Here is a 72,089-nt window from a genome sequence, read left to right as displayed (position 1 = left end):
AACGTGACCTCCAATCTATTATTGGTGAGGGTCTGTCCCTTCAAAGTGGCACTCATCTTGGACTATTGAACCATAATGAGGTGAATTAGGGACATCCTGAGTCTTAAAACCCTAGCAAGTCACAAACTTACAATCAAACTTAGTGGAGAGAGGAGACATGTCAATTTCTTTACCCATAGAGTGCTAGGCTAGGCTGCTGGCAGTGATTGAGGAGGGACAGGTCATCAGTGAGAATGGTGAATAAAATCCAATCCCCGCCGATGGTGCAAATTATAAAGTTGCTTGGTGGTATAGAACTTGAATATTGCTAATGCCAACTTTCAAACGATCGCAACAATTTATACGACACGAGAAAATGGTGCTGCTGTTCTCTTGTAGTATAAATTGTGGTGATAGTCTGAAATTTGGTATTCTTGCGTATGTCCGGATGAGTGAAAGATGAGAAGCTTTGGCCATCCTGTCTCTTTTTTCAGCAAGATTCAAATTGAAAAGTGTGAGGAAAACCTTGAAACTATGTCTGCCAGCTCAAATATTCTGAAGGGAAGACAGGTTAAGCATTTGAGGCAAGGATGGTGCGAGGACAATGCAGTACCCCCTCAGTACTGCACTGGAGCATCAGCCTTGATTTTTATGCCCAAGCCCTGGGGTAGGGACCTGAATCCAGCGCCTCATGATGCAGACGCATGAGGACTACCCACTGAGCTACAGCTAACACATTCGATGATTGATGGAAGGCTGTCCAGATTGGTAGTAAATTCGCTCAATATGATGATGTTCTAACGACCATGAGGCCTGGATTTGGAAAAAAGCCTAAATTTACCCGTGGGGAATGGGAGAGGGAAGAGGAAAAGAGTGCGGTGAATGTATTTGAGTGCCCCTTTGGTAAAATCAGCTTCTGGTTCAGTCTGGGCCCTGCTCAGAGTGCTGGCTGTTTGGGTCTCGTTGGCTGAAGCGTGAAGGTTTCTGTTTAAACTGACCGGCCCAAAGCAAAAACACCCAAATTCTCATTCAGACATCAGCGACTTTAAATAGAGTGAAATTAATCCGAAGAATGTTTAAAAAAAAACTAGCGAGGGGACAAAGATAAGAACATTTTAATTGAGTCGTGAGTCAGACGGCTCAGGAAGTGTAGGCATGTTTTTTTGGATTGTTGTGGTGACGCCCTGCTCTGTGTGTGTCGCCTGTTTGCTGCACAGTAGAATGATGGAACAGTGCCAGCCTGGGTTGGCACAGCCTCAACGATGAATCAGCCAGGGAGCTGTGCACAGGTTGATACTAGTGTGTCAGTCTGTGTTTGCTGAGCTAATGCAGCAGCAGGAATGGTGCATAGGTAGTATAAAAACTCCTTCTTTGTTAGCTGTGGCTCGGTTAATACCACTCTTGCCTCTGAGTCTGGGTTCAAGTCCCACGACAGGACTTGAGCACAGCAGATCAAGGCTGACATTCCAGAATGAGTGCTGCACTGCCCAGAGGTGCTGTCTTTCAGATGAGATCTTAAATCAAGGCCCTATCTGGCTTCCCGGGTGTGTGTGTTCCCAGTAGTGTGGCACTATTATGAAGACGAGCAGGGGAGGTGTCCTGGCCAATATTGGTGTCCTGGCCAATATTTATCCCTCAGTCAACATCACAAAAGAAACAGGTTATCTGATTAACACATTGCTGCTTGTGGGATCTTGTTGTGTGCATATTGGCTGCTGTGTTCCCTACGTTACAGCAATGGCTACACTTCAATAGTCCTTCATTGGCTGCAAAGTGCTCTGAGACATTCGGTGGTTGTGAAAAGTGCTATATAAATGCAGGTCTTTGTTTCTTTTGTGCTTTACCTAAGCTTTTGGTCACCTGTCCAAATATCTCTTTATGTGGCTCGGTGTCAAATTTTGTCTGACAACACTTCTGCGAAGCATCTTGGGATCATCGACAACATTGAAGGCGCTATATAAATGCAAGTTGCTGTTGGGAAAGACAATCACCCGCCTAATGGTTGTTTCGCAGCTTCGGGGTCCAGAGTTCAGAGGTCCTGACCCCCTTTGCGGGCTGCCCTTGCTAGTGAGGTGCACGACTGAACTTTGAGTACCGCACAGGATGGGAGTGGTTGGCGGGGGGGGAGGAGCGTGGGGGGTGGGGGGTGTTGTGTGGTGGGGCAGAAGGTCAAAATTAAACCTGCGTCAGCTTATAGTATGGCCAGGATGTCACATTGCTACGTTCTGGAGAGAGACCAGGACTTGAGTCTTGAATCGTGCTGTTTCTTCATGCATTTGCTGTGGAGGGGACAATTCTTTGTAGCAATACAGCTGTGGGCAGCCTCTTGTTCTGAATATTTGCATTGTTTTTCCTGTGCATATCTCGCTATTTAGGTCAATTTTTATGACGTGGTAGTAGGGCAGTTATGTTATTGGACTACTGGTCTAGAGATCTGGACTGATATTCCAGAGATGTGAGTTCAAATCCTACCCCAGCAGCTGGGAATTTAAGTTCAGGTTAGGAAGTAAATCTGGAATATAAAGCTAGTCTCAGTAATGGTGACCATGAAACTACAGGATTGTCATGAAAACCCATCGGGTTCAGTAATGTACTTTAGGGAATCTGTCATCTTTACCCAGTCTCTTTTTTTCAATTTGTTCATGGGTTGTGGGCATCACTGGCTGGGCCAGCATTTATTGCCCATCCCGAATTGCCCTTGAGAGGGTGGTGGTGAGCTGCCTTCTTGAACCGCTGCAGTCCATGTGGTGTAGGTACACCCATAGTGCTGTTAGGGAAGGAGTTCCAGGATTTTGACCCAGCGACAGTGAAGGAACGGATATATTTCCAAGTCAGGATGGTGAGGGGCTTGGAGGGGACTTCCAGGTGGTGGGGTTCCCATCTATCTGCTGCCCTTGTCCTTCTAGATGGTAGTGGTCCTGGGTTTGGAAGGTGCTGCCTAAGGAGCCTCGGTGAATTCCTGCAGTGTGTCTTGCAGATGGTACACACACTGCTGTTACTGTGCATCAGTGGTAGGAGGAGTGAATGTTGAAGGTGGTGGATGGGGTGCCCCCACCAAGTGGGCTGCTTTGTCCTGGATGGTGTCGAGCTTCTTGAGTGTTGTAGGAGCTGCACTCACCCAGGCAAGTCTGGCCTAAGTGTGCCAAGGTAATGTGATTGACTCTTAACTGCCCTTCAGCATGGTCAGTTGTATTCAAGAAGGCAGTTCACCACTACCCTCTGAAAGGCCATTAGGGACGGGCAATAAATGCTGGCCTAGCCAGTGATGCTCACATCTTTTTGGTGAATAAAAAAATTCCATTAGTGTCTTAATAATTGCAATGTTGCCAACACTTAATACTGTACTGCATATGGAAGAATAAACTAAACCCTCAATTATTCACCCAATTTTATTATTTTCCAATGGGAACCATAACGTTATGGGGCTGTTGCATCTTGTAGATGGTACACACTGCTGCCACTGTGCATCAGTGGTGGGGGGAGTGAATGTTTGTGGATGTGGTGCCAATCAAGTGGGCTGCTTTGTCCTGGATGGTGTCAAGCTTCTTGAGTGTTGTGGGAGCTGCACTCATCCAGACAAGTGGGGAGTATTCCATCACACTCCTGCCTTGTGCCTTGTAGATGGTGAACAGGCTTTGGGAGTCAGGAGGTGAGTTACTCATCACAGGATTCCTAGCCTCTGACCTGCTCTTGTAGCCACAATATTTATATGGCTAGTCCAGTTCAGTTCTCTAATTCTGTCCTCTTATACATTCCCTGATTTACTTATCTCTGCCATTGACTGTGCCTTCAGCTGCCTGGGCCCTAAACTCTGGAATTCCCTCCCTAAAACTCTCTGCCTATCTCCTCATTTAAGATGCTCCTTAAAACCTTGCTTAACCTAGACCAAGTTCCTGTCCGAATATCTTGTTATGTATCTTGGTGTCAGATTGTTTGAAAATATTATTCCCAGGTGCCTGGAGACGGATTGCAATTATAAAGGTGCTATATAGGTACAAGTTGTTATATAACATAGGGATAAATAGAATTGAAAGGTTCAGAAAGACACAGACCTGCGAGGGAATGGATAGGTTAAGTGTTCAGCCCTGTCCTTCGGACTTCAGGAGAGCAAGGTTGGGGGGGGATAAATTTTTGTGTCGTCGCGCTATGGTATTTATTTTTCCCCACTGGGATTAAAACATCAACATGTCCTCCTGAACCATGGTATTGACGTGTCACTGGTCATGGGCAGTGGTCGTGTGCGAGCATACCATCAGAAGCTGGTAGGACGAGAGGAAATGTAGCATAGCAGAAAGATTTAGAGGACAATGTGCGGAAATCACAAAAAGCCCCTGGATAGGCAGAACAAATAATTTGAAAGGCTGAAGAGAATGTTGGCCTTCATCTGAAGGAGTAGGCTTCTTAGGCCGGCTGTCCAGTCCTCTCCTATTTCACCCGCCCCTTTTCAATCTACCTTAATAAGTATAACTTTATAACTCACTGAGGTTATATTTGACAAACTATGACAGCAAGGATAAAGCAGGGTTAGGAATTGCCCACATTATGCTAATCTTCCCAGAATGCATTTGAACAGGCAACAGCACCCCCTAGTGGCCAAAGGAAAGGTTGCAACTTAGCAAGTTGGATTTCAGCTCCCCATTGCCACTGGGAGAGGACTGTGTGAGTGAGTGAATTGTTTGCACTCAATGGTAAATTGAAGACAATCTCTTGACAATGACTATAAATGTTCTCTTTGACTTTCTTTGCAGGGTTTGGAAGTAGGTTATGTTCATTGGAAGTGGCATATTTAAAGCAGCAGTGTTGACACAGTCAGGTATTGCTAACACCTGTATTAGGAATTTAGGAACAGGAGGAGGCCATTCAGCCCCTTGATCCTGTTCTGCCATTCAATGAAATCATGGCTGGTCTCTGACCTAACTCCATCTTTGCTTCGTATCCCTTAATACCTTCGATTAGCAGAAACCTATCATTCTCAGATTTGAAATGAGCAATTTACAGAGCGGAGTTCCAAATTTTGATCATCCTTTGTGTGTATTCACTCCTGAAAGGTCTAACTTTAATTTTTAGACTATGTCCCCTAGCCCTGGATTAGTTTCTCTCGAGCTACCCGATCAGTTCCCATGAACAGCTTGAAAACTTTGATCAAATCACCCTCAATTCACCTTCTGAATTCATGGGGATGTACCAGCATAGCTGGTGTAATTGGGGTGGTGCAGTGGTTAGTGCTGTTGCCTCACAGCTGTAGGGACCTGGGTTCGATCCTGACCTCAGGTGTCTGTCTGTGTGGAGCTTGTATGTTCTCTCTATGTCTGTTTGGGGAGCTCTGGTTTCCTCCATACCCTCCACCAAAGATGTGCTGGTTAGGTGGATTGGCCACAGTAGATTGCCCCTTAGGGTGTACATGTGAGTGTGTGCCCTGTGATGGACCAGTGTCCCATCCTGGGTGTACATTGCTTGCCAGGATAGGCTCTGACTCCCTGTGATCCTGAATTGGATAAAGCAGCTCTGGAAAAGTGACTTTGAGTAATCTCTTCTTGTAAGTTAACCTCTGGTAAATTTATGTTGCACTCTCTCTCTCTCTCCAAGGCCGATATATCCTTCCTAAGGTGCGGAGCCCAGGAGTGATCAAAGTGGTTCAAATGTTGTGCAAACTAGTGACTTCAATGGCAGTGAAAGGGAAGGAAGGGACTTGAATTTACAAAGCAAATTTCACATCCTCAGGATGTCCCACAGCACTCCACTGCAAATTAAGTCCTTTTGATGTGTCGTCACTGGTGTAACTGGGAATGCAGGGGCCAACTTGCACAAAAACCTGTTCCAGCAAACAGCAATGGGATGCATGAGCAGATCAGCTGTTTTGGTGGATTTTGACCAGGGATACACGATGGCCAGGAGGTAGAAAACAACCCTGCTCTCAAAGAGTGCCAAGGGGCCCAAGCAAAAGGCAAATACAGATTGGAAAATGGCAACTGAGTTGCGGGACTTCCTGTCATGAAGTTTTTCCTGAGACTGTTAAAGTCATTGTTTGGGATTATTGGTCACATAATAATTGGACATTTAAGAACTACGCTACGCGTTTGATTATAGTTCGTCTCATTAAACAGCTTCTAAACAGCGGACACTAATTCAAGAAGTGGGGCTTGAATAAGGTAAGACATTTGGAGGCCCAAGTTTGAAACCTAATTCCCCCGGCCTTTTGGGTGGCGTCACATAGCCCATCTGTCTCTGCCCAAATAATCAGGAGCACTTCATGATCTTTGTTTTCATATCTTTTTGTGAGCTCCCAAGTCATTGTGATCGTACTGTGCTTAGAACACTTTGCTATTCTCCATGCTATCAGTTAGTTGATCAAGAACAGCCTGTGTGTGCTTTTTGTTAGCAGCAGGGGAAAGCACTACATGGATTCGGAGGACAAAGATGATTGAAGAGAAAAAGAAAGAACTTACATTTATATAGTCAATGGGCAGGATTTTATGTTTGGGACCTATGGTTTCCAACCCTCCAGGATTGGCCTGGAGTCTCCAGGAATTGAAGATCAATCTCCAGGACGCTGCTGTGTGCAACCCTGGAGAAAAATCATCGGGACATTCAAAAAGATTGTTTTGTTTGTCATTTTCTTTGCACATTTCTTTTTACCAGACATAAAAATATTGAAAATGGGGGAGAGAGAGGGCTGTTTGGCTGATGGTAGAGTATCATCCAGTTGGGTAACGTGTCTTTCTGCCTTCCAACTGGCGTAGGAGGGCAGTGCCTCACAAGGATGGATGTGTTGGCCGAGTAATGGCTGGAGTGTGGGGGCAAATCATGTGATGAAACCTCCAGGAACACGTTTAATTGTGGTTGGGAACCCTAACCCTGATGTTGGGGTCAAATGCAGGTCACAGCTTCACTCTCCGTTGGGAGCAGTCACCTGACATTGTCCTTTTTTTTTGGCCAGGATTGGACAATTAGCGGCTAGTGGGCACGCTTGCTGTCTAATTAAGGGCGGTGGGTGGGCTCTTGAAATTGAAGGGATGAGATAGGAGGCTCTCCCGCATGGAAGGAGCAGCAAGATGCCATAATGGAGAGAGAAGGGGGTGCCTGCACCTTGAGATGCCCTCAGATGGCCACAGCTGCCAGACCAGCATTGTGGAGGGGCCAGGGCAGCCTATGGTCACAGCTTTGACAAGGTAAGTGGGGGTAGGCCAAGGGTGGGAGGAGCCTCAAAGTCTTCCTGGAGCGCTGGCTCCCTGGTTGCCGTTGGGGGGGGTCCATGTTGTGCTCTTGACACCACGGCGGGGGAGGGGGAGGGGGAGGGGGAGGGAGGAGGGAACGGTACACAGGCCGACTGGAAAATTCCAATCATCCCCTGATCATTGGCCTTAATTGGTTCTAATAGGTTTAATAAGCCGCTTGCCACTTGAGGGTGGGTAGGTGTTCTGGGCGTGGCGGGATGGTGCCTGGCTAACGGTGTGAAATTTCGCAGTTCCCACCCCCGGACTGGGGCCAAAGCTCTGCCCAGGGTGTCCCAAAGTGCTTGACAGGCAATGAAGTGCTTTTAAAGTGTAGTCACTGTTGTAGTGTGGGAAACGTGGCAGACAATTTGCGCAAACCGCAAGCAGCGACAATAAAATTACCAGATATTCTGCTTTCGGCCTTGTCAGGTGGATGTTGAAAGATGTCAGGCGTCATTCAGAGGCGGGCAAGGAGCTTCTCCCGGGAGTCCTGGTTGATAATTACCCCACCATCATCACCGAAACAGTCTGGCTGCTCCATTTATCTCATTGGTGTCTTTTTATTCATTTACAGGATGTGGACTTTGTTGGCTAGGCCAGCATTTGTTGCTCACGCCTAATTGCCTTTGAGAATTGCCCTAGTGAACTGGCTTCCATTTTCCCTATCTTATAATTGACTACATTTCAAAAGCAATAGATTAGTTGCAAAGTGTAATTGGAGATACTGAGGTGGTGAAAGTCACTTCTGTGAATGAAAGCCTCAGGACCTGGCCACGTTTGTAGTCATGCCAAAGGATTGGCGTATCTGTATCTGTGACGAGTCTGTGCCAATCTGGGCCTCGAGGTTATTAAAGAGCCGGCAATGTGAATGACTCGTGAAGTTTAATGTGAATCCAGGTGCTGCCCCAGTCCCCTCCCTAGCCCCTGACCCAACCCCATGCACGAGCCGATGACTGTCTAACACACTGACGTACGATGTGGTGTGGGCCGCATTGGAGCGCTTGGCATGGGATGGCTGGCATTCTGGGCTGACATTGTGTTGTGCCCGAGACATATAATGCCGCAACTCACCCCCGCCTTGCTCCGCGACCCAATCGGGCAGGGGGCAGATAGCTCGCTGCCTTTCTTCGAGAACTGCACTGCAGGCGAAAGCGTTCAGTGAGATTTTGTGGGCATGTTTTGCTTGGGCTGCGTGGTCGCTCACTGATCTGCCTCTGGAACATTCCACAGGGGTTGAGTCACCTCTTGAGTGGATGGGTGTGGTGCAAACTGTCGGACTCAACAGCGGCTGTCTGCTTTGGAGAGGATTAACCATCTCAAAACAACAGATTAGTTTGGTTTTCAATTCACCCTCTGCAACCCCACAAGCCCCCTCCCCCTTGACATGAATCTGATGGGATCAAAATCAGGGATTACTAATCATTCAGGCACCATGTTAAAATACCTAGTTTCCTTTTAACTCATTTTGAACCACAACTATAGATCTCTGTTAAATATAGTTTGCACCTCTCCCATACACTTGAGTTAAATATAGAGAAACGCTCAGCCTGTTGCACAATTGCTGCATGTTCAGGAATAAGGTGCTAGTGTAGCTAGAACAAAGCACAACCCAAGCTGCTGATTAACATGAAAATGTTCCTAAAATTGTTTATCCAATACCCCATCCACCACCTTAAACATCAACTCCCTCCGCACAGTGGCAGCAGTGTGTGTACCATCTACAAGATGCATTGCAGGAACTCACCAAGGCTCCTTAGACAGCACCTTCCAAACCCTCAACCTCGGCCACCTAGAAGGACATGGGCAGCACCTGGAAATTCCCCTCCAAGTCACTCATCATCCTGACTTAGAAATATATCGGCCGTTGCTTCACTGTCGCTGGGTCAAAATCCTGGAACTCCCTCCCTAACAGCACTGTGGGTGTACCTACACCACATGGACTGCAGCGGCTCAAGAAGGCAGCTCACCACCACCTTCTCAAGGGCAACTAGGGATGGGCAACAAATGCTGGGCCCAGCCAGCGATGGCTGCATCCATGAATGAAGAAATAATAAAAACGCTCCTGTGAAGTGCCATAAGTCATTTTAAAGAGTTAAAGGCACTATTTCAATTCAAGTTGTTGTTGTTTTATACCCTTCACTTCCCAATACAAAAAACACTTTCGAATGATGCTTCGTTCAGATTTGAAGGTAGTTTAAAGTCAATTGCCTTGCAATGCAAATAACAAGAAAAAAAGGAAGTCTTGCATTTATGTACCACTTTTCACAACCACCAGATGTCTCAAGCACTTTACAGCCAATGAAGCACTTTTGACAGGCAGTCACTGTTATGATGTAGGAAACACAGTAGCCAATTTGCACACAGCAAGGTCTCACAAACTGCAATGTGTTAATGACCAAATCATCTGTTTTTTTTAATGATGCTGATTGAGGGATAAAAATTGGTCAGGACGCAGTGGGACTAACTCCCCTGCCCTTCTTCGAAATGGTGCCAAGGGATTTATGACGTCCACCCGAGCAGGCAGCTGGAGCCTCGGTTTAACGTCTCACACAAAAGACGGCGCCTCCGGCAGTGCGGCGCTCCCTCAGTCCTGCACTGGAGTGTCAAGGATGGGCTTTTACACTTGGGCTGCGGAGTGGGACTGGAGCCCAGAACTGAAAGCGCTACAAGCTGGGCGACAGTTCACAATCTCGATGTTAAAACCTGACACTTGATGAGTGTGTTTACTGATGCCAACCTAGGAAAGAGGAGAATCACTGATGGAGAGTTATGTGACCTGATGTACATCTCTCCTGTTTCCCTCGTAGAGTCACGGAGAGAAGCAATTGAAAATATGGAAGATCTCACTGGAGACCTTTTTTTTTTAACAAGTTTCTAACGTTCATCTAAATTCTGTCCTGTGTAATGTAATAATTTTAATGTTTCCTAGACCACGACAGTGATTATCCTTCAAAAATGCTTCATTGGCTGTAAAACCCTTTGCGACCTCCTGAAAGGTGTCCCCTGTGAATATGCATGTTCTTCCTTAAAAGCAGGCACCGATGTAAATTAGTGTGTTATATATAATGTATAGAAAAGCATTATAACTCGAGAATTGTTGAAAAAAGGACACATGCTGTTGAAGCTTTTTGTCTTGCACTCAACAAGAAAATTTGCAAGAATTGTTTAAAAAAAAAATAGCAGACGGCTATTCCTTGGTTCATTCCCCAGGGCAATGCCTTGACCAATCAGAGTCAACCTGCCTAGTTTGGATTTGAACAAAGTTTGGCAGTTAACTGTCAGTTACCAATCAACTGGTATATCCTCCAATGGCAACACATCAGAGTCCATTTGCCAACCATTCAGCACTCTCTTCTCATGCAGTATAAATTGTTGTTCTCTTTACAATTTGGTATTCTGGCCAATTGTCCTGCTGAGAGCAAGACAAAACGTTTTGGATAGCGTGTGTCTTTTTTCAGCAATACTCAAGTTATTTATAATTCTTAAATAGATTCTACTAACCTAAATATATAATGCCTTATACCTTTGTAAAACAGTGATAATGTATTGTAATTGCCAGCTGATAAGACGCAACAGGATTTTAAAAATAAATATTTGGGTGTACAGCAATTTTAGGCAGCTCTATTCCGGAAAAAAAAGGGTGTTTTATAGTCCAGGCAACACAGTAAATGTCCCAGAGGACTTTACAAAGGTTCAATCAGGTCAATATTGACAGAGTCAAAGGGAACATTAGAAAAGGAGAGACTTGGTGAAAGGGATGAATACTGAGTGCCTGAGGTGCCTGTGAGATAGAGGGAGATGAAAACTAGGAGATTTAGGGAAGGAATTCCAGAGTGCTGGGTCTAGGCAGTTGAAGACATGGTCAACAATCGCGGAATGAATTAGGGTTGAGATGCACAAGGGGCCAGAGTCAGAAGAATGGAGAGCCTGGAAACAGGGAGTAATTGGGTTATACAGGTAGGAAGAGAAGAGGTTTTGAAATAGTGCCACAGAATCTTTTATATGCGCCCAAGCAGACAGATGGGGCCTTGGTTTAAGATCCCATCCAAAAGATTCCCTCAGTATTCCCTCAGTTGCGCGCTGGAGTGTCAGGCTGGATTTTTACATTTGGGCCCTGGAGAGGGACTCGAACCCAGAACCGAGAGGTGCTACCAACTGAACCACAGTTGACAATATCCACAAGGGTGAGGATTTTAAACGGACGGTGTTAGGGGACTGGGGAGCCACTGTAGGTCAGAAAGGAAAGGGATGATATGTGAGGTTGGATTATTAAAAGACGAGTTTTGGATCAGCTGGAGTTTACGGGGGATGTGGGGCTGGCCTGGAACATTGGAATAGTCGAGTCTGGATGAAACCTGGGGGGAATTTCAGTGCTGGGTGAGCTGAGGTGGATGATGTAATGGAAGGTGAAGTAGCTGGTTTATGCGATGGGTAGGGAATTGGTTTGAAAGTTCGGCTCAGGACGGCGCAGAGGGCACTGAGACACATGGTTCAGCCTGAGAGAAGCTGGGGAATTAATGACATGTGTACAGAGTTTGTGGCGGGTGTTGTACAGGAACACGACACTTACTTCTCCTGAAGCCTAATCTGTGAATGCAGAACATAAATAGTCGCATCAAAACTCCTTTCAGTTTAATATATTAAAGCAAATAAGTCTTGTGAATACATCCACTTCCTTCCTTAAGAAAGTTCCTATTTTTGTAATGAATTATATTGTTCCACACTTTGTGAAATGACTCAGTGATATGTGACTATTCAATGATTTGTTCTTAGTTCCACCTTCTGGCATTTTCTCCCTAAACCTCTCCATCTCTCCCTCCTCTTCTAAGGCAGTCCTTAAATCACCTTCGACCAGACTTTTGGACAGCTTTTGTAAGAACATAAGAAATGGGGGGGCAATTAGGCCATTTGGCCCCTCGAGCCTGCTCCTCTTTCCTGGGTTGGTTATCGGTAAACGCACTCACCAAGTGGCAGGTTTTAACATTGACATTGTCAGCTGTGGTTCAGTCGGCACCACTCTCGGTTCTGGGTTCAAGTCCCGCTCCGGGGCTCGATTGCAAAAATCCAGCCTGACACTCCAGTGCAGGACTGAGGGAGTGCTGCACGGCCAGAGGTGCCGTCTTTAGCACGAGACGTTAACCTGAGGCCCCATCTACCTCAACGCGTCTGATCCCTATACTCTTAATGTCTCTTAACATGTGCCTCGGCGTTACATTCTGGTTCATGACAGCGGTGGGTACGAGTCCCACTCGGAGTTAATCGCAGATCCTTTGCTAATGCTTGTCTTCTGGGATAAGACACCTTGTTCTCATGGACGTAGAGCCCATGGCAGCCCCCAAAGAAGGAACTATCCAGGCATTCCAGGCCAAAGTTCACCCCTCAACCGACTACACCTAAGAGGGATTGAGGCTCGTGGGATTGTACTGTGCGCAAATTTCCTGTCACCGTCTCGACAACAAATTCAAAAATAATGAATTACCCGTGAAGTGTTTTGGGGTGTCTGGAGAGCCTGCGTGAATATAACTTACTTTTTCCTACAAAGAGAATCAGACAGCGAGCATTGTTAGGTGAATGGTACTGCAATAAATCAAAAGAGGAATTTTAAATAGTCAGCCGCTCGTAACCTACTGAAAATAGTTTGTGTTTCTCTATTGGGTTTTAAAATGAGCTCTTTATTACCGAACACTGATGTATAACCCTCTGGCTGAACCTATCAAAGAAATTAATTTGTGGTCAGTGGGAAAACAGTCAAATTCCATCTGGGTTACCAACACATGGGGAGCCAAAAGTGTTTTAAATTTATCATTCAGAAATGGAACGAGCTCTATTTATTACCAAACCTGCAGATATTAAAATGATCACAGAGGGGTCTCTATGTCTGTTCACTCCCCTGTCCGGTGGAGCGTTTAATTTTAACTTGCTCACACCTCAGGGTGTCCCGAGGTGCTCGACAGCTGATGAAGTACTTTTGAAGTGTTGTCACTGTTGTAAGGCGGGAAACGTGGCAGCCAATTTGCACACAACAAGCTCCCACAAACAGCAACCTGATAATGGCTTTAATGCTGGCATGTGAGAGGCACATGAGAACAAAAAAAGAGGGCATGGTCGCTCCAGCGAAGGAGATGGGTGTGTGATGGGCAGGAGAGGGGTGTCGAGGTGGGTTTTAAGGAGGATCTTCCAGGAGGAGAGGGGCGTAAAGAGTCAGAAGAGCTTAGGGATGGGAGTCCGTGCAATGGAGCGGTTGAAGACTTCAGCACCGACAGTGGGGAATGGAAGGCAGAGTCAAAGGATTGGAGAGTTTGGGGGCGACGTTGTAGGGCTTTGTTGATCTGGGGTTTCTCCAACTCTTCCACTGGGCACAGAGAGATGTCTGCCTGACACCACGAGGAGGGTCTGCAGTTAGGCTCATTAAGAGCCTCGTTAAAGGTAACTTTAGGAGCCACACCAGGATTTGCCCGTTTCCTGATACTTCAAGGGGGGCAGATCAACTGCCTCTGCCTGGGGGTGGATATGCAGCCAAAATCCATACTGTAGAGGGGCTCCACCCCTCCTCTCCCCCCACCCTCTCCCCACCATCCTTCCCCCTACCCCCACCACTCCCACTTCCCCCCCCCCACACACACACACACACACACAAACCACACACACACACACAAACCACACACACACACACACAAACCACACACACACAAACCACACACACATGTACACACACACAAACCACACACACACATGTACACACACTCACTCACACATACACACACAAACACATACGTACACACACACACACACATACGTACACACACACGCGCACACACACACACACACACACACACATATGTACACACACAAACCACACACACACACATGTACACACACACACACATACACACACACACAAACTACACACACACACATGTACACACCCACACACACACACGCACGCACACACACACACACACACATACGTACACACACAAACCACACACACACACACATGTACACACACACACACACACACACATACACACACACAGTGATGGCCTGGTTACTTTTTATGCTTTTTTAATTTGAGGTTTTTGAAAAGCGGCTCAAAGGCTACCTCCACGATGAGGGTTGCTCCCGTTTACTTACCCTGTACTGAGGGCTGCCGCACTTCCTCAAACTAGAAGGCCTCTGATTGGCCCTCCAGCTTTGAGAGCCCGCCCACCACCCTCAATTGGACAGGGATCCTGCCTCTGTGCCAATTAAGGGATCAACAGTGTGAAAATCTGAACTTGAATCAGCTTCCCACAGGTTTGAGACCTGGAAAGTTAACCCAGCTCCTGTGTGCTGCCCCCCACCCTGCAAAAATATCAGCCCCTGTGTTACAGCCTCTCTCTGAAAACAGCTACTCTCCTTCGCCCCTACCCCACCCGCTCCCCTCAAAAAAAATATATCATTTGGCACAAAAGAAGTTTAAGAAAAAAATTGATTTTTGATAATCCCTTTCATTACTTAGTGCATTCTTAAGGGAGGACAACCTCTTTTTAAAGAAAGCAGTTTACGTCTACAGAATATTCCCATCAATAGACAGTAACCTTTCAACACTGATCTTAAATGTTGCAAAATCTCTCAATCACAGGTCTCCTAGAAATAATAACCATCATTGTACAGGTGGAGTGTCCTTTATCCCAAACTCCTGGAGCCCAGGGAATTTCGGCATTTGGATGTTTTTCGATATATAGTTAGGATGAATAAGTAGCGGCTTGTGGAAGCCTAGTTAGTGATGAGGAGTTGGAGAAGGGGGTTTTTTGTGTCCCTCGGCGCGACGCTAAACAGCTTGTGCAGCAAGAGGAAGCGGCCTCTGGCAGTCCGGAGTCGGCACTCAGACCTGTCCTTCCAAAGACTTGCTGGTTCCATTTGGATCAGGTATCGTTATTTGCCCGAGGGAGGCAGCACTTTCCTGGTTGAGCTTAGTCACCGTGACAGGTTTTTGGGTCAGAAGCAAAGACTATCCCGGCAGCTTTGGCACGAGGTCAGGCAAATAGCCGGACTCCCCGAGCTGAAGGCCGGGCCTCGTCAGCGAGGCTCTCGGGTCAGGGATCACCCGCGCCAAAGGCCGAAGAGGTTCACCAAAAAGTGCAGTGTTTGGACATGTTGGGATTTCGGGAATATGATTGAAGGATACTGTAGTGACGTTTTAACACCCTCTTTTTGTATGGGATCAGCTTGTAACTCAATCAAAGTTCATCAGTTCGAGTCCTGGGGTTGCCCGGTGGCTCCTCACAGCTCTGAGGAGACGTGTTAAGTGGGTGCGAGGAAACTAAAAGTGCTCAGTTGTCAATTCGTATCTGGTAACTCTTCTCACCTTCAAAAAGCTCCCTGACACACTTAACAGGTGTGTCACTCTTTGTACCGGTAATTCTCTATTGGAGAAATTATATAAAAAAACACCTCTGCATAATGCGCTCGCCCTTACAACACATTTTTTGTGTTATCCTGGGACCTATTGTGCTGTGAAAGAACACTTTTTTTTAACACTGTAAATATTTCATGGTTAAATATTAACATCCACTTAAATAAATCCACAATTCAAAACAACAAAGTTTTGGCAGAGATGCCAGTATCAATCCAAACCACATGAAAAATCTACTTATGAATATTTCATTGCGTAGCCTGACGCTCTTACAATTTCCTACCAATGTTAAATATGCTTCAGATTATTTTTTCCAATGTTTTCCTCAAAGATAGTCTGCTTTATGTCAGTGCGTTAGAGCTTTGGAAATGGCTCAGTGTATTCAGCCAAACACTACGTCAACAGGTGACTACAAAAGGTGTTGTTGAGCGGGGTGGTTGGGGGGAAGGGTGGGTCAATGTTTTTCCTTAAGAACATGACCAATGATAGACACAGGCCTGGATTTGCGCTCCCGGGTCGGGAGTGCAGAGTTGGGTCATTTCCTGGCTCCGCAAACCGGGCCTGGGCCAAAGTGGCCCTGTAAGGTCGGATTTTCGTTCCAGGGTGTCGGAACGAGGGTAGAGGTTGCCGGGTGTGGAGGCGAGCTGGGCGGGAGGCCAGTCTCTATGCCCAAGATTGTAAATAAAAAAAGCAACGAAACAAGAAACAGCCCTCATACCCCTTCCCTCCAACCGCACCACATGCAGCACCCATGCCAACCCATGCCATCTACCCACCCCCATGGCCCCTCATACCCTCTAGGCCGGCCTGTGCACCTCAACCCATTCCCGTGACCCTTTATAGCCCCGATGCCAACTTAGTGCCAACTCAAAATCACCCATGCCCCCACCCATCACTCTTTGCCTCTACACCCTCCATGTCAACTCAGACTGCAGGACCCATGCTGAGATTAAATAAAATAAAGTTCCAAGTATCTACTGCAGACTTTTTTTTAAAAAAAAACCCCCTCTCGTTCAGAAAAACCCATTCAATATATTTACATTCCTTCAACTACATCCTAACATCTCATTCAAGTACCTAATCCCTTGTAAAAACAAAGGTTGGATCGCTGAGGCCAGTATTCCACCCAGCCCACCTCTGCACCCAGCAGCCCCTGCAGTGCTTTGTACTGTTTCTGGGGTTGGCTGGCCCATTGTACCCCGCCTCCAATCCCAGGAACGAAAATTAGAACTTCCGGGGCTGTTCCTCAGGTGTCTGGCTCGCGGAGCCAGGAATTCTCACGGCCGTGCTCCCGACCCGGGAGCGAGAATTCAGGCCAAAGCCTGGCGCTGGTGCCAAGAATGACCGAAAGCTGGGTCCAAGTGGTGGGTTTTAAGGAACGTCTTAAAGGAGGAAGGCGAGTTGCGGAGAGGTGTAGGGAGGGAATCCCAGAGTGTAGGGCCCAGGCAGTTGAAGGCGTGGCCACTAGTGGTGGAGCGATGAAAATCAGGGATGCACAAGAGGCCAGAGCTAGCAGTTTGTAGACAGAAAATACCCACATATTAATACAGAGATAAAAACATTTCACCCCTCTCCTAACTATACTTCAGTTCTGTTGAAGGGTCATGTTGGACTCGAAACGTCAACTCTTTTCTTCTCCACCGATGCTGCCAGACCTGCTGAGTTTTTCCAGGTAATTCCGTTTTTGTTTTTCCCACATATTAATAACCAGTTAACCTGGTGTTGGCTGAGGTAAACAGAATATATATTTTTAATCACTCCTGACTGTTACCTGGTGGATATAAAGTTGTGAGACAATAGGTGACCTTGACAACATGCAAAAGGAGATAACTGCTGATACGTGCAAGCTAAATACAAAAGCAGGGCCATTTCCTACAGTTTTATCAACTGTGCCTTTGTCACCTCGTTATCGGGGGGTGGGAGGGGGTCGTTTAACTCTCCTAATGCTAGCTGCATCTTGAGTTTGTTTCCGTACTTGCAGTAAGCCGTTTGTTGGATTTTTATGCTTCTGCTCAATCAGAAAATTGTGAGGGAGAAGAAACCACGACCGTTACAAAACAGGCGAGAGTCGGTCGTTAAAAATGGCTGCAGTTGGTGAGACTTGTCTATAAAGCGGCTGCTGTTTTGAGTCTACAAACGGTTGCTGTTGGAGGCTATAAATGGCTGTTATTGGTGAAGCTATAAAATGGTTGCTGTCGGTGAGACCCTTTCTATAAAATGTCTGCTAATTGCGCCGCATCGTTGCTATAAAATAGCTGCAATCGGTGAGACCCTTTTCGAAGCAGCTGTTGATTGTAAATCTCCCCTTCTCTAAAAAAAAAAAATCCTGAATTTGGGGAGAAAATAAGGCTGAGGGTGAAAAATAATGGTTTGCCTGAGGAGGCACAGCCAAAGGCCAATCATATCACAGGGGGAGTGTGCAGTTATTTTTAATAGCAGAATTGCTTGAGAGTCCGCCTCCTCAAAACAGACATGTTTATTCCAATATTCGCTGGTAGCACTAAAGGCATATATTGAAACAGATAATTCACACTGGTGCAGATCTTTCATGGTTTTTTTAGAATCATTAGTATGCAAGAAATTATACATTTCATGCCAATATGTTGTGAATCATCAAGCCTAGTGTGTTTTTAAATGTTTGCTTTCTCTGAACACCAAAAATAAATTGCTAATAAAAACAACAGGTCAATCTTAAAGAAAGAAAGGTAAAGGCTTTGGGCAGGAATTTTAGCTGGTTTCCTGGGCGCTATACCCCGCACTTCCCCCAGAAGGGATGGTGGCAGCAGGACTACCCTGCCCACCTGCAGGCACAGGTAGCCCAACTGAGCCTGTTAAAGGCCCCTAAAGGCCTATTATTGCCAGAGGCTGGCTGGAATTAAAGCCACCGCGATGTCCCCTCCCCACCGTTTGGCCCAGCCGCGCACAAAGGGAATCCCTTTTTTATTTTAAAGCTCGAAACGTTTGGAGAGAGAGGGCACCTCCATCTTCACCGTCTACCCTCTCTCTCTCTCACTAACGTGAAAGGGCAGCCTGCTCACTCCGTCAGTGCCGAAGGGCCTTCAGTTGGGCTTCTGACCTTTTCCTCCTGACTTTGGAGTTCTGAAACCCACCGGGAAGCCCCTATGTCAGGGTTTTGGATACTGACTGGTTCAATGGGTTTCCAGTGCTTCCTGTTCTTACTTAAGAGCTCCCGCATTTTTCTTTTCATTTTTTTTTTATCTCAGTAGTTGTTTGCCTTTTACTGGGTTACATGGTAAAAGATGGATTGCTGGAGTTGGTGGGGGGGGTGGTGGGGAGTGCAATTATTTTACTGCCGAATTTGGAAATCTGAACGTTCCTGACTTGGGCCTCAGGAACGTGTAAAACGAAATCTGAATTTGGACATGTTTATCCTGCAAACATTCGGCAGCCACTAATTACAGAAATAAAATTACCCCAATTAGTGTGGGCTGTATTTCAGAAGAAATCATTGCCAATGACAAAGCAAGGGTTTGCTAACCAGGCTGCGAATAATCCAAAACCCTTTGCCTGATCAAACGAGCGAGCACCCTGAATCGGACAGAGTCTGATCGTTGCTTCGTGGCTTCAATTTAAAAGATAGGACTAGAGGGGTAGTGGGTAGCTGGGGGTGCGGGAGAAGAGGTAAAAAACTCGCAATCTGGCTTTTCCCAAATCCCTGCCAAAACCGGTTTGCTTATATCCGAGTTTATTGAGTCTGTTCTGAATGGGGATGGAATCGGAAACCGAGGGCTGGGATATTTTGTTAACGTCTGTAAGAGTTGCCCGACAAGTCTTGAAATAAGCCATGCACTGGAACAAATTGAGAATGAATTGTGTTGAGTTATATATGCATCTAATTCTATATGGCTGGGAATCCATTTAATTAGAGGAACTGTAATAGCCCTACAGATAGAGCACTCCAATTGCCACAATACATTTTCCCATAAGCGTTTTTGTGTGTGTTTGTGAGAGTGGAAAGAAAAACAAGAAGGGGATTATAGGATGCTTTAAAGATATCCTGAGGCGCACAGGAAGTTTGTTCCACTTCTGTTACTGAGATCGTCAGGAAGAAAGTCATAAATGCCACAGGAATCTGAAAGTCCTGGAAAAATCTCTGTCAAATTAAGACACAGTAATGGGTCTCTTTCTTTCTCTCTCTCTCTCTCTCTCTCCCTAACTTGATTGAGCTTTGAAACAAATTTGAGGGGCACCAGTGCACTGACTTGTTTTTTTTTTCATTCATGAGGATGTGGGCGTCGCTAGCAAGGCCAGCATTTGTTGCCCATCCCTAATTGCCCTTGAGAAGGTGGTGGTGAGCTGCCTTCTTGAACCGCTGCAGTCCATGTGGTGTAGGTACACCCACAGTGCTGTTAGGGAGGGAGTTCCAGGATTTTGACCCAGCAGGTTAAAATACCCACCTCCGTTTAACGGGACATAAGCCCAGGGTAAATGATGAATGTCACGCCATCAAGCCCTCACCCCCCTCACCTCTATGCCCCTCATGCCTCCTTCACTCTCTCTCATACCCCCATACCCCCTCTTAACTCCCATACCCACTCCTATCCCCATGCCCTGTCTATGCTGCTTCATATCTCCATGCGCCCTCATATGCCCATGTGCCCTCATCTCCCATGCCCTCCCCATGCCCCTCAGAACTCCCATGCCCACTTATATCCCCATGCTCTCTCTATGATTCTTCATATCCCCCATACCTACTCATATCCTCCAGGCCCCTTCTATGCTCCCCATGTATCTTCCATAGCCACTCACCCAGTGTCACTATGCATAGACCTAAGGATGTCTTTCAAATGGACAGTTAAAACAAATAAAAGCCAAAAAATCTAATCTTACTCAACCATACCATACTGAAAAATTCTCCTTCAAAAAAAGCCATTCTGAAAAAAATGAAATCCCCTCAAGTGGGTCAATCTATTGTAAAAACAAACATTTATTTCACTAACCACATCAAAGACAGCTAATCCTTTAATGGCCTCTTACAACTGTCAGTCAAAATGTCTATACATCTCCCTGCTGAGATAAGTAGTTCTAGACCTTTTGAAATTCAGCTAAGTATTCATAATGGTCACAATTGTTCTAACAAGCCATTCCAGCTCACGGGAAATTAAGCTTATTGAAATTGCAAAAATAGATGTTGAAGGCTAATTTTAAGCTGCACCAGATGTCCTGTCAATCACAGTAATCCAGCAGTAGGTTTTTTTTTCTAACTGGCATCTGTTGAAGGTTTTATTTTTCATTTTAGAAGTACTCTTGGCATTTAAATTACTTCATTTTATTATACTAGAAATCGCAATACTGCAGTAAAAATATTTCTAAGCTACAATAAAGCATCTAACTATTGTTACTGTGAAAGAACACAATTTTTTTTATATTTCAAAGCTTGCCAGTGGAAGAATTCCAGGAGTAGGTGAGTGTTTTTTCCCCCACTTGGGACTGATTCATGACTTCTCTGAGAGATCTTGAATCTCATCTACTTCCTGAGGGGTGCCTATTCCACTAAAATTATGGAGGGGTGGGGTGGGAGGCGGGTGTGAAACTGCCCATCCCCCACGATGGAGGAGGCAAGGGCGCGAGAGCTGCACACAGGCTGATTGGCTACATCCTTATCCCGCACTAGGGAAAATTGCTGTAAACAGGAATGGGGCCGAAATTTAGCCATGCCCATCATTTTTAAAGGGCTACTGTGTCATCCTCACTTGGCGAAAATCCAGGCCTGTGATTTGATATATCTCCTCAAAGATGCTGTAACACAAATAAAAAAGACAGGCAGCAAAGTATTGCCAGTTCAAGTGTGTGCACTGTGCATGCTCTGATATCTCATTAGTATAATGCATTACAGATGCAGAGTGAATAATGCCCCACTGTGGGCAGTTACCTGGGCCCCAGAATTCCCTCCCTAACCCTCTCCACCTTTCAGACATGCTTAAAACCCCCTCTTTGACCAAGCTTTTGGTTAAGTGACCTAATCTTTCCTTATGCTGCTCAATGCCAGATTTTGTTTGATCGCTACCCCCATCAAATGGCTTTGAACATTTTACTGTGATAAGGGCAAGATTTTGTTTATTCATTCATTGAATGCAGACACTGTTCACAAAGTCAGCATTTACTAAGAGCGTGATGATGATTCACCTTCCTAAGTACAATTGAGTGGCTCGGGTGACCATTTCAGAGGCTCAGTTACGAGACAGCCATATGACTGGAGTCACATATAAGCCAGGCCGGGTCAGAATGACCTTCCTGCTGCTACCACCAATTGTGGCCTGTAAGTGGACAATTAATGGGGGGGGGGGGTTCACCACGCAGGGAGCACGACCAGCAAACTAGTGCAGGGTTGCAAACAGACTCCCAGCGACGGACCCTCATTTAAAGGCACTCAGCGACTGACCGAGGAACACTGGCATTGGGAAAGGAGCAGTAGGGGAGCCTCGGGAGAGCCACCCCCACCCTTGCTGCCGTCGCCCCCTTCCTTCCACCTAGCCCGCTATCCCCCTCCCACCATCACCCACCAGTGGCTGGGGTTCCAGTGAGGATCTGAGGCCTCCGATGAATGTAGTACCAGCAGCAGCCACCACCTCCCCAGTGGAGCTGCTGCTCAATAGAGTGATCAGCAGCTCTCAATGGGCTGTCCAGTTAAATTCCCAAATTCCCAGTTACCATGATGGGACTTGAACTCACATCCAGATCATTAGCCCAGGCAGGCCTAAGGATTCCTAGTCCAGTAACATACCACTTTGCTACTGCATCTGTAAGGCAAATTGCTGTGATGAACAGCACATTAGCAGAGTTGCTTTGCATTTTATCTTCTGCTGGTTGTGTGTGAACCATTCTCACTGCTTTAGATGTTGAGAAAGGGTAGGAATATACTAAATTGAGATCCAAACTCATAACAGCTCTACTCGCAATAATGAAACAGCTTTCTTTCATCTTCTGACCAAGATTTTTTTCACTGTGGGTTTAATGTAGGGCAGGAGTTGGAGTGGGACCACCCAGACTTAGTTCACATTCAACCCCTTCAACAGATAAACAGAGGAGATAGTCATCTTGCAACACATTAAGCTGGGTTTAATTCGCTTCCCATTCCCCAGTGTCTCGTCATTCAACCTAATAAAACTCAAACTGAATGAATGAATAGGGTCACACCAATTACTGTAAAACCCAGTATATTGGCTGCACCCATGCGTTTTGCATTTGTTAGCAAAATATCTGCCATTACTGGTATTTAAGTCATGTCACCAGGATTGTGGATCATAAAACTGAGTAAGGTAGTGAATGTTGATTGGTATTGGCTACATCAACCTGTGCCAAGGATCTGAGCCACAGAGATCAGTGAATCCTGGAATCAATTTCTGAGCAGAAAGACTCCTTCTCTCCTATTTCTCTCTCCTTTCCTTTTTCTCTCTCATATACTCTTACCCAATCTCTTGCACCCACTCACTCTCACACTTTCTCTCACACACTCTCTCTCTCACAGTTTCTCACACACTCTCTCCCAATCGATTCCAATCACTCTCTCGCTCACTTTCTCACACACCCTTACACAATTTCTCGCACTCACTCTCACACACTCCTTCACACACTTACACAATCTCTTGTACTCATTCTCATACTCTCTCACACATTCTTACGCAATCTTCCACACTCTCACACACACTTCCACACGCTCAAATGCTCTCTCACGTGCTCTTACACAATCTTCCGCACTCTCACACACTCTTACACAACTTCTTGCACTCACTCTCTCACAGTTTTACACAATCTCCCGCATGCTCTCTCTTGTGCTCATTCTTTTGCATGCTCACACTTTTGCACTTCCTCCCACACTCACTCGTTTGCACACTTTTACACAATTTCTTGTGCTCTCTCTCTCTCTCACTCTCACGCTCTCTTTCATCTGCTCCCTCTCTTTTGTGCATGTCCGCATTCTCTCTCTCTCGTGTTCAACCATTCACCCACTGCGGGTGTTGGGGGGGTGCGGGGCGGAAGGGCTTTGGAATTTTAACATTGGGGCCCAGTAGTGTGTATGGGTGATCCAGATGTCTGGGTGTCCCTGTGTGATGTAGGGTTTTAGCCTGCGTGTGATGTCACAGACACCTCCCCCTCCCCCCGGAGGTCAGCCTGATTGACTTGGCTTCACTTCCAGTCGGGCAAGGCACTCTGAAGTAGAGGCTGCAGGAGCAGGTAGGCATGGGGAGGGAGGGGTGTCTGTACAATGCTCTGGGGCATCCTGAGGTTGTGAAGGGTGCTATATAAATGCACTCTGGAAAGGTGGGGAAATGTATATTAAGAACAAAACTCACTTAAAAGTAATAGCTGGTAATTTTTGGAAAATTCAATGACAGAGTTCAGGTTGTGTAAAAGCAACCACATTCAGCCTAAATGTTCAGTATTGTTTCAACCCATTCTCTGAATTATTTCTGGTCCCTCTCCAGCTTCCTTCTGTCTCTCCTGAAGCACTTGCTCTTTCTAGGGCCAGTTTCCACAGGGACTGGCTATCTTCCAGCAATTCACTAAATGAGTCATTTTCATGTCTGGATCAGGACTAATGTCAGGGCAGCTATTTGACTAGGGGCATTACCATTGACCCAGCTGACATCAATATTGCACAGGGTCAAACATAAGATGATTGAATTCAGATTTTTTTTAATGTCGTTGAGTGATGTGTCTATCTTCAAGACAATAGTGTTTAGTTGAACAAATTCATGATTCCAAGAAAGATTCATGGACAAACGCTGGGATAAACAATAGTGTAGATTTTTGTTTTTCAGGTGAATACTTGAACACCTCAGTATCCATGGTGACAGGCCCGTGGTCTTGAAAACAAATGGAGATGATTCCTCTTCCCTTGCATGTCGCTCTGGCCTATTTGCACAGCGATACTCACCTAAATCTTCAGGCGTTTATAAAGAGGGAATGTTTAGTCAGCAACAAAACAAAAATAAGCAAAGTTGAGAGCTGTATTAGCCCCAGTTGAAGGCTGCCAACTCTCAATGGATTTAATCCAGGAGGCTTCACCTCATGATCTCCCACTGTCAACCATCCTGCCCAGTTCTACAATCTTTTTCTCCCCTCGTCTTCAATATTTGATAAGAAAAAATATTCAAAGGAAAATGGAACAAAAACTCACGCTATTTTTCTTTCCCCTATGCTCCATTCCCGGAGATTTCCCTTTAATTCTGGGAGATTTCAGGACAACCCTGGAGGGATGGAAACTCCAAGGGTGAAATGAGCCCATGTGAAACTCTTCTCTCTGATGAACTTTGCCAGAATGTTGGGAATCCCCATCGGGTTCGTGTCATTTGGTTAAAACATTGGAAAGGAAATCTCTTGAACGTTTGATTGTGGGAGCATTTTTTGTTGGCTTTTCAGTGAACTGTTTTGCAGTCCTGTACAATGCAATACGCTCCTGAATTGTGCCTTGTGGGTGGTGGACAGGCTTTGAGGAGTGAGTTACTTGCCGCAGAATTCTGAAGCATTCGGATGCTGTTCCTCCATTGCTGGGTCAAAATCTTGGAACTCCCGACCAAACAGCACAGTGGGTGTACCTACACCACATTGACTGCAGTGGGTTCAAGAAAGTGGCTAGGTGGTATTGTCACTGGACTAGTAGTCCAGAGACCCAGGGTAATGCTCTGGGGGCCCAGGTTCGAGTCCCACCACGACAGATAGTGAAATTTGAATTCAATATATAAACAAAATCTGTTATTAAAAGTTTGACGATGACCATGAAACCATTGCTGATTATCATACAAACCTATCTGGTTCACAAATGCCCTTTGGGGAAGGAAATCTGGTCTACATGTGACTCCACACTCACAGCAATGTGGTTGAGTCTTAAATGCCCTCTGAACAAGGGTAATTAGGGATGGGCAATGAATGCCAGCCTAGTCAGTGATGCCCACATCCCATGAACAAATAAAAAAAACCTTCTCAAGGACTATTAAGGATGGGCAATAAATGCTGGCCTAACCAGCGATGCACAGATTCTGAGATTGATTTCAAGAAAAGACACGTTTGAGTTAAATCACCATCTAAATTCTTTTGCTAACACAATGTTCTATTTTTACAAGCTTTCTTTGCAATCCCAATATTTCTTTCAAGTTACTGTGTTTCTGTTTTTAAAACAAACACCTTTGGTGCAGAAACTGTTTGGCTGGGAACAGAGAATGAGTCACATGTGGGCCACACCTGAAACACCCAGAATAACTGTCAAGTTTTGGTTTGACACTGAGCAGGATAGAGCAAGAACGTGTCCATTTCTAAGCTAATCACTTTCTATAATTTTGATTTTTTTTACCGTAAACCAAGTTAATAGAGATCACACAGCGTAGTGGGTGATGTCCCTATCTCTGGGTCAGAAGCTCTGGGTTCAAGTCCCACTTCAGGACTTGATGGCCATGGTCATAATGTGACCAAACAGGTTGATTATCAGCCTGTAAATCCTTCCGATATGGCTGATGGTAGGTGGTAAGAGTGGGAGAGTTTCCTGGTCAGCCATACTGCAGAGGGCAACAGCAAACCACTGCTGTACTTTGCCAAGCATAATCATGGACCAATCCAATGGAAGTCCCTGGTCGCCAACACCCTCTTAGGGCATGGTACCTGGAGGAGGAGGAGGAGGTAACTGAATCGTCTCTGCATTTTTAGTATATATTACACAAGCCTCAAAATTCAACTCATTGCTGTTAAGATTGGCCCAGAAGCCTGAGCTGGAAACTGTGGGTTAAGATCAAGGTTGTTGTCTCAGAACAGAGAGTGGGAGAGGGAAAGGATCATTTTTCACTAATCTGCCAGTCCAAGACTTTATGGGGAATATTGGTTTTCTTAAAAAGAAAAGTGAATGATCCTTTGATTGGATTTAGGTTGGGAGGAGGCATCTTGGTCTGGGAATTAGACAGGGCCTGTTTTCAGGCGTATGGTGTTAGGTGATCATGGGACCAAGAGGCCTAACAATTGAAACTGCCCTCGGGCATTATCTCTGGCTCTGGTCAGGCAGCTCACCTGAGTGAAGAGAGATCTGCCCCTGACCTTGTCTACCGTTGCCCAGTGAGTTAGTGGAAAGGGGCATTGGGGTAGGCTACAGGGCTGGGAGGAGGCTTGTGACTCCTGAGGAGGCTGGGGACACTCCTGCTTCTCCCGACTCTGCGGGCTGGGTTCTCCTACCATGTTGAAATGACCTTACCTGTCCGCTAGCGTCGGGCCTGACACTTCAGCAGCTCCAGTGAGCTACCTGCCTCACTCATTGCCAGCTCATTTGTCTATGAGGGATCGCCAACAGCCACACCTGCAAGTGAGGAAGGGTATTCTCAATGTCAATTCCTTCTTTACCATTGAGGCACTGTGAAGGTTCTATTGGCTTTTTTTTTTGGTCTTTATTAAACCAGCTCTTCTGTTTAGTATTGCTGAGAAAAGGGGACATTTTTGCCGAACCGCTTCAGACCAAGGTGCAAGATGAAGAGCTTTTTCCAGCCATGCTCTAGTTCTTCTGTTTGGATTATTTCACAGTTGTCCATGTTTCACTTGAGTTTCTATACACAATTTAATTCATAAAATAGCACTCGGCTGCGCAGCTCTGTTTAAAATGGTCCACGTGTCCAATTAAGAAATGAAATCCTGATCAAGATGTGAAGGATTATCCCCCACCCACCCCTATTTCTCGAGTTGGGGCAAGTATAACTGTGCACACCCTCTTTCAGGCGATGGTCAGGGTAGTGATTTCGGCGAAACTCCCTGTGCAGGCATTTAGCTGCTTCGTGGTTGGGTTAAAATTCCCGGAGCTATTGCGAAAAGTGTCACTCTCTGAATGACTAACTAACTGCCTCCAGGGATGGTACTGCTACTGAATCAAAAGTGCATACGTTGATTTATTTTTTATTTTAAAAAAAAACTGTGCTTTCTTCCTGCTAAACATTGACTGAAATTTGGGACAAAATCATATTAACATCAGCAGATTCCAGATTTGTATCTGTCAGAGGGCAGAGGGCGATTTTAAAAAGGAAAGCCAAATGAGAATAGACATGTTAGCAAAATTGAAGCTCATGGGATTCAGGGGGTAATGGTAGGGTGGATACAGGATTGGCTGAAAGACAGAAGGCAGGGAATAGCAAAGAATGGTTGTTTTTCAGACTGGAGGGAGGTACACAATGGTGTCCCCCAGGAGTCAGTGTTAGGATCACTGTTCTTTTTTCTTAATGTACATTTTATAGAGCATAATTTCAACATTTGTGTATGGTTCAAAGCTTGCAAACGCAATCACTTGATAGTAAAGAATTTGAGTGTTGCTGAAAAGAGAGACATGTTGCTGAAACTTTTCATCTTGCACTCATCAGGACAAACACAAGAATGCCAAATTTCAAACGATCACAACAATTTATACTGCAGGAGAAAATGGTACTGATTGGTTGGCAAGTTGACATTGATTGGCCAAGGCGTTGCCACGGAGAAAGCAACATGGAACTATAGGCTCCCCAAGCTTCCACATAATTCAAAAAAGGCGCAAGGCTGGATCATATTCCTTTTGTTTGCAGAGGATGGGGTCCCTGAGTATGAATGTATGTCATTTTTAGCAAGTGTAAATGAGCCAAGTTATAAGCGCGATAGATTATCTTAAATTAGTTGTTAATGTAGCTATTAGCACACTCAGGATTGCTCAGCAAGTGCTGTCCATTTGCGGAATCCCATCTGACCGTAGACGTTTTGCTTAGGGTTTTGCCAGTGCGGGCTGGTCGAGTATGATCTGTACTCTGCCTATTACGAGCGACCGAAGGAACATGCTGTTTGATTCGCTGGGATGTACAGCCTGGCAAATGTGGTTAACAATGAGGGGGATAGCAATAGAAGGAGAACATAGATTGGTGAAATGGAAATGTAACTCAGGGATGTGGTGACACGTTTTGAGAGGCAATATGAATTAAATGGTGAAATGTTAAAGGAGTTTCAGGAAGAGCGAGATTGGTGGGGTGGCTTCACATCAGTGTTATTTTTCATTCTTTCAGGGGATATGAGCATTGCTGGCAAGGCCAGAGTTTGTTGCCCGTCTCTAATTTGCCTTAAGAAAGTGGCGCTGAGATGGTCTAATTGCTCTTTATTTTAATTGGCTTGTTTATTGTTGCACTGCGTTGTGACTTTGAGACCGCTGAACAGTGACACAGTGCACTTCTGAAAGGGAACAGTGGTTGTGTGCAGCCTGCCCATTGCACTATGCAGTGTATTCCAGGTTGCTGCCTGGCTTAGAGGGAAAATTGGCTCACGTACACAAATCTTTAGGAGGTCATGTGGTGCAACTCTGGGTTCAAGTCCCACTCCCAGGACTTGATGGCCAAGGAAGGTGTGTTCATAAACGCAACCAAACAGGTTGAGTATCAACCTGCAAATCCTTCCAACACGCATCAATGGCAGGCAGTAAGAGTGGGAGAGATTCCTGGTCAGCCACGTGATGGAAGGAATGTTGGAGCCTCTACCATCCCTATCCATAGCTCCGGACTGCAACATGCATGTAAAAAGCGCACGTTGCCACAGCTACCGAGTGAACCACCACACAAAATCTTTGAAAGTGGCAAAGACAAGTTGAGAAGTCTGTTAATAAAGACACGGGCCATCAGCCTAGGTTCTGAGCTCAAACCTCAGGTGTGGAATTTAAACCCATTTAAACCCAGGATTCCAAGGTCCCGCTGAGCCACAGCTGGACAGTAACACAGACTTGTCGGATCTCCTTTCAGCTTCTGACCGACCTGCTCTGTATTTCAAGCAATTTCTTTGTTTGATTACAGATTCACAGCATTTACAGTTCTAGCCATCCACTCAGAATTAAACAGAGCCTGCATGCCACAATTGGCAATCACTCCCCCTCTGTGTGCATACTGAAGAATCCTTTTCCTGAACCACTGTCTGTTTGAAAGGCAAACTTATTGAGGGAGTGTTGCTTTAACTTCAAACGCAGATAAAAACCAAAACACTAATGTTAGACTGGGAACGTCTCATGTAGCAGGTTGAAGTTCACTTTGAAATCTTTAAACATTTTCTCATTGGAAATGACACTCTGCAAATTTTGGCCAATGAGATCTTTATGTTTTTCATGACAAAATTGTTTGTCTGGCCTTTGGCCACTCAGTGCGAATGGATTAAAATAGTCGACAAAGGAATTCCACAGCAACAAGCTGAGCGCCTGCGTCTTGATGTTTACACAACAGAATTTCAAAGCTGTTCATCGTTATATGAAAAATGAGGTTTTTTAGGCTTTAGCAGAAACAGGTTTGCTTGCTGGAGCTCATTTAATTCCCTCTCGTTCCCTATCTCTGTAATCTCCTCCAGCCCTACAACCCCACCCAAGACCTCTGCATTCCTCCAACTCTGTACCCCTGTGCTTCCACTGCCTTCTTCCCGCCAGTGGCGGCCGTGCCTTCAGCCATCTGGGCCCTACAATCTCCAATTGCTCTACAATCCCCTCCCTAAACCTTTCCCCCTCACTCCTCCCTTAAAACTCTCCTTAAAGCCCACCTCTTTTGGCCAAGATTTTGGTTGCCTGGCCTAATATCTCCTCGATGGCTCCATGGCAAGTTTGGTTTGGCAATGCTCCTATGATGCACCTTTGGATGTTTTACTATGCTGTTGGCGCTATGTAAATGAACGTTGTTGTTCATTTTCATGATACTAAATGGCCATCTATGCAACCTATCACTCATGGTGATCTCAATCAATCCCATTCCCTTCTGTTACTATGTGTATCAAATGTGTAACGACTGCCAGATGCTAACTAATGTTTGCTTTGATTTTATTTTAAATTGCATTTTATGGGTCACTCTCCTTATGTTTGGGGTTCAGACATTGTTTACTGCACTGCAGACAGGGTGGAGTTCCTGTAGGAATAGGCCCTATCTCCTTTGTTTGAAAGAAACTGTAGAATTTCACAGCACAGGAGATGATTCGGCCCATTGGGTGTACCAGCTCCTGGAAGAGCTGTCCAACTAGTCACAACCCCCTCATCTTTCCCGCTATTTCCTTTTCAAGCATTTCAACCACTTCTCTTTTGAAAGTTCCTATTCAACCTGGTTCCACCATCCTCTCGGGCAGTTTAATAACAATATTAATACGGTAACAAAAATTTTCTTAATTTTCCTTTTGGTTCTGTGGCCAATAATCTATAATCTGTGTCCTCTGGTTACCAAGCCTCCTGCCAGTAGGTTACCATTGACCAGAAACAGAACTGGATTAGCCATATAAATACTATGGCTGCAAGAGCAGGTCAGAGACTAGGAATCCTGCAGCGAGTAATTCACCTCCTGACTCCCCAAAGTCTGTCCACCATCTACAAGGCACAAGTCAGGAATGTGATGGAACACTCCCCATTTGCCTGGATGGGTGCAACTCCCACAACACTCAAGAAGCTTGACACCATCCAGGACAAAGCAGCCCGCTTGATTGGCACCCCATCCACAAACATTCATTCCCTCCACCACGACGCACAGTAGCAGCAGTGTGTACCATCTACAAGATGCACTGCAGGAGCTCACCAAGGCTACTTAGACAGCATCTTCCAAACCCACAACCACTACCATCTAGAAGGACAAGGGCAGCAGATACATGGGAACACCACCATCTGCAAGTTACCCTCCAAGCCACTCACCATCCTGACTTGGAAATATATCGGCCGTTCCTTCACTGTCGCTGGGTCAAAATCCTGGAACTCCCTCCCTAACAGCACTGTGGGTGTATCTACACAACATGGACTGCAGCAGCTCAAGAAGGCAGCTCACCACCACCTTCTCAAGGGCAATTAATGATGGGCAATAAATGCTGGCCCAGCCAGCGAAGCCCACATCCTGTGAATGGAAAAACAAAGAAATATTTTCTCCTTATTTATTCTATCAACCGCACCCCCACCCCCACCCCAATTTTGAGTATCTCTTAATAGAAAGAAAGACAGATTTGCATTTATATAGCGCTTTTCACAACCACCGAATGTGTCAAAGCATTTTACAGCCAATGAAGTAGTTTTTGAAGTGTAGTCACTGTTGTGATGCCTTCCTATTGAAGGGGCAAACATTGAGAAATCAGGTATCTCTCTTCACTGTCCTTCAGCTGGCACTTGATGACAGCTCCAAAATATTTTTGTCTTCATAGTCAACATGCTTCATGATATTGAAAGTGTCCATTGTGCGTAGCCTGCAGCAGCCCATGCCCAAGTTACATTGGCAGTTATGCACTGACGGAAGTACTACACTGCATTCTGCACCCATCTGGTGGATGTTATAACCCCCGGTGGGGGTGTTTGCAGTGGGGGGCGGGGCTCGAAAAACACAATGGGTGGCAAGACCACCACCTTCCCACCCAACCCCCACCCCCCCGAGCTGTCCCCCATAACACAATAGGCGGGCACCAAAATCGGTAGTCCACCCGCTTATTTAAATGAATAATTAAGTATCAATTGAGCTTTGTAAAGGTGGAAAGGAAGGGGGCACATCATTTGGGGAGGGTGCCCTTTGTGCATCAGAGGTAAATAGCACCCCCCCACAGGATTCTACCCCTCCCCCACTTTGTTCCTCCCCCATCTGGCCTCCAGTATGGGCCTTCCCACAAACCCCTCCCCCCCTCTCATCTCTGGTCACCATCTCCCCACCCCCCTATTCCCCACTGGCCAGCAGCTCTTGAGGGCGGGACTCCCTCCCAATGTGGGCTGGGAGTTCCTACCCTCGGTGTGTCTAGCCCACATACAGCGTGTTATGTCTGTGGGGTGGGCTTCCTTCTGATGTGGTCGGTCACCGGGCCAACTCTTGCAACGATGGTGGAGGAGGGGAGCCAGGGGCAGTGATCGTATGGGGGTGGGGAACAAGCAACATTCTCCCCAGTGAGATCCAGCCCATGGAGATTGGATGACTATCTGCTATATCTTCATATTGCAAATGATTGAAGTTAAGCTTTTTATAGATTTCCCCAGCTTCCTGGACACTTTCAAAATGTGGTTTTTACAACAGACTGCACCTCAAATCTGAGAGAGAGAGAGAAGGCCTTTTAAGGAAGGGTGGAGAATTTGTATTTATGTAGCACCTTTCAGCATATCCCCAAAGCCTTTACAGCCAATAAAATGCCTTTGAATTATAGTCATGGCTGTTGTAATGTGGGAAACAGAGCAGCCGATTTGAAGAGAGCAAGATTCCACATTGAGATAATGATCAGGCGATTATCAGATGGTGATAATGATGTGCCCCAGTTTAATGTCTCATCCTAAAGACGGCACTGCAGACAGTGCAGCACTCACCCAGTACTGTGCTGGGAATGCCAGCTGGGATTATGGGCTCAAGTCTCATGAGTGGGGCTGGAACTCCCCTGACTCAGAGGTGAGAGTGCACCCAAGCCCCCTCTCCCCCCCCCCGCCCCCAGGTCATGCTGAGACCCTGACAAAGGAAACAAGCAGGTGAACCCTGCAGAAATTCACCTCACTGTTTCTTTCGTCGCGTCTTAGCATCCCACTAAAAACCCTCAGGGGTATGCGCCTGCACACTTATGTCTGTGGAACCATACACCATGCGGCACCTCAGAATTCCACAGCACAGAGGAAGGCCACTCGGCCCATTACGTCTGTGCTGGGTCTTTACTAGAGCAATCAGAAAGTAATTCCACTGCGCTGCATCCCAACATATGAATTAGGAGCAGGAGTAGGCCACTCTCTGTCTTTCTTCCCCTACACTCCTCTATCTATATTTGCTTAGACTATTCCCTTCAATGCAATTGTCTGTGTCTGAGCCACGTTATCATTTCCAGAGAAGAGCAGGGGCGTTTTTCCCCGGCGTTCTGGCCAAACACTTGTTTATCCCACAATCAGCATCACTTCAAAAAAAAACCCCCAGATTATCCAGCCATTAACCTTGATGTTTATGGGATCTTGCTGTGCGCAATTGGCTGCCGTGTTTCCTACCTTACAACAGTGACCACACTTCAAAAAGTACTTCATCGACTGTAAAACATCTCGTGCTATCATAAGATGAAGAAAGGCGCTATAGAAATGCAAGTTTTTTTTGGTCTATTACCTACAAATAAAATATCAGCCGGATGTAAATTTTAGTGCATTTATATATATATCTATATATATATATATTTGGGTGTATTTTTGGTGTTTTTTTTTTAGTTCAAGTGATTGTACCCAGAGCGAGCTTGTGTTGTGAGTCATTGCCACGAATGTAAAATAATATTCTTTTGCTGAAACTTAATGTTATAAAAACATCGTGATGGTGAATTTAACAGGCGGAACATTCATTCCGCTCTTCAGTAACACCCTTTGAAGCGGTTTCTCAAGTTATCTCAGTCTCTCAGCGACTATTGGAAATTAATGACACCTTGTTATTAATGACCGACCAAAAACCGATCGAAACCCACTTTTCAGAATCTCTCGCGACCTTTCCTTAGTCTTCACTGGAAACCAGCAAGTGGAGCCTTTAAGAGAAAGAGGGGGGAAGAACTGGTAGACAAAAAATCACCCGGGATAAATGAATGTAAACGGTGTGTGTTGAGATTGAGCGTCAGAACTCCCCTGGGATGAATGAAGTTATTAGCAGCACAAATGGGGCATACTATAAAAGACATAGTTTGAATAATACGTTGCAGTAACACTCATTTCGGAACTAGTCCTGCTAACGTGGAGCCGCTTCTCAAAACGCAAGAGAACCGTCTTTGTCTGTTGAGAGTATAATGGAGATAGAAGGTTAGTTTAGGCTTTTAAAGCGGTGTTGCCACTCCGCTTATCTCAAATGTGTCCATTATTAGGGGAAAATGACACATGCATCCAGGAACGCTTCTAAATTGTCATTTCAGAGGAGTCTACAATCACTGGCATTTCACTGTGCAAACCAGTCTCCCAGGACACAGCCCAGATTCGAGACTAAATCCTCAATTGTGGAACCCTAGCGCCACATGGGCAAATACTTTGTTTTATTCGTTCATGGGATGTGGGCGTCGCTGGCTGGGCCAGCAGTTATTGCCCGTCCCTAATTGCCCTTGAGAACTGGGTGGCTTGCTAGGCCATTTCAGAGGGCAGTTAAGAGTCACACGTGGGCCAGACCAGGTAAGGACGGCAGATTTCCTTCCCTAGAGGACATTAGTGAACCAAATGGGTTTTTTTTTACAATTATCGACAATGGTTTCCTGGTCACCATTAGACTTTTAATTCCAGAATTCAAATGTCATCATCCACTGTGGTGGGATTCGAACCCAGGTCCCCGGAGCATTACCCTAGGTACTGGAGGAACAGCACCTCATCTTCCGACTAGGCACTTTACAGCCTTCCGGACTGAATATTGAGTTCAACAATTTCAGATCATGAACTCTCTCCTCCATCCCCACCCCCTTTCCGATCCCCCCTTTTTCCAATAATTTATATAGATTTTTCTTTTCCCACCTATTTCCATTATTTTTAAATGTATTTCCATCCATTGTTTTATCTCTACCTTTTAACCTATTTCGATCCCTTCCCCCCACCCCCACTAGGGCTATCTGTACCTTGCTCGTCCTGCTTTCTACCCTTAATGTCACCTATTATCACATTCCTTAGATAATATCACCACCTTCAACACCTTTTTGTCCTTTTGTCTATGACATCTTTTGGTTATCTCCACCTATCACTGGCCCTCTATCCAGCTCTACCTGTCCCACCCCCCTACCCCCTTAAACCAGCTTATATTTCACCTCTCTTCTATTTTTCCTTAGTTCTGTTGAAGAGTCATACGGACTCGAAACTTTAACTGTGTTCCTCTCCGCAGATGCTGCCAGACCTGCTGAGTTTTTCCAGGTATTATTGTTTTTGTTTTGCATTACCCTAGGTATCTGGAGTACTAGTCCAGTAACAGTACCACTGCCTTGCCTTGATACTCATGCACAACTTATGTGAAACTCCTGATTGAGGCTTTTAAAATGGGAACAGGTGGTTCATTTTATTTGGACATCAATTGTTCCCCAGCCTATGTTATTTTAAGTACAATGGAGGCTTGCAGTATTTATTATACACATCGCTGGCTACTTCCTGAAGGCTACATGCAGCCTGGGATCAATCCCTTCGCCGACAAGATGAATAGAAACAGTCAGACACACATTTGCAAACAAAATGACACCATATGCACCTCAAACCAGCCCCAGCTGTACACAGTCGCCTCTCGTTCATGTGGAGCTGCCACATTTTCATTAGACTTCGCTCGCTAACCACGGATCAATTGCAGGGATGAGGATGAGGAGAGAGGGATCCCAGTCAACTTGCCCTAGGGAATGGGAAACTGGTGAGTGTGTGCTGAGGTTAACAAGCCCTGTGAATTTACTGGAGGCAGATTGGCCGCTGTCACTGCGTTGGGAGAAAAGGCAGAATTTGCTGGAGCAATAACAAGTTTAATGCTGCTCATTGCTATTAATGCACGAATAATCTAACAGCCAAATTTAAAAAAGACGTGCATTTATATAGCACTTTTCAACCCTTTGCAGCCAATGGAGTGCTTTTGAAATGTAGTCACTGTTGTATTTATTACTAAACATGCAGATATTAAAGGGATCACTCTATGGTCTGTTCACACCCCCGTACAGCACACCTAGAACACTGGGTTTAACTTTCTTACACTCATGACGCCCCAAAAGAGTTTTTACAGCCAATTAAGTATTTTTGAATTGTAGTCACAATAGGAAACACAGCAAAAATCCCACAAACGGCAATATGTTAATCAGACAATCTGTTTTTGTGATGATGACTGAGAGGTAAATATTGGCCAGGACACTGGGGGCAAACCCCATCCCATCATTCTTCAAACTTGTGTCAGTGGATCTTTTACATTCATCCCAGCAGGGAGGCTTGGTTTAATGTCTCATCTGAGAGATAGCACCTTCAACAGTGCAGCGCTCCCTCAGTGCTGCACTGGAGTGTCAGCCTTGATTTTTGTGCCCAGGCCCTGGAGGGGGACACAAACCCTGGAAGCTGGTGACTCAGAGACAACAGCGCTACCAGCTGAGCCATGGCTGAGCGAGGGCGAGATATGCTACACCACAATTTGCTGCTCAATTTTGCACTCTGCCATCATTAGGCTTGTTAAAATGAGCTCGTAATGAGTTTCAGGAAATTGCTAGAGTTGTGCTGTAAATATGCAATAAGCTTGCCAGAGAAAATTAGGGCTGGTATTTAATGACAGAAGGACCCTATTAATGGTGAAATTAATCTTCCTGCAATACCACTCAATCTCTGGCCTGGAATGAAAACTTTTGAAACTGGAGTCTCACTCCTACAAGTAGGAAATTGTTGCTAGAGATTTTTGTAATTTAGAGTTTTACATTATTTTGTATTTTTCTGATGTTTCCTTTCTGCCCCTTATTTCTTTCTCTTGGTCTAACCTTTCGTTCCCTCACCTTATCTACATCTTATCTCTACCTGTACCTAATTTGACACTCACTCTATTTCCTTCTCTGTTTTTCTCTGTTTCTGTCTCACATTTTGGTTAAGGAGGCTCACTGATAGCACTGTCATTCACCAGGGTCCCAGATGCCCTATTACCCTCACCATGCCACTATCAGCTTACACTGCCAAGGGAGACGATGGGAGCTGTTAGTATTGGTTCATGCAAATGCAATCCAACCGATTTTTCCCAGAAAGTGACACTTTGGAAGACAATATTTTAGTCATTTGAGACATTAGGGGGCACAGATGGTGTTGGGCAAGAGATGCAGTGGGGGGTGTGAGGAAGACCTTCTTGGACAGTGGTGAGGGCTGTTGTGTGTACTGCCTTTAGTGTGAACCCAAGCCCTGTGGGCCCTCTCAAGTGGGCGTGAAAGATCCGACTGTTCAAACAGGAGCATGGAATTTCCCCAATGTTCTGGCCTACATTTAGCCCTCCCAGAACTGTTTGGTCCATTGTCATGTATGGGAGCCTCCTGGGCACAAATTGGCTGTCTCCATAAGACCATAAGACCTAGGAGCAGAAATTAGGCCATTCGGCCCATCGAGTCTGCTCCGCCATTCAATCATGGCTGATAAGTTTCTCAACCCCATTCTCCCGCCTTCTCCCCGTAACCTTTGATCCCCTTACCAATCAAGAACCTATCTATCTCGGTCTTAAATATACACACAATGACCTGGCCTCCACAGCCTTCTGTGGCAATGTTCCAACAACAACAGGAACTAGGCTTCAAAAGTACTTCATTGGCTGAGGCCTTTTAGGCTGTCCTAAGGCTGTGAGAGGCGCTATATAAACGCATCCATTCCTTTGATTGGATATTTAAATACATTTCATTCAACATTACTGAGGGTGGGGGATGGGAGGTGCTGCTGGCTTGGAGGCATTGATACCAACTTGGGGGTGAGGATACTGTTCTTGGTTTCTATGGACGTGCTGGTCTGTGCCTGCATGAGGTCGAAACAAGAGGAGGCCATTCAGCCCCTCGAAACTGTACCACTGAGGTTAAAAAAAAAAGGATTGCAGGGCTAGCAAAACAGCTTATAAAGTAACGCAAGACGAGTTTTAAAGGTGTTTTTTTTCTCTGGCGGGTGAGGTAGATAATTATTTATTATCAATAATTAAAACACAGCAGAGCAGAAGTGAAACTTGTTTTGTGAATGGGGGTAGGGGGGGATTAAAAATCAGCAACGAGAAGCAGAAAGTTAAAAGTAAAGGTCTTTAAAAACTCAAATCCGCTGCTTTGAAGTGCAGGGATTACAGTGGATCTGTGAGGCTCAAAGGCAAATCCTAAAGACCACTCTGCGTTTGGCTGAGACTGAACTTGTAGAGACCACCTTGAATGAGTGTCACGTGAGGAGCCTGGTTTAAAAACGCCCATTACACACCGCCTGATGGCAGGTAAGGAATCACTGGGAAGGAACTGGGTGGGGGTCAGTTTGAAACACTTCCACAACTTCAACTCGAGGAAGAATGAGCTTTCCGTTACTGGGATTCATCTGCCGAGCATTTCACGCGTTTCCTGTTTTTATTTCAGATTTCCAGCAATCGCAGTGTATTTTGCTTTCCTAGATGTCAATAGCTCCTCTTTCTCCCAAAAGTTATTTGGGCCTTTCTTAAACTTCATCTCTAAGTGGGGCGGGGGTAAACAGCTTGGGGTAAGCGCAGAGGTGCTGTAATCAAAGTAACTTTAATGGTGACCCACAGCAGCGCTACATGGACTATAATTTGCTAAGGTCAGATCTTTAGAATCTTTCTCCCTTCCTTAAACTGATGAAACTGGAAGTAAGAATGTCACTAAATTTGCATGAATCAGCCACTTCGACAATCGGTCTCTGAAATTTTCGACCAGATCCTATCAGCACTGCAAGATTTTTTAATCAAAATTAAACACTACCCTTCAAACTAATTTACTGTCTATTTTCTTCTTGAAGACGGATCCAACTCTCATTTTTCGTCTCTGCACCGCTCCCCCCACCCACCCCCATAAATAAAATTCATGGACAATTTAATTCGGTTGAATGAATAATTTGTTCAAAACCCCTGGGTCCTCTTTTAATCTCCCCATCTCCCTAAAATCGACACTTCAAAAGGTCCCAGTTTGCTGTCACCTAGTCATCGTTAATCTTGCCCACTGTGCTGCTTTGTAGACTGCGCTGTTCCAATCTGTCTGTGTGCAATTTGCCTAACTCAGCACACACATCATTTGCCCATGTGTTAAATATCCACAATGCCAGCGCGAATGTTAAACTCAACCCCATGCCTGCGTTTTCCAGTTTTTTTTTATATATCAGTCACTGGCTATCCAGCACCTCGGGAGTGTGGGTGGCGCTACCTAAATGCAAACCTATCACTGCTGGCAAATGTTGGGTTTTATAAATCTGTGGGTTATGGGAAGAGACGATGAGATTGGTAAAAGGAAATTCAGAATAAAGGCAGCTGAGTGTCCCCCAAATCTTCATTCAGCACAGGTTAAGAGGGGCGATCACACGTACACATTTTCCAGAGCAAATAATAGTTTGAAAAGCAAAATCTCAGGAGGTTCCCAAAAAAAACCTCTCCCTCTTTTCAGTTTACCTCTCTGTTTCTTTCTCGCGTATCTAATTTTTTTCTCTCTCCTTTCTCGCCTACCCTTCGGCCTCTCTCTCTCTCTCTCTTTCTGCCCACAGCTGTTTTTTTTCAGCAAGCAAAGCCTTATGCATCATGTCTGGGCACTTGGGGACATTCCCCTGCTCTGTAGCACCGACGACACTGTCGCAGCTCCAGCGCCCTGCGCCCTCAAACACACCCCAGACAGTGACTGCCCCTGAACTCTGTCCTTTTCCTGACTTCAAAAATATATATATATTCCCAGTAATCAAACTGACCAGACATGACGCATTCTGAATGGTTTTATAACCACGCATTTAGCAAAGTGTAGGTATTTAATTCAATTTTTATTATTTTTTTTTGCCTGTTGTTTTTTTTCCCCATTTTTAAAGTTGCAAATATTACAAATGAATATCGGTGATGTTATATAGAAGCTTAATGCATTTGTACACACTTTCCCAATGGGTTCAACTCCCTTAATTATTGGAGACAACTTTGGTTTAAACGAGGTCGATGCTCAAACAATGATAGTAAATGCTTAGAAATATTGAAGGCGGGCCTTTAGAATTAAATTATAGTGTTACTGATAATTAAATTATATTTAAGTTTAAACCATTAAACGTGCTTCGGGTGCCAGAAGACTGCGTGGAGTCAGTCAGCCAGTTATAGGACGCAGGTAACATGAATATCGAGTGGCCCGGGGCTTAAAGTGGATCTCCTGGTTCCGGTGTGAAATCGCACACAAACTGAAGTCGGGGCAAAGCTCCTCAGAGCCTCACCCACCGCAGTATAACTCCAGTCAGTGCTGCGCAGCTTGTGTAAAGTTCCCTGATGCCCCCCTCCCCCCGCCCCCCAATTAACCCACAATCTCTTCAACCTTTTACAAAGTTAGCTCGAAACCCACCTTTCTGTAAACTCTTAAGATTAAAGCAAAATACTGCGGGTGCTGGAAACCTGAAATAAAAACAGAAAATGCTGGGGAAAAACTCAGCAGGTCTAGCAGCCTCTGTGGAGAGAGAAACAGAGTTAACGTTGCCTGTCCGTATGACTCTTCTTCAGATTTAGGAACTCCTTTCTATAAACTGTTCTGCCATAAAAAATGCAATCAGTATTGGGTCACCATGTAACGCTTACAATGCATCTCAACCTGTACTGCCGCAGGATTAATTTAGAAGATTAAGGGGTGATTTGAAAATTACAAGTCATTAAGGGGAACCGATAGAGTTGATGGAGAGACATTATTTCTGCTGCTTTGGGGGAGGTTATGACGAGGGGCAGGAGTGTTTAAAAAAAAGAGGCAGGCCATACAAATGAGGGAACACTTCATGTAATGAATGCTAGAAATTTGGAATTCTCATTCGCAAATGCTAATTAATGCTAGACCAGTTGTTGATGTTACATCTGAGGTTCATAGATTTGTGTTAACCAAAGGTATTAAGGAACAGAGGAGGGTGTGTGGAGTTAGGTCACAGATCAGCCATGATCTCATAGAATAGCAGAATAGGCTGCAGGGACTGAATGACCTCCTCCAGTTCCTATTTAGCGTTCCTAAATATGGGGAATAAAATAAAGAAATGGTGTTTAGATCCCTCTTTTCATTCCTTTTTTTTTATTCTTTCACGGGATGTGGGCGTCGCTGGCAAGGTCAGCATTTGTTGCCTGTCCCTAATTGCCCTTGAACTGAGTGACCATTGCAGAGAGCAGTCACATGTAGGCCAGACCAGGTAAGAACAGCCATGTCTTTCCTATAAGGAAGGGACATAAGTGAACCAGCTGGGTTTAAGGATAGTTTCATGGTCATCATTACTAAGGTTAGCTTCATATTCCAGATTTTTATGTATTTAAACTCTACCAGCTGCTTTGGGGGGATTTGAACCCTTGTCCCTAGACCATTAGCCTGGGCCCTGGATTACTAGCCCAGTGACATTATCATTGAGTCATCATCACTAGGTGGATTGACTATAAATATTTACTCTTGATTATTTCTGAAACAATGACTTTCTTGACCAGTTATAAATCCCTGTTCAACAACAGTCATGTTTACACTGACCCCCCCCAGAACCTTTGTGTGGTTACAGTAATCTTGGCTTTGCCTGCAATTTGGGTGGGGGCTTATTTTGAAAGTGAAGACCTGAAAAATGATATGGACCCCCCCAAAAAAGTTGCAAGATTAAGAGGTTATTTGAAAATTACAAGTTATTAAGGGGAATGGATAGGGTCGATAGAGAGAAATTCTGTGTTTCTGAGCAGAGTGAGGTGTGGTCTCCGAATCTGTATTGAGGGTTGCAGCCCCATTATATACGTGGCAAAAGTGCTAACTCCCCATAGGGAGAAATACAGGTTAATATAAGAACACAAGAAATAGGAACAGGAGTAGATCATTCAGCCCCTCTAGCCTGCTCCACCATTCAATAAAATCATGGCTGATTTTCCAGTGTTTCGATTTCCACATTCCCATCTGACCTTGATGACCTCTGATTCTCTTGCCTAACAAGAATCTATCTACCTTAAAAATATTCAATGACCCCCATCTCCACCACCTTCTGAGGCAGAGAGTTCCAAAGTCGCACAACCCTCTGAGAGAGAAAAAATTCTCCTCATCTCTGTCCTAAAAGGGCGACCCCTAATTTTAAACCAGTGCCCCCTAGTTCTGGACTCACCCACAAGAGGAAACATCCTTCCCACGTCCACCTTGTCAGGACCATTCAGGATCTTGTAAACTTCAATCAAATCACCCCTCACTCTTCTAAACTCCAGTGGAAACAAGCCCAGTCTGTCCAACCTTTCCTCATAAGACAACCCACTCATTCCAGGTATCAATCTAGTAGTTATTTGCTTTTATTAATCTGGTAAACCTTTTTTTATATTTGCAACCCGTCTCTACCTGCTAAGCATTCTTTTCTAACTCGCCTGTGCTTTCCCAACATTTCCTGTCTTTAACTGAAGATTAATGTTACTGTAGTACATAAAATATTTCTTTCCCTCATTTATCTTCCTCTCTCCCTCGAAACCGAATTCCTCATGGCCGCGCCTCCCTGTAGGATCGATGTCCTATCGGGAAAGCCGGCCAACCAACCTCCTGCCTCCCTGCAGTGCCAGCCAGCGGACACTGTCTCCAGCTGTTCCACAGGGGACCGCTTGAATCCAGTTGACTGGTGTTAGAATGACACAGGGCGGGGCGGAGGGGGAGGCCATTCGGTCCATCGTGTCCCTGACAAAGCGCTATCCAATCAGCCCCACTCGCGTCCCTCTTTCCCCATTGCTTCTTCAAGTTGTTGAAATGTTGGGAAATGCACGGCAGGCGTGAATGTCAAAGGTGTGCGAACATGACTCTGGTTTCTCCCTTTAAAGATGCTGTCTGGATTTCTATGTCAAGCCAGCGTTTTCTACTTATTTGCACCAGTCCGGCATTTGCCTCCTCGCCTCGCTTTCCCTGCGGGTGTGTGGCGATAACAGTGAGGGTCACTCATTAGGGGGCGGTTGTGGGTTATTCGGGAGGTCAGGGCAATATTGCTCACTCAGTCTTTCGGGTCCTGAGTTTATGCGCTTGAAGTCACACTGGGGTTTACTTTTGCTGGAGCACTAATGGTTGATCTGTAGCCATAAACACAGAGGAAACATAAGGCGGGGGTGGGGAGGAGGGAGCAATGAAAATGTGTGAGGCGTAATAATGTGCGTGAGACATTGCAGAATAAGTGGGTGGCGAAGAAACTGCAACATGTGAAAGTTTGATGTATTCATCTGAAGTTTATTCTTCTTGTCCTTTTAGTAGAAACTTTCAATCGCTGATGTTCAAACAGGTTAGCAGCTCTACAAGAGAGGATTTGTAGGTGAATATGGTTAATGTGCTACCTGACAGCATTACGTCAAGGCCAGGGAGACACCGCTAGGCAATCGTTGGAGAAAGAAAGACACAATTTGGGTTGTGTATTCCCCTGGCGCAACGTCATGGTCAAATTTTCAGCATATGCAATATGTTCAGTACAGGCACATGTGCCCAGTACATGCAGCATATCCTAGCCGACCTCCAGTGCCATGAGATAAAATGGTTTATAACAATAGGTATATTATTAACAGCCTAGTGTGTTTCCATAAACAATTAAGTCCGTCGACAGGGTCAACGATATGAAACTTGATATTTCCCTCCGCCTTATGCTACTTTCTCCTTCGGATCGGTTTTTACAAACTGGGGCATTCCCCCCCTCTCCCCTCTCCCCTCTCCCCCGATCCACCCCCACCCAGTGTCAGACATGCAGCACCAATATAGTGAGGACAATGCGGGAAAGCAGCTTCTGGAGACAGCACATTCATTATATACAATATATACATCACATTCATTATATACAATATATACATCACATTCATTATATACAATATACACAGCACATTCATTATATACAATATACACAGCACATTCATTATATATACAATATATACAGCACAATCATTATATACAATACATACACACATTCATTATATACAATATATACATCACATTCATTGTATACAATATATACAGCACAATCATTATATACAATACATACACACATTCATTATATACAATATACACAGCACATTCATTATATATACAATATATACAGCACATTCATTATATACAATATACACAGCACATTCATTATATATACAATATATACAGCACAATCATTATATACAATATATACAGCACATTCATTATATACAATATATACATCACATTCATTGTATTACAATATACACAGCACATTCATTATATACAATATATACAGCACATTCATTATATACAATATATACATCACACATAGGCACATATAGAGCACAGGAGGCCATACAGCCCATTGTGCCGTCTCTTTGAAAGAGCGGTCCAATTATTCCCGCCCTCCTGCTCTGTCCCCATATCTCCGCACATTTCCCCTTCAATTATGTATCCAATTACCTTTTGAAAGTTACTGAATCTGCTTCCTTTCAGCTGGTGCATTCCATTCAACAGCTCCTATAAAAACATTTTAACCCAATCTCCCCTATAGTTCTATTACCAATTATCTTAAATATCCCATTTAAATAAACAATTCTATTTAGAGATGGGATTATACACACTCTCATACATGTATACACAGACACGCGCATATACACACAGATATATACACACACATACGCAGACATATACACACATACATATATACACATATACATACATACATATATCTACACGCACTCATATACGCACACATATATACACAGACACACACACATATATACACATATTTATATACACACACATATATAGATATATACAAACTACACATATAAATATATCTATGGTGTTTTATATATAATGCAGTGAAGTCCAGTTATAAAGGGTTAAACTACTGTAGATGTAGCTTAGCTTTTAGAAATATACCATCAAATGCAAACAAAGTGGAGGATCAAGCAGAAGCCATGTGGAAGAGGTTGTCAAAGGGAAAGGATCACGCGAAAAAGCGGGAACACAAAGGGGGAAAAGAGGGAGACTCCGGAATGAAAAGCAGAAAGTGGAAGAAGGGACAGAGAAGGGAGGTGCGGGGGAGGTGGGGGAGGGAGAGGGGGAGGGGGTGGTAGATACAAGAGAAGGATGAACGAGGCAGGAGGGAGGTAGTACACTCTCTGTGAGGGGGGTGAACCAGGTGCTAATGCTTTTTGGGGATGTGATTAGCTGGGCCTCTTTAAAGGTCCGGACAGCTGAATGTTCCAAAACTCCAGACCAACCAACCAACCAACAAACAAACAAACAAAATCGCCCAGAATATTTTCTACTTTCAAGGAAGAGGAAACCTGTTCCATCTGTGGTGCGAGAGGCAGGGACGCTCTGAAGCCACCCAAGAAACCTTGAAATTAAATTAAACATCCCTCTGATCTTAAATATGAAACAGAGCCGCTGGCTGCTGGAAATTGCGGGCCCTGTGCTATCATTTTACATTGAGCCACGGTAGCAAGAACATCTTTCAAAGGGGAGGGGGTCAGGAATTCAATTCGAGTACATTTTAATTAAAAAAAACATTTGCCTGGTCCAGCTCGTCATTTATAATTTTTTGGGGGCAGAATTATATTAACCTTTGGACCGTTTTGTTCGCGCGAATTCTTTGAGATATTCAATTTCCAATTGCCAAATAATAATTCACAACTGTTGCCTCAATTGTTGTTGCAAAGGGGCTCAGGCACTTTCTGTTGCCTACAGCAACAGCCCTTGTTAATTTAATATCTTCACAATCATTTTAAATGAGCTCTGGTAAAAACAGATACTTGCAGCCACCCTGATGGGAGACTGTTTCAAGGTTAAGGTTTTGTTTTTAATTTATTTTGCTTACTCTTGACTCTTTATTTTGAGCAACTCGTGTTGTGTGGTAGTCTGTCGGGATCAACTGTAACATAATCACTGCATTCGCTTTTGATTTTCTCTCTCTCTCCGCTGTTTCGGGAGTTTAAGGCTATTAGAACCGGAGCCCCATGAATTCTACGGGGCTGAGTAAAGTGTTGTAATCTGTTAATTGTTGTTCGGTTAAAATCAGAATAATTGGTGATCATTAGATTTTTGAACATATCATCTTCAAACACATTATACATGTGTATAAAATATCTGTAAATATCTATTTTATACACGTTTATAATTAATCTAACTACTCAAACAATTTCAATGAAATACATTTATAATAAACCTAATTTTAATAAAACAGTTTAATAAAATACACTTTAAAATGGATAATATATCCAGCAATTTGGCTACTGTATGGTAATATGTCCGTAGTCAATGATATATTAATGTTTCTTTAATCTATGACCATAAGATAATCTAAAATAACAGTTCCTCGCTCTCGATATGTTAAATCTTGGTTGTTTTCGTTTCGTCAGGATTTTCCCTGTTTAATGGAGGTGGGAATGATTGGGAAAATTGAAGGCTCCATTTTCTTAATTGAACAGGGCTGGATTCGATGTTAATGTGTGTGTCTGTGTTTTATCCTTTTTATTTTCCCGTGCTACGTTCTCACTAACGGCGACATTTTGACTTGATTTTCTTTGGGCTAGGGAAATACAATATTCTAGAGGAGGGAGCAGGAAACTGGGCACACTCGATGAGAGTTTCCACTTTTCCTCTGCCGGCGGCGATCAGACCCACATCAGAGATTAAAATCGATTTCAAGACATTTGGGGAAATTGGACGCCGCCCTGTTCAAATCAAAGGAATTAAACAGCTTTAAATAAAAGCTAATTGCCAATTCGTTTCGTTTTTTTCCAGGTCACTTAGAAAAATCAGAAGATAGCTATAACATATCCTATATGATGCAAAGCAGTATATGTTTGCAATAAATTCATAACAATAAATAATACAGAGATGATGCATCAAGTCGATATATGTAAAGATCCGTTTTATACACTTTATAATTGATCTAATTTAGTTAAACAATTTCAATAAATAAATTTAAAAATGGACAATATATCTAACAGTTTGGCTATTGTGTGGTAATATTCCATCTCTGTAAGTATCCATTTTGTACACATTTATAATTAAACTGATTTTAAGCAAAGAATTTTAATCAAATACATTTAAAAATGGATAAAAATCTAACAGTTTGGCTATTGTGTGGTAATAAACCTGTCTCTGTAAAGATCCATTTTGTACACATTTATAATTAAACTAATTTTAAGCAAAGAATTTTAATCAAATACATTTAAAAATGGATAAAAATCTAACAGTTTGGCTATTGTGTGGTAATAAACCTGTCTCTGTAAAGATCCATTTTGTACACATTTATAATTAATCTAACTAATAAAACAATTTCAATAAAAATACATTTAATAATGGATAATATATTCAACAATTTGGCTATTGTGTGGTAATATGCCTGTCTCTGTAAAGATCCATTTTATACACGTCATTAATCTAATTTTAATAAAACAATTTCAATAAAATACACTTTAAAATGGATAATATATCCAGCAATTTGGCTACTATGTGGTAATATGCCTGTCTCTGTAAAGATCTATTTATACACATTAAAGACCATAAGACATAGGAGCAGAAATTAAGCCATTCGGCCCATCGAGTCTGCTCCGCCATTCAATCATGGCTGATAAGTTTCTCAACCCCATTCTCTCGCCTTCTCCCCGTAACCTTTGAATTCATAATTAATCTAACTAATCAAACAATTTCAATAAAATACATTTAATAATGGATAATATATCCAACAATTTGGCTATTGTGTGGTAATATGCCTATCTTTGTAAAGACCCATTTTATACACATCATTAATCTAATTTTAATAAAACAGTTTAATAAAATACACTTTAAAATGGATAATATATCTAGTAATTTGGCTATTGTGTGGTAATATGCCTATCTCTGTAAAGATCCATTTTGTACACATTTATAATTAATCTAACTAATAAAACAATTTCAATAAAATACATTTAAAAATGGATAGTATATCTAGTAATTTGGCTATTGTGTGGTAATATGCCCGTCTCTGTAAAGATCCATTTTGTACACATTTATAATTAATCTAACTAATAAAACAATTTCAATAAAATACATTTAAAAATGGATAATATATCCAACAATTTGGCTATTGTGTGGTAATATGCCCGTCTCTGTAAAGATCCATTTTATACACATCATTAATCTAATTTTAATAGAACAATTTCAACTAAATACACTTTAAAATGGATAATATATCCAGCAATTCGGCTACTATGTGGTAATATGCCTGTTTCTGTAATCTCCTCCATCCGCACAAGGCTCCGAGATATCTGTTCTCCTCTAAATCTGGCCTCTTGATCATCCCTGATTTTAATCACTCCACAATTGCTGGCTATGTCTGGCTCCATGGTTTGGAATCTGCTCCCTAAGCCTCTCCCTGTCTCTGCTCCGCTTTCCTCTTTTAAGGCGCGCGCCTTGAAACCTGCCTCTTTGAACAAGCTTTTCATCATCAGCACTAATAGCTCCTAATGTGACCTGAAGTAATATTTTGCTTTATAAAAACCCCCTAACCACCCCCACAGTGCCTTGGGGCACTTTTATTATGCTAAAGGAGCAAGTTGATGTACAAAATTAGGACAAATATGTACAGAACGTCCTGCGTATTGCACATACACTATAATGTACCTCAAGTACACGAAATGTAATGCAAAATTTCCTATCTAATTTAACATGCAATTAAATACCGTGCTGTCCATATAAGGTAGATATTGTACGATACAATATATTAGAGTCCCACAAACATACCTGCTTTCACATTAATATCTTTGTTGCAACAGGATTTCTTTAAACGCAGAATTTCTAGCAACTCTTTCAAGGGTTTTAGAAGTCAAAACTTCTCTTGAAAAAGTTGCTTAAAGCGGTTCATGTGGAGGAATATAAATTCAAAATTTTGGTCCTGTGGCGTTTATAACCAGAGAACTGCTTTCTTCTGAGATGAGGCAGGTTTACATCTGATAGTCTGAATATTATTCGAGGAATTAATGCTTTATTTCCGTAGTACTTTGGAACACAACTGTCTCCAATAACTAACAGGTTCAATAACATCCATAAGTACTTAAATAATTACGCTGCAGCTTTCTGAAATTAAATTTGGATTACACTCAGGGTACCAGAAATGAGAGGTTATAAATGTGAAATAAAATTTCAACAACTGGAACACATCTGGTGAACGGGAAGTCTAATCTAAATCTAAATGTTTTGGAAATAAAGAGGATTGGGGAGGGTGGGGGGGGGGGGAATGAGAACACACTGAGGTGGCGAGCAGCGAGAAGTAGCGTTTAAGCGGTGGTGGCAAAGTTGTGGGTTATCCAAGGAACCAAAATTGAAAACCATTTCACACACAGGGTTGGTAGAACGTGGAACAAGTGCTGGGATTAAATCGTATTAAAGGGAATTGAGTTAGAATTGTATAATGTAGTAGATAATAGAGAATAAGATTAAGAAGAGCTTCGCTTCTTCTATAAATGTTGGGCGAGCTAAAGCAACATTTTAAGCCAAGTGATATGTTTAAAAAATCAAACATCCACAATTTAAAAAAAAAAAATTGCTTACATTTATCTGGGTTAGTGAGGAGGATATTTTATGTCTGATTTAAGTGTTCACATCTGTAAGGAAGTCGCTAGTTTTATTTACCGCTTGCAACATTGGAATATTTTGAAAGGGAAGAGCAGTAGAATTTAGAACTCACCAGACTGGTGCAAAATATTAGCGAGCAAGTCACAGGGAGAGGAGAGGGGGCAGAGAAACAGAGAAACTCCGCGATTAAAACGCTCTCCCTATAGCAAGCATATGAACAGAAAGGTGATTTCACTCTGGGAGCTTGTTTAGCTGCTCCCAACAACTCCAGCAAATCATCCTTGCGAGTGGTAAAACTAAGCTGCAGTCATTGCTGCAATAACACGTGTGTATGTGAGAGTCGCTTTGTACGAATCGTCCCTGAGCATCGTCACAATAGCGGATATATTCAAACTCTTTCGAGTTATCAGTCACAGATTGCAACTCTTTCGAGTACAATCACAGTTCTTTGGTTTTCCGTGAGTTATTCAAAGCGAACCACGCCTCGGCAATTGCCCGCAAAAAGTGTGGTTCACTGAGCGACTCCTTCCACCTACCCCATCCCTCCCTCCCCTCCTCGGGCATCTACATTGGCTCTGGGAATAAGTTAGTGGCCGGTCAGCATCCCCCTCACCCACTAAGACGCCTCTGTTCCGAGCAAGAACCTTTGCAGGGTCCTGGTCTTGCAGAATGGTCCTCCCGAAATTCCTAAATGCCCTTCTGAAGCTGTGAAATAAACTTGTTTCTTTTTTTTTTAAAAAAAAAACCTGAACTGTGGGGGAAAGTAGAGGAATATTAAGACTGAGATTCTGGCAGTTTGATAAAAAAGTGACAGGTAAAATCAGAGAATACTTTATTCTGCTCCTGTTTTCTGTCCAACTCAACACGATGTTCATTATTAAACTATCCTCGTTTTCGCATTATTTCGCTCCAGAGGCTGTTTACCATCCTAAAAATGCGAGTACAGAGTTGTTCTATTTGTGTGATTATTCTGCCTCCCTTTCCTACACACGGTTTAAATGTTACATTCCTGGCGTGTTATCCATAACGACAAGTCTACAGCTGGTCCTGAAGAGTCTTAAGACTAGTTTATGTTGTGTTGAGAACAAAAAACATGTCTGGGGATGTCTGGGGGAGTTGCATTACTCCCTGGGATGGGCGAGGAAAGCTCATGGTGGGGGTGGGGGTAATGACGTCATTTGCTCTTGTTGCTAATTTTGCCCAATTCCCGTCTCCCAAATTCCAGTACAGGTGGTATCAGGACACCGGGAAACCCCAGGGAACGACGGCGCCTGAAGACCCGGCGACCGCCTTTGAGTGGGTCTTGGATCGCAGTTATACCGCCGTTTCTGCAGCCGTCACAGGAAGGAAGGAGCGTTCATTTATGTAGCGCCTTTCCACGGCCTCAGGGTCTCCCACGGCGCCTCGCACCCACTTTCGGCTCTTTTGGAAGTGCCCAGCCGCTGGTGCAGTGCAGGAAACATTTGTGCACAGCAGGATCCCGCAAACAGAAGTGAGGTAATGAGCATATATGTATGCTAGGTTGAGTCTCCAAGGCAGTGCTGAGGGAATGCTGCAATGTAAGACATGCTGCTGCTCAACTAATACCTCACCTGCCCCACCTTCTCAACATACAGCCTGGAGCCAGGTTATGTTGCTATGGCGATTTGGGGTGGGGGGTAAAATGGTGATAACCTCACTTGTAATCCAGAGGTCCAGATTAATGGTCCGGGGGGCAAGGGTTCAAATCCCACAACAGCAGCCAGTGGAATTTAAATGCAATTAACAAAATCTGGAATTGAAAAGCTAGTCTCAGTAATGGTGACCATAACAACCATCATCCATTGTCATAAAAACCCATCTGGTTTACTAAGGAAGGAAATTGCCTGGGCAGCAATGTGGTTGACTCTTAACTGCCCTCTGAAGTGGTGTGGCAAGCCACTCAGTTCAAGGAGAGGTGATGGCATAGTGGTATTGTCACTGGACTACTATTCTAGAGACCCAGGTCTACCATAGTAGACAGTGAAATTTGAGTCCAATAAAAATCTGCAATTAAAAGTCCACGAAAAGTGAAAAGACCATGAAACTATCATCGATTGTTGTAAAAATCCACCTGGTTCACTAATGTCCTTTAGGGAAGGAAATCTGCCGTCCTTACCCGGTCTGGCCTACATGTGACTCCAGACCCACAGCAATGTGGCTGACTCTTAAATGCTCTCTGAACAAGGGCAATAAATGCTGGCCTAGCCAGCGATGCCCACGAAGGATATTAGTCTGCAATCCCAGAACTGTTTGGACTGTTGTGGATCTTGGGGGGGGGAATGGTGTTTGGTGTTGCCAGTGATGCAAAAACTGAACCAATATGGCTCAGAACCGAAAATCCTGAAAATTGTGACGGTAAAATTAAATGCAGAAAACAATTTCCCAAATTCTCAATTACAGCCGGGCATAACTGCCCCTCTAGCCAGAGTAAGCCAGGTATTGAATAGGAGGATTAAGTCAGAAAATTCTTTGAGTAATAATTACGTAGAATTTACAGCACAGAAACAGGCCACCTGATCCATGCTGGTGCACAAAACTCCTTCCAGTCTATTCAATATGTCTCCTATCCCGCTCTCCCCCTCCTAGCTCCCCTGAGAATGCCTCTTATGTTATTGTGGTAGCAAGTTCCACATTTTAACCCCTCAGAGATGTATCGATGACTATCTTAACTCTTAAAACCAAAAGCAAAATACTGCGCGTGCTGGGAATCCGAAATAAAAACTCCGAATGCTGGGAACACCCAACATGCCTGACAGGATCTGTGAAGAGAGAAAGAGGGTTAATGTTTCAGGAGACAGTGAAAAGGTCACAAGCCCGATACGTTAACTTTGTTTCTCTCCACAGATGTTGCCAGAGCTGCAGTGTATTTCCAGAATTTTCCGTGTTTTTCTTAACTCTTAAAGGTATTTTTCTCCCCCCCCCACATCTATATATACGTAGCATGCCATATCATAGGACTTTATAATCAGACTCTAAAAATAGAAGTAAGTATGACACATCATGTTATATGTCTGTAGCAGCGGTGAGCTCATAGCTCGTGAGTGAGTTATATAGGTAATGTTCACTATATAAATGGATAATTCACACTTACCCATTATATACTGCAAGGTTAGACAGAAATCAAACAGGGTTCCTTGCCTGTGGAAGGATATCCTAACATGGTGTATTGCCCTGAGGAAATGAAGAGAAATTATTGTGAAGAAAGAGATAAGTATTCTTCAAAGACAAAAAGTTTCAAAGCACAGGAGTGAAGTTGTAAAGAAAAGGAAAAAAAATAAAAGCAAAATACCGCGGATGTTGGAAATCTGAAATAACAGAAAAATGCTGGTAAAACTCAGCACCTGTGGAGAGAGAAACAGAGTTAATGTTTCGAGTCCATGTGACTCTTCTTCAGAACTGGTCAGAGTCATATTGGACTCGAAACGTTAACTCTGTTTCTCTCTCCACTGATGCTGCCCGACCTGCTGAGTTTTTCCAGCATCTTCTGTTTTTATTATTGTAAAGAAAGGAACTTGTTGTTTCTTTACTGAAATGATCAATCTATTCATTTGTGCAGAGGGTTCAACAAAGCATGGAGATGGACAGACACTCAGCAACAATTGCTGCGAAGGTTTCAGTCTGTGCCACTGAACTGCAGGATTGAAGATTGAATGGTTTATATAAATCCCCTGGTTTTGAATGCTGCTTGTGCCATTCCTATTGCTCCTGATTTTCTACACTCCTCTTCTGAGTATGTCAATTCAGGCTGACCTTTGATCCCATGGGCACAGAGTGCCCTCAGCCAATGGCCATTCATTGTGCATATCACTAAGAACGCTGTAAGGTTACCCACCTCCACCCCCTTCCCCCTGCCAGCTCTTCTTCTGTTGAAACTCCCATCTAGGTCTTTGTTACTCTACACTTGACTATTTTACAGGAATCCTGACTTGTTTCCCATGTTTAGCCCTCTGTAAGCTAGCGGTCAGCCACAATTCTGCTGCCTTTGGCCCAGACTCACACCAAGTCCTGTTCACCCATCACCCCCTGTGCTCGCTGACCATTGGCTCCCGGTTAAGCAGCGCCTCAATTTTTAAAGTTGTCGCCCTTGTTTTCAAATCTCTTCATGGCCTCACTCCCTCTCTCTCACTCAGTAAGCCCCTCCAGCCCTACAATTCTCTGAGATCTCTGCGTTCCTCTAACTCCGGCTTATCGAGCATTCCCAAGGCACTACCATCAGCTTCCTGGGCCCTAAATCCTGGAAACCCCTCTCTAAAACTCTTCACATCCCCACCTCTTTTTTCTTCTTCAAAATGCTCCTTAAAACACAACTTGTTGACCAAGCTTTTGATCATCTCCTGATATCTCTATATGCGGCTCAGTGTCAAAGTTAATTTTATAATGCTCCTGTGAAGTGTCTTGGGACTTGTATTACTGCTAAATTAAAGGTTCTATATATAAATGCAAATTGCTGCTGTTGCTGCTCTGTGCGTCCCTAGTGAGTATCTGCAGCTTATTTGGCATGCGAGGGTTTCACAGACCAATATTCATTTCACTGGCACTTTCTAGTGAGTGTCACTGGGTGGTGATTAGTAAGCAGGAATATTATCTAATTGTTTGTCCCTCTCTCCCTTAGTCTTCCTTAGCTATTGTAATTGTCACACCACTATTACTGTCCCAGATGATATTAAGCCAACAGTCTAAACCTTCTACCTCTCTCCAGTTCTGGAGAAGAGTCACAGAATCACAGAATCACACAGCGCAGAAGAGGCCCTTCGGCCCATCGAGTCTGCACCGACACGTGAGAAACACCTGACCTACCTACCTAATCCCATTGACCAGCACTTGGCCCATAGCCTTGAATGTTATGACGTGCCAAGTGCTCATCCAGGTACTTTTTAAAGGATGTGAGGCAACCCGCCTCCACCACCCTCCCAGGCAGCGCATTCCAGACCCTCACCACCCTCGAGTCATGCAGACTCAAAACGTTAACTCTGTTTCTCTCTCCACAGATGCTACCAGACCAGCTGAGTTTTTCCAGCTCTTTCTGTTTCTATTTCTGATTTCCAGCATCTGCGGTATGTTACTTTTATTTTAGTCTAAATCTTCTGGTCTGTGTGATTCAGGTGCACATTCGAGAGTTCAGAGGACTTTGGCCATTGATCTTATTGCTGTTTGTGGGAGCTTGCTGTGCACAAATTGGCTGCTGCGGATGCCCCTATGAGAGCAGGGACACTGCCTCAGAATAATTCATTGGCTGAAGAGCGCTTCAGGAGGTCCTGAGGTGCTCGATAAATGCCAGTCCTGTCTTTCATTTGGAAATTGCCAGCTGAGCCATTGGGCTGGTGCTGGAGCTGGACCTTTTTAACTGATAGTTTATAACATCCATCAGGCATGTTCCACTGGCAGCAGCTAGTGATACCCGAAAACCAATGGACTCAGCTCGGTTAAAGTATCTCAGCACACTCACTGTGAAACCAGCCTCTGACTTTACCATAGAATCGTAGAAAGCTGACAACACAGCAGGAGGCCACTCGGCCCCTCATGTCTGCACCGGCCAAGAAACGAGCCCCCCCCGGCCTAATCCCACTTTCCAGCATTTGGTCCAGCATTAGCCCTGCAGGTTGAGGTGATCCAGCCACCTTCTGAATGAGTGGAGGGTTTCTGCCTCTCCTACTCTTTGAGGCAGTGAGTTCCAGACCCCCACACCCCTCTGGGTGAAAAACGTTTTCCTCATTTCCCCTCTAATCTTGAGGTGAGGTGAGGTGAGGTGAGGTGCCAGAGGATCGGATGTCTGCTAATGTTGTACCTTCATTTGAGTGAGGGAGTGAGGGATAGGCCAAACAATTACAGGCCAGCCAGTCTGACCTTGGTAATGGGCAAACTATTGGAATCAATTCTGAGAGAGACAGGATAAACTGTCACTTAGAAAGTCATGGATTAATCAAGGACAGTCAGCATGGATTTGTTAAGGCAATTTAACAACACAGGATTCGTGCTTGCTGATAGTGAGAAATAAATCCTATAAGATAAGAATGTTATATAAACCTGTACCATACCTATATGTAGATAAACATACCTAAAACCTATATAATAAGAGAATAATCAGACTTGATAGATTGGTCTTACCGTGAAACATCATTCATTGAGGAACCATCAGGTTAGTCTTAATGAGCAGGGGAATAATACTGCCATGTGTCACCGGATGTCCTGTCATTTCCAACAGAGAGCTGGTCAATTACCCAAAGGCATCACTGATCCCATATGTCCCTGCCCACATCCACATTGACTGTACAGTGACCGTGGGAAGAGATCAAAGTGCAACTTTCCCAACGGTGTGATCTACTGAACAACAGAAAAGGATGGTTTCTGAATCTTCCCCACCCCACAGCTTGCAATTGAGTGTGGCAGCTTAAGGCTCTATTGTGATATTTCTGCTTAGGCAGGGCTGCCTCTTTAGTCATGACTCACTTGCCAGGATGCCGTGTGAGAAACGTGAAAAATATTTGGCTTCCTGCGAGCATGTTCCTGTGCAATGATTCACTGCCCTGTGGACAAAATTACTTTGATTCTCCATCGCAGTGAACTGAACTGAATATGGAAAGCTTGCAGTGTTGTGGATTTGGGTGGGGTAGGGGGAGAAGGTGAAAAATGAAAGTTTTTATTGTAGCCTAGAAGCTATGAGTCAGCTATGAACTAAATGTCGAGGATTTTGATCAAACACAGTGGACCTTCCATTATCTGTGTTTTTGCAACTGTCCACGAGTGTATCCAACAACAACATCGTGCATTTATTTAATGTCTCTAACATAATAAAACATCCCAGGGCACTTCATTGGAGTGCTACCCAAAATAATTTAATACCGAGCCAACATTAGGAGATGTTAACGTAGAAACATAGAAACTAGGAGCAGGAGTAGGCCATTCGGCCCTTCGAGCCTGCTCTGCCATTCATTATGATCAAGGCTGATCATCCAACTCAATAGCCTGCTCCTGCTTTCTCCCCATATCCTTTGATCCCTTTTGCCCCAAGAGCTATATCTAACTCCTTCTTGAAAACATACAATGTTTTAGTCTCAGCTACTTTCTGTGATAACGAATTCCACAGGCTCACCACTCTCTGGGTGAAGAAATTTCTCCTTATCTCAGTCCTAAATGGTCTACCCCAAATCCTCAGACTGTGACACCTGGTTATGGACTCCCCCACCATCGGGAACATCCTTCCTGCATCTATCCTGTCTAGTCCTGTTAGAATTTTATAGGTTTCTATGAGATCCCCCCCTCATTCTTCTGAACTTCAGCGAATATAATCCTAACCGACTCAATCTCTCCTCGTATGTCAGTCCCGCCATCCCAGGAATCAGTCTGGTAAACCTTCGCTGCACTCCCTCTATAGCAAGAACATCCTTCCTCAGATAAGGAGATCAAAACTGCACACAATATTCCAGGTGTAGACTCACCAAGGCCCTGTACAATTGCAGCAAGACATCCCTGTTCCTGTACTCAAATCCTCTGGCTATGAAGGCCAACATACCATTTGCCTTCTTTACCGCCTGCTGCACCTGCATGCTTACCTTCCGCGACCGGTGTACGAGGACATCCAGGTCTCATTGCACATTCCCCTCTCTCAATTTATAGCCATTCAGATAATAATCTGCCTTCCAGTTTTTGCTACCAAAGTGGATAACCTCATATTTATCCACATTATACTGCATCTGCCATGCATTCGCCCACTCACTCAGCTTGTCCAAATCGCACTGAAGCATCTCTGCATCCTCCTCCCAGCTCACCCTCCCACCCAGCTTTGTGTCATCTGCAAATCTGGAGATATTACATTTAATTCCCTCATCTAAATCATTAATATATATTGTGAATAACTGGGGTCCCAGCACCGATCCCTGCGGTACCCCACTAGTCACTGCCTGCCATTTGGAAAAAGATCCGTTTATTCCTACTCTTTGTTTCCTGTCTGCCAACCAGTTTTCTATCCATCTCAATGCACCACCCCCAATCCCATGGGCTTTAATTTTACACGCCAACCTCTTATGTGGAACTTTGTCGAAAGCCTTCTGAAAGTCCAAATAAACCACATCCACTGGCTCCCCCTCATCAACTCTACTGGTTACATCCTCAAAAAATTCCAGTAGATTTGTCAAGCATGATTTCCCTTTCATAAATCCATGCTGACTCTGTCCGATTCTGCCACTGTTTTCCACGTGCTCAGCTATTAAATTTTGTATAATGGACTCTAGAATTTTCCCCACTACTGACGTCAGGCTGACTGGTCTATAATTCCCTGTTTTCTCTCTGCCTCCCTTTTTAAATAGTGGGGTTACATTAGCTAGGCGACTGAAAGCTTGCTCGAAGAGGTAGGTGCTTTAGGGAGCGGCCTAAGGGAGGAAAGAGGTAGAGAGGCGGAGAGGATTAGGGAGGGAATTCCAGAGCTCCGGGTTCGGGCAGCTGAAGGCACATTTGCCAATGGTGGAATGTTAGAAATTGGGGATACACAGAAGGCCAGGATTGGAGAAGGGCAGAGATCTTGGAGAGTGGTAGGGCTGGAGGAGTCAGCAACATCTTCTAACACCATTCTGAAATGTAAGTTGGCCTTCCAGCCCATGAAAGATGGTTAAATTTATGTTAATCGTTTTGTACTTGTCACAATCCCCACCTGGAGGGCATTTCCCAGTTTCCACCAGGTGTCCCTCTTTATACCAGCAAAATGGCAGTGCCTCTGTTACCTCTTAACGTTAGTTAACTCTAATTGCCCTGAGAGGGAGAGGGGTGGAGAGGGAAGGGGAAGGAGGGGGAAGGGTGTGGGTACATTAGGAATAAAAACAAACAACACTGCAAACTCAATGTGGGATCTACTGGGATCTAAAAGAGATCAGGTTAACATTTGGGTGGATCTTTCTCATCCTTTTCCTGTAAATTGTTATTGGAAAAGGACGAATGTGCAGGGCTACGGCGAGGAGGTGGGGGAGTGGCACTAAAGGATTTGCTCAATCAGACAGCCGGGGCAGACACGATGGGCTGAATGGCCTCCTTCTGTGCTGTAACAATTCTGTGCTATCATTCGCTACACAAAGTGTTAACCTCCTCGCCACTCACCTCAAATGGAGCCTTCACACTTGCTATTCAAACTATCCCTGAGAAGATTTATTTTCTGTTTCACTCCGGACACCTGCCTTTCTTTCAACACCTCCGAGGCCTGTGGCAAGCACAAAGCAGACCACCTACCGCTGGCCTTCCATCCAGCTTCACCTGCTTCAACCTCACCCCCACCAAGCTTAAACAGTATAAATTTCACCACATTTCGACTTCTCTCCAGCTCTGGAGAAGGGCCATACAGACTCGAAACATCGACACTGTTTCTCTCTCCACAGATGCTGTCAGACCTGCTGAGTTTTTCCAGCATTTTCTGTTTTTATTTCCAATATTTAAATTCTCCTACCACACCAGGGGAGGTTGGTCTAATGCCTCATGCACTCCTGGGCATCGCTCTTGTATCTAATAGACAACCCCACTTTCTCCCCTCTCTCTCTCTCTCTCTCTCTCCTGTCAGCTTCCTGGCCGCTCCTGGGTCCGACTGCTGACCGGAAGATCCTGGCCCAAGACTTGAGGACAAAAACGCGCTCTAGTGCAGTACTGAGGGAATGCTGCACTGGATCCTCTGGGTGAGGTGGGAAATGGTGACCTGCTTCACCTGGTGGATGTGAAAGATCCCGTGGCACTATCTTGAAGGAGAGCAGGGGAGTTACCCTGGTGTCCTGGCCAAAATTCATCCCTCAATCAACATCACTAAAATCTGATCATCCAGTCATTATCACTTTGCCGTTTGTGGGAGCTTGCTGTGCACAGAAGTGCCTGTGCATTTCCTACATTACAACACTTCTAAAGTACTCTATTAGCTGTGAAGCATGTTGAGTTGTCCAATGCTTGTGTGACGTAAATGCAATTATTTCTTTTCTTTTACTTATCATTATTTCCTGTTAAAGCCCATCTTCTCTCCGATTGTTTGACAGCCTCAATGATGCCCTGCATTTTGAGTCTTCACATGGGTTATTCAATTAGAGAAATACATTTTCGTTCGAATCCTGGCCGATGTTAATTATTTTTTCCAAAAACATGCTTTAGTCATAAAATTTATAAAGTACATTACATGACTGCTCAAAGCTGACATTGCGTAAGGTGCAAACCACATAGTTTCTTCCAGCCCTGTATGTTATTCACTACATTCACAATAACAGTTAATATTTGCAAGATTCATTACATGCCAAACAAGCAGACTGAGGAGTTTTGCCCAGTTCCTAACCCCTTGGTGCACTATAGTCGAAAGGCCTTAGGCCAGGCTTGTCCAACCTTTTCGCTCGGAGACCCACCTTTGTATATTTTTCTCACTCAAGCAAAATTTTGGAAAGATAAGGTTTGGCCCAACAATAAACTGAATTTCAAAAGAAAAACAAGTTGGGTTTTAAAGAAAGAAGCAATTACTGAGCAAAAGTACAGCAATGTCCTAGCGGTAAATTGTTAATTTAATAGAAGGCTAATTAATAAAAATGACCGGAGTGTGAGAGGGTCAGAGTGTATGTGTCCAGCTCACTCCCAGTCTCAGGGTACTCACTCACTGACCTTCACTCCACTGACCACCTGCCCCTCATGGAAACATTTATGCAGAGAAACATCTTTGACCACAAGTCCATCAGGCAGTGGTTGGCATGTAACGCCCTAGAATCCCTGTTGGAAAAGGAGCTGGTGGATCCTGTCGGATGGTTCCCCGAGCAGACTGTCAAAGTCATTTGGCAGAATGCCTCATCGCCAGAACTTTTCAATAAGCACCAAGACGTAGCTTGGCTGGTGGTGAGAAAGGCCCTCCCCATCAGATCCTTCCTACACACCAGGAGTCTCACCCCCTCCGCACGTCGCCCTCGAGGTGGCTGTGGTGGGGAAGAGACCGTTGTTCACCTCCTTGTGAATTATGCCTTTGCAAAGAAGGTCTGGAGAGAGATGCAGTGGTTGCTGTCGAGGTTCATCCCGAGCAGTTCTGTGACACAGGACTCTGTGCTCTACGGGCTGTTCCCAGGGACACAGACACCGAGACAAACATCAACTGCAGCTGGAGGGTCATCAACTCGGTGAAAGACGCTCTTTGGTCTGCCCGAAACTTGTTGGTCTTCCAGTGCAAAGAGTTGTCCCCGACCGAGTGTTGCAGACTGGCGCATTCCAAAGTCCAGGACTACGTGCTGAGGGACGGACTAAAGCTTGGGGCAGCCGCCGCAAAGGAGCAATGGGGAAAGGTCACTGTCTAAGACCTTTCAGCCATAGTGCACTGAGGGGCTGGGAATTGTATAGACCCCTCGGGCTGTATGACTCATATTGAATGTCTGCAGTGAATACTACACATATCACAATTGTACTGAAGCACCTCAGAGTGCAACATGATCTATGTCGATAACTCAAATACCATTGCACTGTCTGACTGTCTGTAATGACCATGTTGAAATGTCTGTAATGTTCATTGATTGTACTGAAGCACTTCATGATCTATGTGGAAAAGTTGAATATGATTGCACTTTGTAATGGCCGTTTTGAAATGTTTTGTAATGTTCGTTTAGATATTTTACGAATAAAGTATATTTTTCCAAAAAAAAAGTGCATGTGTCAGTGTGGGTGTGTAGTGGTGAGAGTGAGTGAGAAACCTGAGACTGGGCGCAAGGCACACTCGCACTCACACTCGGTCTGTCATGCTCACATCCCAAACACTCAGCCTCTCACATTCCCTCCCCCCACACACTCAATCTCTCGCACTCCCCCCCACACACTCAGTCTCTCGCACTCCCCCCCACACACTCAATCTCTCGCACTCCCCCCCACACACTCAGTCTCTCGCACTCCCCCCACACACTCAGTCTCTCGCACTCCCCCCACACACTCAGTCTCTTGCACTCCCCCCACACACTCAGTCTCTCGCACTCCCCCCCCACACACTCAGTCTCTCGCACTCCCCCTACACACACTCAGTGTCTCACATTCCCCCCCGCCACACACTCAGTCTCTCGCACTCTCCCCACACACTCAGTCTCTCGCACTCCCCCCACACACTCAGTCTCTTGCACTCCCCCCCACACACTCAGTCTCTCGCACTCCCCCCACACACTCAGTGTCTCGCATTCCCCCCCACACACTCAGTCTCTCGCACTCCCCCCACACACTCAGTCTCTCGCACTCCCCCCCACACACTCAGTCTCTCGCACTCCCCCACCCCACACACTCAGTCTCTCGCACTCCCCCCCACACACTCAGTGTCTCACATTCCCCCCACACACTCAGTCTCTCGCACTCACCCCCCCAACACTCAGTCTCTCGCACTCCCCCCCACATACTCAGTGTCTCACATTCCCCCCCACACACTCAGTGTCTCGCACTCCCCCCACACACTCAGTGTCTCACATTCCCCCCCACACACTCAGTCTCTCGCACTCCCCCCCCACACACTCAGTCTCTCGCACTCCCCCCCCCGCCCACACACTCAGTCTCTCGCACTCCCCCCACACACTCAGTCTCTCGCACTCCCCCCCACACACTCAGTCTCTCGCACTCCCCCCCCACACACTCAGTCTCTCGCACTCCCCCCCCCACACACTCAGTCTCTCGCACTCCCCCCCACACACTCAGTCTCTCGCACTCCCCCCCACACACTCAGCCTCTCGCACTCCCCCCACACACTCAGTCTCTCGCACTCCCCCCCCAACACTCAGTCTCTCGCACTCCCCCCCACATACTCAGTGTCTCACATTCCCCCCCACACACTCAGTGTCTCGCACTCCCCCCACACACTCAGTGTCTTGCACTCCCCCCACACACTCAGTGTCTCACATTCCCCCCCACACACTCAGTCTCTCACACTCCCCCCCCGCCCACACACTCAGTCTCTCGCACTCCCCCCCAACACACTCAGTCTCTCGCACTCCCCCCACACACTCAGTCTCTCGCACTCCCCCCCAACACACTCAGCCTCTCGCACTCCCCCCACACACTCAGCCTCTCGCACTCCCCCCCAACACACTCAGTCTCTCGCACTCCCCCCACACACTCAGTCTCTCGCACTCCCCCCCCACACACTCAGTCTCTCGCACTCCCCCCCAACACACTCAGTCTCTCGCACTCCCCCCCACACACTCAGTCTCTCGCACTCCCCCCCAACACACTCAGTCTCTCGCACTCCCCCCCAACACACTCAGTCTCTCGCACTCCCCCCACACACTCAGTCTCTCGCACTCCCCCCACACACTCAGTCTCTCGCACTCCCCCCCACACTCTCTCAGTCCCACCCTCTCACTCCCCCACACACTCACAGACACACTTATCTCACTCCCCCCCTCCTCCCACCCCACAGGCGCACACTCTCACTCTCACACTCCCACTCACTCACCACAGCACCGTCTCCACCCCGGGCCCATCAAAACATTGCCCTCCCCGCCTCCCCCACCCCCACTCCCCGCCTCCCCCACCCCCACTCCCCGCCTCCCCCACCCCCACTCCCACTCCCCGCCTCCCCCACCTCGCCCAGGGTCAGGCACGACTTCACCCTCTCAGGCTATCAAAACCTCACCTTCCAGGGGCATGAAATACCCGGCTCCTCAGGCTCCAGCCCTGCCATATCTTCGCACCCCCCCCCCCGCCCCCGCCAGGCCAGCAGTGTTTAGCACACTCACCAACACCCGTGTTCACTGCTCCTCCAATCAGAGGCTGTTTCCTTCCCTCACTATTGAGCCTATCAGCAGCTTACGTGGGATAGAAGCAGTCTCTGATTGGAGGAGCAGCTCCATGCACGATCTTCCATTGAAACTCACTGGTTTGACCAGAATTTTGAAAACTGGCCCTGGGGGCCGTGTAGAGGGGCTTTGCGGCCACATCTGGCCCACGGGTTGTATGTTGGACAAGCCTGCCTTAGACAGTGGCCTTTCCTTATTGCACCTCTGCAGTGGCTGCCCCAAGGTTTAGTGTGTCCCTCAGCACTTGGTCCTGGACCTTGGTATGTGCCAATCCACAATACTCGGTTGTGGACAACTCTTTGTACTGGAAGACAGGCTTTAATGCATATTTCCAGAATTTTCTATTTTTATATTTCAGATTCCCAGTGAAGCTGTTTGTTTCCAATCATTGACGCTCAAGTAACAACATCTGGTAGGTAGTGTCACAACGATGGCAAGAATAATAGGTTTATTCACAGAATGCAGCATTCCATATGTCTACTTCCTACCCACCAATCCAATGTCCAAGCAGTCCCTCTTTATAAGTGCTCTAGGTACTTAATTAAAGAATGCTCTTCACCTGTGTATCTTGACAACCTAATTAGCATAAAATTAACAATTGGTTCTCAAATTAGTCCAAAGCCAGGGCCCCTCATTAATAAAAAGACAGGATTCCTCTGGATGGCAAGTTCCTTGCCATCATTGTGAGACCACCAACTGGATGTTGTTACTTGAAGCCATTTGCTTCTGATCATTGACCCTCAACTGGCCTATTTTAACCCTTTAACTGCTATGGCATAGTGTACCTTTCACATGCAAGGTCAATTGCTGTCAATTCAAGCTGAGCACTTCACTGGGTGTTGTGAATTATTTTTTAAAGAACATTTTTATTGCATGTTTATTGAAATGATTTTTTTTCCTCCCATGGCTAGCCAACTGCCTAATGTTAAGAAACCAAACTACAGAGCAAGCCACTTAAGTAGGGTTAATGTTTGCCGAAGATTAGGTGCCCAGGCTCTCTTCATAGGGTACTTACCCAGCGAATGCAGGCACAAGTTGGCTAAAAACCTAGCCTTGGGAGTCCAAATGTGTGTGCAGCTTAACTAAAAACAAACAGCTTTCCACCGATTGTCTAGACAGGACCACCAAAACTGTCAGACTTCGTCTTAAAGTGTGGGGATTTTAGTGTTAAGAAATGGAACACTTTCCTTGCTTTCTTGACATCCAGATGCAACATCAACTTTTCCCAGTGCAGGGGTAATATAGGCAGGTGCAGAGTTAAGCTCTGTCCACACTGCCTCACATTCTTCTGCAAAGGGAAGTCCTCCTGACTCCATTCCCTTACACGCTCTGTCCCCTTTCACTCACTCCACCCAAAGCAATTACAGACAGCTGCTGAGTTCCCATTGGAAATAACCAAAAACTCCCAGAGACTGGAAAGGGCAAGGGTTTCCATGATCATGTATGTTTATCCTTGGTGGGTCCGTAGCAGTGACCACTAATATTTACCCAATCAAAATGGATCTTGGAAGGTTTCCCAGTGAGCCTGATGTTATAAAGAGCTCCTTATATTGCATCATATTGCTAGTGCCAGAGGTACTTGAGGATGGTTGGTTACAGGAGGCAATAGTGGAAAAACCACCATGTTGACCTGTTTGCTGCTCCCAGGGCCTCTTAAAGAGGAAGGAACATCGAACAGGAATGCTGTCTGCCCCATTAAAAATGTCAACTTCCCCATCCCAATGTGGAATTACTATTTTGGATCTCCTTTGTTCCGGTTCCCGCCCTGGTAAAATCACTTCTAAATCTAGAGGAATCCTGTCTTTTTATTAATGAGGGGCCCTGACTTTGGACTAATTTGTGAACCAATTGTTAATTTTATGCCAATTATGTTGTCAAGATACACAGGTGAAGAGCGTTCTTTAATTAAGTACCTAGAGCACTTATAAAGAGGGACTGCTTGGACATTGGCTTGGTGGGTAGGGAGCAGACACATGGAATGCTGCATTCTGTGAATAAACCTATTATCATCAACAAAAGGATTTGCATCTGGCTTGTGATCCATTTAGCAACAGCTGGCCCCAGGAGTATAGGCTACTGCCTATGTATGCAGCCCAAAGGAAACGTTAGATACTTCTTTCATATTCATTCATGGGATATGGGCCAAAAGTTTATTGCCTGTCCCTCATAGCCCTGTTTTTATACAACTGAATGGTTTTCTATGCCACATCAGTAGGCAGTTATGAGTCAACCATACTGTGTGGGCCGGATCAGGTAAGAGCAGCGGATTTCCTTGCCTAAAGGATACCAGTGAACCAATACAGTTTTCACAACAAACTTCATGGTCGCTTTCACTGAAAGCATCTTCTCATTTCCAGTTTTTTTTTAAATTCTGCCAGGGTGGGATTTGAGCTCCAGTTTTCTGAATCACGAGTCCAGTCACATAACCAGCACAGAGCAATGCCATTTCAACACCGCTGTTACTCGAAACGCAAGGGAAAAGAAGTGGGTAACATGCGGGTCCAGACCAAATTCAAGATTCCTTCAATCCTCTCAGCTCAAATCTACAGTGCCATGTTTGGTAAAAGGGATTTTCATCGCTTCACATTCCCGTATCAGATATAAAGCCAGGGCCTGTACATTTTGCCGCTCTTCCCTTTTAAATTCACCATCATTTCAATCACAAACCAATAGAGCAGGTCATGAGCCTATCTCTTGAGCAGGGTGGGGTGTTGTCATGAGTTTTGCTCGATTTATTTAGAGTTTTAATCCAGAGGGCACCCTGGTTAAGGGAGGTTACAGGATGATAGACAGTCAAGGGGTGCTTCATAATAAATTAGGGTTGTATTCCTTCGTATATTAGACGGTATAATGACAGGTATAGACAGTGGTGACCAATTATCTTAATGGAAAATAATATATTGTCCTTGCCTTGTCTGAACTAAATGTGACCCCAGTCCCTCGCCAAAGTGATTGACTCTTAACTGTCCTCTGAGATGATCTAACAAGACAATTGGTTGTACTGGTGTCAAACTGTTACAAGGCCATTCAGCATTCCATATGTCTGCTTGCTACCTACAAATCTAATGTCCCAGCAGTTTCTCTTTATATGTGCTCTAGGTACCTAATTAAACAATGCTCTTCACCTGTGTATCTTAACAATATAACTAACAATTGGTTCACAAATTAGCCTAAAGTCAGAACCCCTCATTAAAAAAAAGACAGGATTCCTCTATATTTAGAAATGATTTTACCAGGGCAGGAGCTGGAGGAAAGGAGGTCCGAAATAATAATTCCACACTGGGTTGGGGAAGTTGACATTTTTAATGTTCCAGCTATCTGGACCCTAAGCACTTAAGAGAAAGGAATTAATTTTATAATGTCTGTTGCTAAATCTAATGGCGACATTGTTCTTCTGTCAGAATCTTGTAGCAATGATCTCCAGCAATGGCTCTGCTTCACACTGGAATTGCTTTATATGCTTAATGCAGTCCCTGAGTCAGACGGTTGGGTTTTCAAGTCCCGCTCAGGCATGAGCACACAGGGGGTGGAGTTCCGAGGGACTTCTCCTGATCTTCTGCGGGATGCCTGGAAGAATGGCACCAAGTGGCCTTTACTCTGTCTGGCTGGGATTTCTGTAGCTTTGCCCTGAAAATTACAGCAGGCAACCAGGGGACTTCAGCCCATACCTTCAGGGCCAACCCACGCACATCACAACCAATGTGGACCAATCCTTTTTGAAGGGTAACCAATGTCACTATTTGAAGAAGAGCCTGGTGGTGGAGGTTGGGGTGGATCATTTCTCTCACTGCTATTTGTGGGATCTTGCCATGCACAAGTTTTTGGTCGTGTAGTCCAAAAGTCAACAGTGACTACAATTTTTTTTCCTTTATTCTTTCATGGGATGTGGGCATCACTGGCAAGGTCAGCATGTGTTGCCCATCCCTAATTGCCCTTGAACTGAATGGCTTGCTAGGCATTTGAGGAGGGCAGTTAAGAGTCAACCACATTGCTGTGGGTCTGGAGTCACATGTAGGTGGCAGATTTCCTTCTTTCAAAGGGGCGTTAGTGAACCAGATGGGTTTTTTACAGCAGCCAATGATAGTTTCATGGTCACCATTACAGAGAGTCTTTATATCCCAGATTTATTCATTGAATTTAAACTCTACCAGCTGCTATAGACAAGTTGGTGGAGGTGGCAGACAAAGTCCAATGCGGAGAAGTGTGAGGTGATGCATTTTGGTAGGAAGAACATGGAGAGACAATATATAATAAGGGGTACAGCTCTTCAGGGGGTTCAGGAGCAGAGGGACCTGGGTGTATATGTGCATAGGTCATTGAAGGTGGCAGGACAGGTGGAGAGAGCAGTTAATAAAGCATACAGTATCCTGGGCTTTATTAATAGGGACATAGAGTACAAGAGCAGAGAGATTATGCTGAATTTATATAAGACACTAGTTAGACCCCAGTTGGAGTAATGTGTACAGTTCTGGGTGCCACATTATAGGAAGGATGTGAATGCATTGGAAAGAGAGTGCAGAAGAGGTTTACAAGAATTGTTCCAGAGATGAGAAACTTCAGTTATGAAGGTAGATTGGAGAGGTTGGGGCTGTTCTCCTTGGAGAAGAGAAGGCTAAGAAGGGATTTGATAGAGATGTTCACAATCATGAAAGGGCTGGATAGAGTGGATAGGGAGAAACTGTTCCCATTCACAAAAGGATCAAGAATGAGAGGGCATTGATTTAAAGTGATTTGCAGAAGAAGCAAATGTGATGTGAAGAAAAAGCTTTTTCACTTGATTTGGGTCTGGAATGCACTGCCTGGAAGTGTGGTGGAGGCAGGTTCAATCGAGGCATTCAAGAGGGAATTAGATGATGATTTGAATAGAAATAATGTGCAGGGGTACTGAGAAAAGGCAAGAGAGTGGCGCTAAGTCATAATGCTTATTCGGAGAGCCAGCGCAGACAAGATGGGCCAAATGGCCTACTCCTGCACTGTAATAATTCTGTGATTCTGCGAGTGTACCGAAGGTGTAAACGATACAAAAATAAAAACTTTGCTTGGTGAACATTGTAATATAATCCACCGCCAAATCATTTTAATTGAATGGATTTTGGATTCAGCACAGAGCAATGGAAAAACAAGGCAGCCTTTTCTGTCTCGCATGTAACACATAATATTCAGGCATTTTCTGCTGTTGAAATACTTAACCAAAAAATAAAAACACATGTAAACCAAAGGGTAACGGCTGGAATGTAGCAGTGTCTTCATTTAAAACAAGATCTATTTTTAACCATGATCTACGATGTATTCTCCTTCATATGTGTGGTTGTAGGACATATTCCTCCCTGCAGCCGCTGCCAAACTCAGAAGATAGCACTGTTGATTGTGAGAGAACAATTTTCAACTCCTTATAGTGCCTCATTAGGTGCAGTCATTTAGGATGAGTCACTGGAATAGATTTTCCAGTAGTTTCCATTGCTGTGTGCTGTCTGCCCCCAGCCCCTTAGCATGCTTTACCTTGTAACTCTTTCCTGGTCAGGTCTGTTATAATCCAATTAATTCCCCCTTGGCGTCCTTGACAATACTGATCTCTTAAACCAACGTCCGATTATTAGATTGTTCCTTGTGGGAGCTTGCTGTGCGCAATTTGGCCACCGCGTTGCCTACATTGCGACAGTGACTTCAAAAAGCTTTTCATTGGCTGTAGTGCCCTTTGGGATCTACTGAATTGTCATTGGCTGTAAAGCGCTTGGGGATGTCCTGAGGTGATCCAATCCTCCAGTTATTCTTTTAGCGGGGTCTCAAAGAAAACAAATATTCTTCCTTCACATCATTTTTATCTCCTCTAGGCTGTTTTCCAAAACCTAGCCTTTTTGGGATTTCTAGGGTGTGCCTTGAACTTTCGGGAGCTTGTTGGTGTCCAACACAGTTTCTCCAACATTTGTATCCTATACTGTGTCCTGGCCAATATTTATCCTTCAGTCAACACCTCAAAAAAAAATAGATGATCTGCTCATTGTCACATTGTTGTTTGTGGGAGCTTGATGTGTGCCAATTGGCTGCTGTGCTTCCTTACATAACCACAGTGACTACACTTCAAAAGCACTTCTTCACTGGTTGTGAAAGCACTTTGGGCCATGCTGGGATTCGATCTTGTTCCTTCTTTCCAGGTCCTTTCAGGTCTCCAGCAAGCTTTGGAGACATCTGTGCCTGTCAGTTGTCTTCGACTGTACCTTCTTGTCATGTCACCGAATAGCTGCATTTGTAGTGGGTTCCAGTTAGAATTACTGATTTCCCCAATAGCCCACAAGAACATTGTAACCAACTCGATCACACAGAACTGCTACAGCACAGTAGGAGGCCAATCTGCCCATCGTGTCTGAACTGGATTTCCAAAGGACCGATTCACCTAGTGCCATTCCTCCACCGTCTCCCATTACCCTTACACATTCTTCCTTTTCAGATAATATAATAATCCAATTCCCTCTTGAAAGCTATGATTGAATCTATCTCCACCACACTCTCAGGCAGTGCACTCCAGATCCTAACCACTCGCTGCGTGAAAGAAATTTTCCTTGTGCTGTCATGGTTTCTTTTGTCAATTACCATAAATCTGTGCCCTTTGGTTCTATCCTTCCACCAATGGGAACAATTTCTCCCTTTCTACTCTGTCCAGACGCCTCATAGGAACATAGGAGTAGGAGAAGGCCATTCAGCCCATCGAGCCTGCTTTGCCATTCAATACGACCCTGGCTGATCGAACACTTCAATGCCTTTTCCCCACACTATCCCCATAACCCTTTACGTTATTGTTAATCAGAAATCTATCAACCTCTACCTTAAACACACTCAATGACTGAGCTTCCATGGCTCTCTGGGGTAGAGAATTCCAAAGATTCTCAACCCTCTGAGTAAAGACATTTCTCCTCATCTCGGTCCTAAGTGGCTTCCCCCTTTTTTTTGAAATTGCGTCCCTTGGTTCTAGACTCCCCAACCAGGGGAAACATCTTATCTGCATCTACCCTGTCGATTCCTTTAAATATTTGATAAGTTTCAATGAGATCACCTCTCATTCTTCGAAACTGGAGAATACAAGCCCAGTTTCCCAATCTCTCTTCATAAGACAGTCCCACCATCCCCGGAACAAGCCTGGCGAACCTTCATTGCAGTCCCTGTATGACTCTAATATCCTTTCTGAGGTAAGGGGACCAAAACTGCACACAGTACTGCAGGTGTGGTCATGGTTTTGAATACCTCTGTCAGATCTCCTCTCAACCTTCTCTACTCCAAGCAAAACAGTCCCAACTTCTCCCAGCTGAGTGGTAAATCAGAAGGTGGAAGGCCTCTCTGTACAGCAATCCTGGGATCTTGATGTGCACTGTGATGCTGAGCAGCACTGCTTTTGCCTCACTGGGAGATGGTAGCATAGTGGTAATGTTACTGGACTAGTAATCCAGAGGTCTGGATAAATGCTCCAGAGATATAGGTTCAAATCACACCACAGGAGCTGGTGGAGTTCAAATTTAATTAATTCATGACTCTAGAATTAAAAAGCTAGTCTCAGCAATGGATTGTCATAACCACCTGGTTAATGAATGCCCTTTAGGGAAGGAAATCTGTCATCTTTACTCAGTCTGGCCTACTTGTGACTCCAGAGCCACAGCAATGTGGTTGACTCTTAACAGCCGTCTGAAATGGCCACACAGTTGTAGCCAACAACTACAGAAGTGTGGGTGTAACTATACCAGATGGACTGCAGTGTTTCAAGAAGGTGATTCACCATTACCTTCCTAAGGGCAATTACCAGTCACAGCATTTGCTCAAGTCCCATTATGGCAGCTGGTGGAATTTAAATTCAATTAATAAAACAAGGTCTGGAATTGGAAGCCAGTCTCAATAATGGTGACCATGAAACTATCATCGATTGTGAGGCTAAAAATAGCCCCATCTGGTTCACTAATGTCCTTTAGGGAAGGAAATCAGCTGTCCTTAGCAGGTCTGGCCTAAATGTGACTCCTGATCCACAGCAATGTGGTTAACTCTTAACTGCCTGGGACCCTGCGGGGGCTTGACAAGGTGAAAGCTGAGAGGATGTATCCCCTTGTGGAAAAGGCTAGAATTAGGAGAAACAGTTTGAGAATAAGGGGTCACCCATTTAAGATGGAGAAGAGGAGATTTTTTTTGTCTCAGAGAGCTGTGAGTCTTTGGAACTCTCTCCCCAGAGAGTGTTGAAGGCAGGGTCATTGAATATCCTTAAGACAGAGGTTCTTGACTAATAAGGGAGTCAAAGAGCACTGGGGATAAGTGGGAATGTGGAGTTGAGGGCTATAATCAACTCAGCCATGTCCTCGTCCCAGCCATTTTCAGCTGCTCATTGATGACCTTCCTTCCATCATAAGGTCAGAGTTCACTGATGATTGCACAATGTCCAGCGCAGTAGCAGCAGTGTGTGTACCACCTACAAGAAGCACTGCAGAAATTCACCAAACCTCCTTAGACAGCACCTTCCAAACCCGCGACCACTACCATCTAGAAGGACAAGGGCAGCAGATACATGGGAACACCAACACCTGGAAATTCCCCTCCAAGTCACTCACCATCCTGACTTGGAAATATATCACCGTTCCTTCACTGTCGCTGGGTTAAAAT

At 44.8% G+C, this 72,089-nt stretch overlaps 1 long non-coding RNA gene across 1 annotated transcript; it reads right to left on the bottom strand.

Annotated features, from left to right (window-relative positions):
- Positions 1-12,674: 12,674 nt before the first annotated feature.
- Positions 12,675-56,032, bottom strand: LOC144669016 (uncharacterized). The gene is made up of 3 exons (XR_013573587.1): positions 55,816-56,032; positions 52,802-52,881; positions 12,675-12,770 (listed from the first exon to the last, which is right to left on the bottom strand). It is a non-coding gene; the product is annotated as an uncharacterized LOC144669016 (long non-coding RNA).
- Between the last annotated feature and the right edge of the window lie 16,057 nt (positions 56,033-72,089).

Source organism: Cetorhinus maximus, chromosome 28 (assembly GCF_964194155.1).
Source record: "Cetorhinus maximus chromosome 28, sCetMax3.hap1.1, whole genome shotgun sequence".
In the NCBI taxonomy this organism is placed as follows: domain Eukaryota; kingdom Metazoa; phylum Chordata; class Chondrichthyes; order Lamniformes; family Cetorhinidae; genus Cetorhinus; species Cetorhinus maximus.
This window is presented reverse-complemented; position numbering and strand designations above follow the sequence as displayed.